This window comes from Oryzias latipes, chromosome 20, assembly GCF_053564925.1.
Source record: "Oryzias latipes strain Hd-rR chromosome 20, Olatipes_Hd-rR_3.1".
In the NCBI taxonomy this organism is placed as follows: Eukaryota; Metazoa; Chordata; class Actinopteri; order Beloniformes; family Adrianichthyidae; genus Oryzias; species Oryzias latipes.
The window spans coordinates 9790236-9862324 of record NC_136256.1 but is presented as its reverse complement, the minus strand read 5'-3'; the positions used below and the strand labels follow the sequence as shown (position 1 = coordinate 9862324).

The 72089-nt window shown below is 41.3% G+C and overlaps 1 protein-coding gene and 1 long non-coding RNA gene across 2 annotated transcripts; both read right to left on the bottom strand.

Moving 5' to 3' along the window:
- Nucleotides 1–32550: 32550 nt before the first annotated feature.
- On the bottom strand, nt 32551–35312 carry LOC144988261 (E3 SUMO-protein ligase ZBED1-like). Its single transcript, XM_078938503.1, has 2 exons — nt 34098–35312; nt 32551–33589 (listed from the first exon to the last, which is right to left on the bottom strand). Exons 1-2 carry the CDS (start codon nt 35168–35170, stop codon nt 32938–32940), a joined length of 1725 nt encoding a protein of 574 aa, XP_078794629.1. The 5' UTR covers nt 35171–35312; the 3' UTR covers nt 32551–32937.
- A 19495-nt stretch (nt 35313–54807) lies between these two features.
- On the bottom strand, nt 54808–63168 carry LOC144988119 (uncharacterized). The gene is made up of 2 exons (XR_013651923.1): nt 55956–63168; nt 54808–55880 (listed from the first exon to the last, which is right to left on the bottom strand). It is a non-coding gene; the product is annotated as an uncharacterized LOC144988119 (long non-coding RNA).
- Nucleotides 63169–72089: the final 8921 nt, after the last annotated feature.

Genomic DNA, 72089 nt, shown 5'->3' with positions numbered 1-72089 from the left:
GTGTGGTGGTGCCTGCAGCGTTATATGGAGCTGAAACGTGGAGTCTGAAAGTGGCGGAAAAGAGGAAGCTGAATGTAGTTGAGAGGAGATGTTTGAGGAGTATGTGTGGTGTGACGCGTATGGATCGTGTGAGAAATGAAGTTATCCGTGAGAGAACTGGTGTGACGCGAGAGTTGGCGGATAGAGCAGAGCAAAAGGCACTGGGATGGTTTGGACATGTTGAAAGAATGGGAAGGGAGCGATTGGTGAAAAGGGTATACAAATCTGATGTGAGTGGAGTGAGAATGAGAGGAAGACCGCGAATGGGATGGACAGAGGGTGTAAGAAGAGCGTTGAATGCAAGAGGGATGACTGTGGTGCAGGGGAGAGAGGCTGCTCAGGACAGGGATGGGTGGAGAGAGCTTGTGTATGGATGAATGGATGGGTGTGGCAGAGGTCTGGTCTTGGGATGAAGCGGCAAGGGGAAACCAGCCTTGGCTGAGGCCCTGCTGTGGAGGTGCCCACACTGGAGTGTGCAGCTGACCCTGGTGCAGTGTGGTGTGGCTTAGACCAGGCCTCAGACCAGTCACACGCACATACACACACACTGAAGGAGGAGGGTTTGGGGAAGAGACAGAGGGAGCTAAAATTGTGTGCCTTGTCTTAGGCTACCCCACCTTGGTGGGACACAGCCTTGGTAAAAAACAAAAAAAAAACAAAATCAAGCTCAAGGCCCAACTGACAATTAAAGATATTTATCTTTAATTAAAAAAAACAAAAAACTTTTTATGTGTGACATGTTTTGTCCCAACTCTTAAGAATCAACGAACTACAAAAACAAAGAACTACAGACTTACTAACCTCATCTGCTCAAGAAAACTACAAGATAAGCTGCAATTAAAATCTAAAAAGCCACAAAGTGTCCGTGTCACAGACACAATCCTCAGTGCTGGACATGATATCACTAGTCCGTTTCTTCCTACTTACTTTATCCACAAACATTACAGAGCAAAAACTTTGGATGTAGTTCTATTGACCAGTATGAACTGTTTATTTTTGTCTGTGGTGATGCAGAAAACGATTACAGCTGGAGTTCGCCTAGACGTGAAGCTGCATGTTAAACTGCAGAGGCAGACAGGGACCGTCAATAAAGCTCATGGAAACACCCTAGACAATTTGTAGTTTCTCAATAACTCACCATAAATAATCTCAAGAACATTAAAAGTATTGCAGTACTGTTAAATATGGAAGAGGATTATGGCCATGTAGAAAGAAAAAAAGAAGGGCATAGAAAAATCTGACTTTAAACTCTTAATTGTGACTGTAATTAACCTTATTAGACCTCTTTTACTAATAAATGTCTTACTAACACTCTAAAAATTCTATTATAATGCTTGTTAATGCGTGAACAAAGCTTGTTAAGGAATCTCAACATAAAAGTGTTACCGCAACTTGTTGTTAAACCTACATTTACCGGGCATTTCACAGCCTTTAACGATAGCGAGCTGAAAGTGCTATGTGCTGAACTGACAACAACCCAAACTGCTTTGCGGCAAAATAAATTCCCGTCATTGATAGCGTGTGGTTGCCACAATTTAAATTTGAATCTCAAGGTAATAATTTTTTTTCTTTATGTTTTTTGCAATTAAAAATGTTAAAATTTCATCAATTTTCTAAACTTTATAGGAGATTTCGTTTTTCACACACTTAGGTAGGTAGATGGTTGGATGGGTGGATGGATGGATGGATGGATGGATGGATGGATGGATGGATGGATGGAGAGACAAATAATGTATAGTATTATCCTATAACCCCTTAGCTCTATTCATTACTTTCTTTTGAACACAGAAAAATAAATAAATTGTCCTAAAAATGTGCTCACCAGTATCTGCAAAAAACAAAATCCTTACAGCATCCTTGGGCTGTGTGGATGATGTACAATCCTGCATTTTGAAAGGTTTGAAAGTCTAAATAAATCACAAAGGCTTCTATCTAGGGCCTGGGTGATTGTGAGAACTTAGGCTGAGCATGTGTGAATGTGAAAGATACAGACATAAGTAAAACTCAGAAGCTTTGCTGGCGGTCATTTAACATAAGCTAAATGTGTTAGGCATCCGCATTTTCAACACACAAAATCTATTTTTTGAGATGGTTTAATATTAAAACATCAAGTAAAATTCAATGGGAAGTACTTTAGAAAATTGTTTCTAGACTTGCCCAAACTTTAACACAAATGTGGGCCCAGGGCCCAGGGTGTGAACTGCACATCCTCTGATCTTGAGTGGATCAGTAGTGACATGGATCCAGCTGCTGCAGCCATACTTCAGACCAGTAAAAAGAAAAAGAAAAAAGTTCACAAAGTTTTTAAAAAAGATGTATAAAGGGATTTTGGACACAGCCAATACTGTTGACTCCACTGGAATCCACACTTTTGAGATTTACAGCTCATTTCTTGGTGATCAGCAGGCATACATCTAATAGATTCTGGTGTAATAGATTCTGGCCACAATAGAAGTATCATTGGATTGGTGGTGCTGTGTTATTAAAGAATAATTTAAAAATAAATAAATAAATATATTTATATATATAATATATATTGCTATATATATAAAATATATATAGCAATCTATAGCATATATGGCATATAGCAATCTTTTTTTCACTGCCATTTTGGGCACATTTCAGTGCTTTTATAAACCAAACCGAAGTCTATATAAATGCAAAGGGGTTGCGTCAGGAAGAATATCAAACGTAAAACCAAAAACCAAATCTAATATGTAAATCACAAATGTTTGTGTATGTAAGGAGGAAGCAGAGGATAAGATGAGATGGAGGCGGATGATTCGCTGTGGTGACCCAAAAGGCTGAAAGGCAAAGAAGAAGATGAAACACTTCACTGTTTATTGAAATCTTTGCTTGATTACTGCCAAACTTTCTGAAATATGCACATACAGATGCAATGGAGAGACCACCAGGTTGTTCTCGTGATGTTTTATTTGCTTGAGATTAAAAGTAAAAAAAAAAAAAAAAAAGAAAATATTGGAGACACACATTCCTAATCTGGTGCAAGGTAGACCAAAGATTGGTGCTTGATGTCCTGAAAGAACCAGACTTAAACCGGGGTCCTTCTTGCTGTGAGGCAAGAGTGCTAACCACTGCGCCACCGTGCAGCCCGTGTCAATTACATGATTTTTAAAAGAAATGTGCGCCATATATGTGATATAAAAGTTATACATTGCTGGTTCATGGGTAAAAAGTCCTTTAGACACTGTGGAGCAATCGTGGAAAGCCACAAATTTGCATAAGAATCTAGCAAAAAGCATGCACATTTGCATCAGATTTACATAATAATTACATATACACTACGTAAAATACGCATAAAGTGCATAATTCTTAACCCTTGACGGACATCTGCGCACATCAACAAATGACGAACACACGAAACACTTACTTTACTTTCATTACTTAAATGACGTATGTATCACAAAAGGCCGAAATTTCATACATGAAAAATGCGCATTATGTACCTAGGGGCTATTGTGACATGGCCTTTAAAAAGTGACTTTGCCATATGTTATTGGAAATGTTGCAACAGGAAGACAGAACTGCTCCACAGTACAAAGAGAAATTATAAAACACCAATAAAACATTTTGGAATTCCACTGAAGTACAAGCTGAATACTTTCAGTCCTTTCAGAATAAACACTTTTTAAAAGTGTACTTCAATGGGTGGGTGGGCCTGGCCCCCTTGCTGGGGGGGGGGGGACAGCTGTTTGACCACCGGGGGACAGTCTACCAGCTGTCCCCAACATACCCCCTTCCTCATATAACCTCATAATAGGGTGAGGGGGTGGGGGGCTTAGCCTGCGATGAGCCTTGGGGGGGGGGGGGGGGGGTTACTAGGCAGTGGACCCCCGTCCTATGGTTGCCGTATGGAGTGGGCCCCCCCTCTTTCTGTTTTATTTGCACCTTAGACATGTAGGGCCCTTGGTAGGGGGGGTGCTTGGACATCACTGCCAGCAAGCAGCAGATGTCCTCCTAGCACCCTACCCGCCAATTTTAACCGCACCTTAGACATTTAGGGCCCCTTGGTGGGGGGAGTGAGGGGACATCACTGTGAGTAATCAGGAGATGTCCCCTTAGTGCCCTACCCGCCAATTTTAACTGCACCCCCCTTAGTACACACACCCCTCCCCCCTCAATATATACATCCCAACATAAACACACACACATGCACACACACACCCTCTTAAACACACATACACGCACACACATTTTGCAAGGAAGGTGGGACCTAGGACCATCTGTCCCCTGCCTCTTCCCTGGTGGGGGGTACGGGCCCCTTTGCAACGGCGGCCGTGTCCCCTGGGTGCCGGCTTCCTGGGCCCGGCGGTGCTCTCTCCGCGCGGTGGGGGGGTTCACATTACATCTGAGCCGGGGGTGTTGGTGTCCCTGGGGGGTGGGTTCTGGTCCTTGCTCCTGAGCGCTGGGCCCCGCCAAATTTCCAACTGTGGCCGAGCCTGGTCGGGCCATATTTACAACACCCCTTGTGGGCCCTCTTTTTTCCCCGGGGTTCCCCCCTCCTGGGCGGGGGTGGCGGGCCCCTGCCTTGCTCCTCCCTGGACCAACCGTGGGCCGGGCGGATGGCTGCCTGGAGTGCGGAGCGGGTCTCCCTTGGGGGGGTCCTGGCTCGTACCTGGGGTTGGGGCGGGGGATGCCCAGAACTCCTGGGTGGTGGTGGGGTGCTCGTCTGGGGCTGTGGGCGTCCCTCTCCGGTGGGGCCCTGCGTTGGGTTCTCCCGGCGCGGCGGGGGGGCTGTTCTCCTGGTTGGGCTGGGGCGGCCCTCTCTTTCCCTCCGTGCCTCCCTGCTCTCTGGCTCTGGGGGCCTTGCGGCGGTCCTGCTGGCCCTGGCCTGGGTGGCCGGCTTGGTCGCCCGGGCGGCGGTTGTTCCCTGCCGGTTTCCGTGTGGCGTGGGGGGGATTCCGGCTGCCGCTGCTGCTGCGGTGGGGGTCTTGGGGTGGGGATGGCTGGGCGCTCTCCCTCCTTCTTTACACATTCCACCATCCATTTTAGAAGAACATGAGCACTCACCTGAGCACGGGTGTTGGCTCACCTTTGCACTGGCGGTTTGCGTGACTGAATGACTGAAATGTTTCACACTAGTTGGTTTTAAGGCATAAGTATGCGTGTGAGCACTATCTGTTTTGTGTACATGTCGACAGATGGACATTTTTGCAGCTAGCAGGTGTGTTTGACACTTGGGTGTGTGTGTGGACAGGCTCCGCCCTTTTTGTACTGCATTTGAGCCTTACCATGGTGATTAACAACCAGTAAACTTGTTGCTTTATGCTGCTTCATGGTCTTATCCCCCTTCCCCTCCTACTATCACCCTCCTCCCCCCCCTCTCTCTAACGTCCCTCTCTCTTCTTCCCCTCTTTCCTTTTCCGTCCGGTCCAACACCAAAGATTTTCAAACATGTTTGAAATTAATAAAGTTTGGCCTCAATTACAAAAGGGGTTTATTCAGACATACCTTTGGTTTGTCTGAAGATTAATAACCCCTCTTGTTAAAGTAAAATATGTCCAACACAAGAGGCCCTCAGCTCTCATCTGTTTGCCCAGCTGTTGGACAGGACAAGGTAAAAAAAAAAAAAAAAAAAAAGTGTACTTCAATATTTTATTACTGCAATAATGTCATCTGAAAACATTTTTTTAAGAAATGAAAGATAATGAATTAATTACCTATCTTTTCTTCACAAAAAATAGGAATTCTATGTAATTGTTTCGTACCAGCTCCAACACAAAACACGGATCGATTCATTTGAATGGGAGACATTTATAAGCTTCACAGCACAGAGGCAAGCTGATTGAAATGCAACTTTATCAAGATGTTGTCAAGTGATATTATCTAAGTGATGCTGTCAAGATGCTATCAGAAAGAGCAACAATGGAAGATATCTACCATCTTGGCTGCCCTCCATATTCTTTCAGCTAAATGACAGTTGCACCTGAAAGTGCTTTTATGTTTATTCTTCAAAGATCAAAGCCTGGCTTTGCTTATTAAAAAACACTTTATCTCATGCAGACAAATGCAGGTTTTTGAAGAACTGAACAAATAAATCTGCATCACAGTCTAGACATTAAATGCGGCAGAGACACTTTTCAGCCTCGTCTGGATGAAATAATGGTGTTAAGACACAACTTTGAAAAACGTTTCCTTAAATAAATACTTTGTTTTCTTACGCTTACGCCTCCATAACACTAAACAGGTAAAAATGTATGAATTTATTTGCATGAGGCAGTCCATTATTTCAGCCTTAGTCACAGTTACCTGAACGCATGCTGCAGGTTTTTGGGTTGTCTGGGCCCTGTCGGGTTGTAGACAGGAGCATTTTAAGGGGGGAAAAGGTGTGTCTCGCAGTTCCTGTGAGGGTCAGACAGCCACCTTAAGGAAGAACATGAAAATGGAACATACCATCGTAGACTGTGTGTGCTAAGTGTATTGAGAAGTATCTGTAAGGCTAATGTAAGTTTCATGCACTTACAACTTTCAGGTGACACTGCTCTACAGTGCACTAAAGTGATGGGGAAACTCCAGGCCTACAGAGGTGGTGTGTCTGCATGATTTCCAGAAATCCAAGCCCTTCTCGTGACTGATCACCTGGTTCAGGTGTGTCCAGCCAATTAGAACATGCCAGAGAAGGGTATGTTGGAAAACATGCAGGAATGCGGCCATTGAGGCCTGGAATTGTCAATCCCTAATGGTGATCGATCTTCCACCTTGATATTTTGTGCAGGCCAACTGTATGCCTCAAACAGGTTTGCCCAGTTGTGCCTGTAGGAAAGAAATCTTCCGCTTTTCAGTTCTTTCCATCCATGCGTGTTCGATAGTCGAGAGTGGTAAAGCAAACAAGGATTCAATCCGGAGTAAAAGTACACAAAGTTTATTTCCCTGACAATAGTTCTAACACAGATTAAAACATTAATGCAGATATATCTGAATTCCCAAGTCAAGATTTACTGACGCATAAGTTACATGCGAATTACTCGTAGATTTTCCTGAGAATAATGGAAAACTTTCAAAACAGTCCTTTTAACTTGTGTTTGAATCTCCGCCTTCCGGAAACATTATGGCTGCCGGTCCTCCGCCCATGGTCGCTGTGATTCGTCAGCTGATAGCCCGCCTGCTTCCTCTGGCCAATAGCTGAAGGTTGCCAACTTCAGATCCGCTCCGCCTCTCGGGGGCCCGTTTTACCGGCGCACACAGTCCGATGATCAAAAGAGTCCCCATCTGGTCAGAGTAAATCATTCCTGGACAACCCAACGTTCCTTTACCAGCATCCAGAGCAAAGGTCAGCTCCAACCTCCACATGAGAACACGAATCTTCACACTTTCCCAGGGGAAGAACCTTCAACCCAGATGGTACGGATGTAGTCCATGGCATATTTATTGCACCTATGGAAAACTCCTAACTTTGCACAAAGAACATCCTATTTCTTCACAGGATGCTGCAACCATAAAGCAAAAAGGAATGTCACACGACCATAAATCTGGATAGTTCAAAATAAGTTCACTTCACACTAAAGATAAAGCTGTAACATAATAAAGAAAAACATGGCACAACTCTGAAATCTGCACACAACTCTCAAGCTGCGATCATTTAAGCTCATCTAGATATTCCTTGATGAAGCCTGTATTAAGGTTAATTTATTTATGTGGGGTTTGCAATGTTTTACTGCAGCCATCCATTTTTGGATCCCCTTTGAATCCCTCACTGAGATATGGGGTTGCTGGAGCCAATCTCAGCTAAGGTGGGGTCAACCCAGCCAGGTTACCAGTTCGTTCCAGGACATTTTATTAGCACAAACTACAAATTTTATATCTGAATTACTGAATTACTTTGTCTGTGAATCTGGCTTTAATGTAAGCATACTGCCCTTACTTTGCTTTGGATGTTACTGGGGGTGTAACAACTAAATCAATTTTATCAATGAATCGATTAATTTTCCTAAGATCCAACCAGCTTGAATTGTCTGAAGAAAGTAGTTAGACAAATCGACCTTTACCATTGAAAAATTATTTCAAAAGGAGATGAATCAATAATATTGATATTGGAAAAATACCATTTGGATTGAGTCATGGTAGTTTTTTTTACTATGTCTTAAAATCGACAAAGTGCATCCCAGCGGACCAGGCACATTTTATGTCAGCAAAAAATGATCAACCATCATTCCAGTCCAAAGTATGGAAACACTTTAAATATAGCAAAGACATGTGACCATACACTGTGGTAGAATAGTTTTAATAATGTTCCCTTTGTATTATTTCATGTGGAAAAACAACAGTGGGCTGAAATTTATGAAACTAAAATATGAAAGGATTTGCTAATAAGTATTGTTTACCTGTTTGTACACATACTTCATTTACACTTGATTATCTTGTGAGAAACACGAGAAATCTGGAAAACTTCACCTGTCACTGTTCAGTACCCAAGAATTTATCTCTAAGTCACATTATTGAAGTTTTGGATAAAGATGTCTGGGATCAATTTTAGGTCAGTGAATCAGATTGTGAAAAATGACCAATACTGACCATGAATCATATCGGAATCCACAAATTATAATATGAATTACATTGTTCTTTAAAGGAATTGTTATAACCCTAGGTTTTGCTATTCCTGTGTTACCTATTCAAGTGAATCAGTATCCAAAGTGTGTCTGTTTATAAAATCTCAATTTATTACAGATATTAGAGAAAGTGGAGTAAGCTATTTTGAATGAAGATTACATCTAAAAAATGTTTTTTTAAATTACCCAACAGAAGAGCTTGAGTATTCTAGGATAACGGACTCTTGGAGAATACATCAAACTTTCTTCAAAATACAAATTTTATCTCATTCCTTTCACTGAACTGAACGAGTATTAAGCAGGGCCATCATAAAGATCAATGTACAAAGCAGTCTCCTTAATATAGCTGAGAAATGACAGAAGCAGTTTCACACACCCTGGGATACAGAAGGCACAGTCAATTTCTATATTGGTAATTAGGGGCGACAGCGAGGCACTTCAAGGTTTGGACGGATGTGAAATGCTAGTCAAATGAATCCCTAGATGAACACTGCGTGGAGAGTATATGGGTAAAAATTACTTGTGGAAGAGGTGGAACATGCACAAACCCAATTACCAAAGCAGAGAGACAGTAATGAATCACCAGGGCCACTCTGTAAGAAGCTTTTGATAATGGACATGATGAATGACAGGATGGCTGTCTACCAGGTTGTGAATCAAATCATACAGTATAACAAATCTGGAATTATAAATTGTAGGAACATTAAAAAGTGTAAGACGTCATTTCAACTCCTTTTTTAGAGGAACATTTACTTTTTCTGTGCTTTAGACTATACAGTTTGAAATGTGACGCTCAAATAAAATGGGTTCCGTCACTATGTATGTAGTTTTTTGCTCCTCCCCCTGCTTTTTTGCCTCTCCCCCTGCAAAAGAGTGCAGACGTTTTTTTTTTCCCTGCTCCTGCTGCTTCCTGCTTTATTTGCTTTTTAATCATTTAATTAATCATTTTTAACCCTCAATGAAATACTCTAAAATTCTCAAATTCAACCTTAGAGTGTTATTGGAGAACATAAGACTTCATATCATTGGAGACATATTTCAATTTTTTTATTTTCATGTAGAAAATCAATGCCAATGTAGTTACCATATTTGGTCACTTGCCCGTGAGTGGTAAAACAAATTCCAATAAGTATACATATATATATATAAATATAAGAAAAACACATATTTATGTATTTGAACATTTGAACATCACTTTTAGAACATAAAAGTGCTAATAACAAAAAGTGCTAATAACAAAAGTGTTGAATAGACCCTCACACAACTGTGTGTGAGGGTCTGGGAATGTCCTGGTTGTTGGTGGGTCGGGCGAAGTCGGGGGCTGACACGTCATCATCTTGATCCTCATCATCATCACTAATGTCAGGGTGGACTGGCACAACAGCAGTCTCCCTCCTCTTGCCATAAAAGATTGATGGAAACTAAAAATTAAACACATGCAATAAAACAACTTTCATAACATCATAAACTGACAAAAATCACTCTTTATCACTATTCATAAACTAAAAACAGTGTTTAAATTCTCTCTGAATCACTGTATAGTGATATAAAACATTTGGCAACATTAAAACATAATATTCTAAGTTGTATTTCTTTATTTGTAAAGAAAATGCACTAATACGGTTTGTTAGATGCATAGGGCATATGTCCAAAAACAGACATACCAAGTAAAATTTTGTTTTTAGTGAAAAGGGCATATGATCAAATATGGTGCCTGCATTTTTCATGCCGTTTTTTCACTAATTTCAATAAATTCTCCGCAACAACTTATATGTCAACACTTAACACAACTATTCAACAATAAAATGTATGAGTTTCATCAACTTACCATGGTTAGTTTTGACGATTCCTTTGAAAATGTCCAGTGAACAGAGCTGCAAAAGCAAATTTTTCTGACTTTGGAGAAAAAGGGAAATTTGATGTGACCCTGCTCTCTGCTGATTGGTCAAGTTGCACAATTGAGTAACCTATAATGGAGGATGATCTTTGCTGAGTCATGGGGAAAGATCCCATGACTCTTGAACTCACTGAGACGGGGAAGGGCGTGATAAGTGACAGGTGCGGAAATGACCAAAAACAGTAACTTGCCCTATTAATTATTTTACTTCATCCACACATCCTGGAATATCAGACTGGTCATCCTTTTTTGTGACTTCCACCTATACAAATCAATATTTTTACAGTTCTATACGTCTGACAAGCCAGCGACATGTCCGGAAGAGGAAGAAAAACAAACTCCCACTGTGAACGCTGTCGGATCTACCAACAAGAAATAAAAGAGCTACAAACACGGATATTTACTTTGGAAACTGAAAATGGACTTCACAAGACCCTTCCAGTAACATCGGGTGGTAAGAAGCCTACTCTTACTACAAATGAGAAGAATAACAGTGACATAGACCTGAGTGATGTTGTATCCTTTCCGAAACTTTGTGCGTAGGAACTCTGTGTTAAGCCAAAGCGTAAAGATGACATAAACATCCGAAATAAAGCTCACAAACAGATTTTTACCCCTAACACAATGTGAAGTTAAAGAACAAAGTGAAATTGGAGCACAGAATGGGAGTCATAATGTTGGCAACAAAGCACAGGCAGAAAGAAAATCTGTGCCAGACGTCAAGATCAGAGATATGCTGCTGCTTGGAGATGGCGCTATCAGTGGAGTCAGCCACTGAAGAATGCAAACTTTATGTTGCCCGAGTTCTACTGTTCCAGTGATTACAGGACTCTTATCTAAAGTCTTGTACCAAGGAGTTAAACGAATAATCATCCATGTAGGTGTCGATATCAAAAAGAACAATCCGAACGTTTGAAAAAAGACTTCATGAAATTATTTGAAGAGATTGACAAAGTAGAGGTTGAAGCATTCATCAGTGGACCTCTTTCTAACATTGATGGGGTGTCACTCAAGTTCAGCCGTCTGTTTCAGCTGAACAATTGGCTCTCCAGAGAGTGTGCTTCCAGAGGATTCCATTACATTGACAACTTCAATATATTCTGGAAGCGAAAGGACCTTTTCATGGGAAGAGGCCCACACCTGAACAGAGGTGGAGCAAGAGAGTTAGTGAAGAACCTACTCCACGCTCTGGGGCATAGAGGCCAAGGCCCTGAAAAGGCAGTAAGGAAGGACCGAGCCAGTGTCCCAGGAACCACAGCACAACCGCAACAACAACTACCTCCACCACCACCGGTCAAAGACTTGGATCCGGCAGCACCAGCACCTCAACCACCTCCATCTAAGGACTCAGCTGCATTAGCATCACAACAACCACCTCCATCTAAGGACTCAGCTGCACCAGCACCACAACAACTACCGCCAGCTAAGGACCCAGCCGCAGAACCACAACAACAACCACCAGATTTGGCCGCCCCCTGCTACATCTACTCCCAGTGAAGACTTACTTTCCTTTTCGTCCCCCCCACTTTCACCCATGGCCCTACCTAGCCATTTTGATAGCCTCATTAAGTCACGAATTAAGATGGCTCCCCTAACACCTGTGAGCCTCACACCACACAGGAGCTCTCCTACCCCTCCAGCGCCCCCTCCTTTTCCTTCACCCAAAGTCCCTCGAACACGTCCTTCATCCAAACCCCCTCCAACACGCCCCCTCTGTCGTTCACCCAAATCCCGTCCAGCTCCCGCTCCTCCTGGTCCATCACCCAAACTACCCTCAACTCGACCTCCCCTGCGCGCTTCTAGAGGTGCTATCCCCCGGAGCTAGGATGAAACAGGCCCCCAGTGTCCTGGGAAAGGTTATGTCAAACTGGGGCCCTGTGATGAACAGCTTCCTTCTGGTGCTATACCTGTAGTTGCACCATGTAGAATGCAAAAAAGGGCAGTTAGACTGTCCAATCAAAGAAATCTAGTTCATATCCCTTGCAAGAAGGTTTTGACCAGTCCCAAGGAAACTAATCTCAAACTTGCTGCACTCAATGTCAGATCTTTATGCAACAAATCATTTTTAATCAATAATCTTATTTCCTCTTTTAATCTTGATTTTATGTTATTGACTGAAACATGGCTTGACAAAAACACAGGAAACAGTTCTAGTCGAATCAACTCCCCCCCACTACAAACATGAATCGGAAATACGAGAAAATAAAAAGGGTGGATGCGTTTCTGCACTGTTTAGATATAATATTGCATTTGATGTGTTTTCATCATTTGAGTGTGTTCTTTAAGATTGAGTTAAAACAAACTCCTCCCTTACTCTGCATAGTTATGTACAAACCTCCTCAGCACAGCCAAAGTTTCATTGATGATTTCACTGAAGTGTGCACAGACTTTAATGGTGTAGTCCAGGGGTCGGCAACCCAAAATGTTGAAAGAGCCAAATTGGACGAAAAAAACAAATATGTCTGGAGCCGCAAAATATTAAAAGCCCTAATTAAGCCTTATAATGAAGGCAACACATGCAATATGTATCTATATTAGCTATATTAGCCTACTATCAAAATGACTAAGTCGTTACAAATACATAATGAGCATTATTAACGATTAAATGTTTATTTGCCCTGCAGTGCATTCTGCGGAGAATGACGCGTCACGTGACTGCTCTGTTGTGCAAGTTTAACTTCATTACAATATCAATGAATTATGTTTCATCTCTTTGATAAATTAAAGAAATGTAATTAAGAAATCCGATTTTTGATGTCATTTTTATTTTGAGGATTCGAACACAAAACAATAAAATGGAACGTTCATGCCCATGACAGTCAACTTGCGCTCGAATGACAGAACAACTTCAAGCATTTGCGGCGCCTGGAGACTTTCATTCAGCTTGTTTAGGTGGCTTGTCACAGTCATATCCACAAAAAAGTGCAGCTTTTCGAGCCACTCAGGATCTTCCAGTTGCGGGTAGTTTGCTTTTCAGGAATGTTTTCACGTGTGCTAAACAGACGACAAAGTGACGCAAAACATCACCCCTGGACAGCCATCGGACTTTGTTGTGTAGCAGGAGATCAAAATATATTTTCAACTTCATCAAGCAATGCACGGAACTGACGGTGGTTTGATTTACATCAGCCACCTGCTTAGCGGTCCGCTAAGAGTTTAAAAACAAAAAACAAAAAAAAAGCCCTGCTGGTAGAAACGTGTGTCGCAGGCTATGAGGCAAATTTTCGTTGACAGAAATGTTGAAATGTAATATTGTAGTGGAGGTCATGTGCATTTTAGGTCTGTTAGCAGCAGGGGATTGTGGGACGCGGTCTCCTGATCTAATTAGGGCTCAGCATGAGCGTTTCTGTTTGCCCACGTTTCTTTTCATATGGCAGTTGTGTTGTTCCACCTTAGTTTATTCTTCCTGTTATGTTGGTTCTTTATGTTGCACCATGAGTGTGGAAGGGAGAGAGGTTGATGACCCATGTGCATTGTTCAATGTGGTGTGTGTTCAAAATAAATGGGCTTGATATGCCGGAAAGGAGGCTGCGCTCTCAGCTTGTCTGTTTGCCTTCTTCTCTCTGAGACTGTTCGGAGCCGTGCGGTGTATGGGACACGAACAGTTCTCCAGCGCAGTCAGTTGTTTGACAGCTCAACTTTTTTGACAACTTGGCTCCCGTTCTGCCTGCTGCAAGTGGCATACTTGCTGGGCGTTACAATCTTTTTCCTACACAATCTTACAGCATTGGAAAACATTAAGAATGTTTGTGTCTTGTTTTTCCTCCTACAGAAACCATATTAAAACAAAAAATATATTTCTATCCCCCATCTTTTTACATTTTCAAACATTTTTGAAAACGCTCTCTAGCCCCACTAGGGCAGCGCTAAAGAGCCGCATGTGGCTCTTTAGCCAACCCCCGCCGACCCCGATCTAGTCATTACAGGTGGTTTTAATATTCATGTTGATAATGTCAATGACAAAAATACAAAAGAGCTCAATGTTGTCCTTGAAACCTTTGATCTAATTCAGCATGTGAGTTGCCCCACCCACAGCAGAGGGCACACTCTGGACCTGCTCATCACAAAGGGGGTTATTTTTTACAATGTCAGTGTGGTTGATGTCGCCCTCCCTGATCATTTCTGTGTATTCTTTGACCTGTCTGTTGCTCCCAAACCACCGCCTGGCCCTGCAGTTGTCCAAAGGAGACAAATAAATGAGAGCAGTAGGGCACAGTTTGTAGAAATGATAAACCCTGAAAACGCCTCTGGTGCCAATGTTGATGAAATGCTGAATTTTGTTAGTTCTAGCATCTTGAATGTTCTGAATACCATTGCCCCTATGAAGGTTAAATTTGGAAAACATAGACAGAAAACTCCCTGGAGGAACAATGATCTAGTCAGCGCACAGAAACAACAGTGCCGCAGAGCTGAGCGAAAGTGGCGGAAGTCAAAACTCCAGGTTCATTATGGAATGTATAAGGGGGAATTGTACGCTTACAACCAGATCTTATGCAGAACAAGGTAAAGGTACTTCTCTGAAATCATTGGAAGTTTCAGCAGCAACTCTCGTATCCTGTTCACAACAGTAAACAGATTCACTAACCCTCCAACTCAGCTACCAATAGAACTGGTTTGCACACCTAAATGTAATGAGTTTGCTGTATTTTTTAATGACAAGGTTCAGGGCATTAAAAAAGCCATCAACTCCACAACACATATAACTATCCAACGGCCACCTACTCACTCTAAGCTGACTCACTTTGCACTTGTCACTGACAAAACTGTCCAAGAGACCATCACCCGTCTGAGCTCGTCTACATGTTGCCTTGATGTGTTACCCACTAGATTTCTAAAGTCTGTCCTGAACAGTGTGTTGCCATCAATTACTCAAATAGTTAACATGTCTCTTCAATCTGGAATATTTCCTGAGGCCTTAAAAACTGCTGTCATTAAACCCTTCCTGAAGAAGAGCGGTCTTGATCCCACTGTACTGAATAATTACAGACCTATCTCTAATCTGCCATTTTTAGGAAAAGTCCTTGAAAAAGTTGTCTACCAACAGCTCACTGACTTTCTCTTATTAAACAATTCATATGATGTTTTCCAATCAGGTTTTAGACCCCATTATCCTTTCCTTCCTTTTTTTTAAATCAATTTTCATTTTTTTTTCTTTTCTTTTATATTGAATTTTACGTTGATTATTTCTATGATGTATTGTGATTTTAATGCATTTTTCCTTTTTGTGAAGCACCTTGAATTACTTTGTGTACGAATTGTGCTATACAAATAAACTTGCTTTGCCTTGCCTATGTATCGAAAAAAAAAAGATCAAGGAGATGGCAGTGGACTAAAAGCCTTACTTACAACTGCCCTTACAGATGAAAATGGGCTGTTTGCGGTAGTATTTTCATTCCTCTTAATGTTTTATGTTGAAACAGGACGTTTCATCTGGAGGAGGGGCCTTATGTAACACTGTTTACTTCCGCATTGGTGTTCGGATGACAGGTTCATGACGTAAGGTGACAAATCAACTTCAGGGTGTGTGAATGAAAAGGAGAATAAAGGCTGCAGCTGTCCTCTACGCCCAAACTTCAAAGCTCCTTATTTTACCTATAAAACTCAGCTTAACTGACACGAACCACAGAAAGCCGGCTCCACTGTAAATTATCTGATTTAGAGTCACCGAAAGGTTCCGGATCTCTTTGTTTTTTAAACCTATCGCAAATAAAGCTTCACAAAAGGCTCCACATATTTCATCTTCAAGCTAGGCTCCGATAAACGGAAAACCTTGGTGTTTTTTCCTTTTTGATCTATTACTTTCTTCTCGTAAATTTAAAAGATTTTAAGTTGTAAATTTACGAGATTTAAATCCGTAAATTTACGAGACTTGAAATCTCTTAATTTATAAAAACAATGTTTTTTTGGACACTGGCCCTTAAGCTCTGTCGTAATTTTCTGTTTGTTAATCAACGGTTTATTGATTAACCCTCTATCTAAAAGGACTAAGGTTTTGTGCCCACAAGAGGGTCTTTGCTGGTCTTTACCATCAATATCTTGGTTTAATCTGTGCTCTACTTTTATGTTTTGATTGTGCTGGTTGACTTAAGTTTTCATTTACCAATGCATATATTCTGCACAAACCCTTTTATCTGACAAAAGCCAACATATTGACCTTTTCAGTTAAAGATAAACATCTACAAATCTCACACAAATCACATTGGTAAAACTCTGCAGGCAATTAGAATTCACAATAGGGCTACAGTCTATTAAAGCACATAACCTATTTAAAAAAAAAAAAATGGCTGTAAAAATTGAGACAAACATTAACAAAAGTCTTGCAAAAAAATAAATCTACCCTGTTCATAAGGCCAATCCTTAACATTAAATACGCTAAGATTTTGTGAAATTCAGTGAACAAAGTCTTTTGTGTGATTGGAACAGGCATTTCTTTAATGGCCATTGACCAGCAAAGACATATACATTCACAAATGTATATAAGAAATTCATTTGAAGTTACTATTTTATTGCAGAGCCCTGAATGTTTTTTTTTTGTTTTGTTTTGCATGTTGCACACTTGAAAAAAAGGTTATGGAAGGAACTCAAAGTTCATGAGTCAGAACCAGTTTTAATCAGAACAATGAACAGTTCACCATCATTCTTAAAACACATCTTTTCTCCTGTACAGCTGTTTTCTTCAGGACCCCTCTTTTTGGCTGTCCCGTCTGCCATAATAAAATCATGCCTAAGGCTTACATTCAACTGCTAAAGTGCCATCAGATCAAAATAAATCAAATGAAACTTAGAATGGGATGGTAATAATGTCTACAGTTTTTTATGTCTGCAATGTCTTTGCCCTCCACATCTAAACACACCCTTCTCTTTAGCCTTGTTTAGTTAAGGCCTTACTCACAACTGCCCCTACGGGTGAAAAATGGGCAGACCTATACGGGGCACGCAGGAAAAAGCAGTCGTGGACCACTCTGTGAGCCCATAGAGCAGGGGTCGGGAACCTTTTTGGCCAGGAGAGCCATAAACGCCACATATTTTTAAATGTAATTTCGAAAGAGCCATACAATAATGTAGTGTCCCTTTCCCACACTAAGGCACGGAGACTTAACCTCTTTTAGGGTTCTTTATTCTGGTTACTGTAGACCGCAACAAACGCCGTACAATCAATTCAGCAACTCCTGAATCTCTCCCGCCGAGACGAGAGCGCTTCTCCCAACTTTATATTCCCCCGTCCCGCTCCAGCCCTCCCATTTCCTTATTCGGCCCATGGCTGAACCCCATTGGTCCAAACTCCCTAACAACAGGCTGAGCGACAGAACTGAGGGCCAATCAGATCTCTGCTTGATCGATGCGTTCCATGAACTCCAGAACTTTTAACGCGGCCCAACAGCCAAGTTAAACTCAGTCCGCGACAATATGTTTAAAACTAAATATACAAATGAATGTGTGCATTTGATGTAATTTCAACATTTTTAAAGTCCAATAAGTCTGTGGATTCTTTTTAATAACATTGTTATACTGTTGCTAATAAATGATGAGTATTTCTCGTGGTGGTTTTGCTGATGGTCTAGTCTGGTTGATCCGTGGTGAGTTTCTGCTTCATGCAGGCGTTGAGACTTTAAACGTGATCGTAGGTCTGAATGTTCTTTAGATGTGAGACAGACATGGAACCAAACACACACCCACGCTGCAGGAGTGACGGGCAGCAGGTTTACGTTTTTACCATCTCTGCGCGATTCACCTGCTGCCGGTCCCCCCCCACCCCCTCTGCTTTCTTCCTCACACATCCCGTCCCCAAAACTGCGCGCTCTTCCTCAGGGAGGCAATTCAAAGGTTTCCGGGTGGTACAAACTCTGTGAAATAATAGATAACAGTAAACTGATAGTTTTTTCTCCAAGCACCGCTACTACTGCGCGCCTCTGGCATTGCATCGCGCCCGAGAAGGACTGGTCTAATGAAAAAAAAAAAGTATAATTAAGGATTTGTCTGCGAGCCACATGTGACCATCAAAAGAGCCATATATGGCTCGCGAGCCATAGGTTCCCGACCCCTGCCATAGAGCAAACATCCATTTCCGTCTGGTTGGCCTCAAAGGATCATATTCCTTCCTTTCTATTAACATTAACATGAGGTGCATGAGAAAAGCCCAATCTATACGTACAAAGACAGATTTAAATCTTTTGCTATAGTGTGGTAGAAGGAAATCATTTTGCTTTCCCACTATCCAAAACAGGTTGTTCCTTATTTCACAAATTGCATCTAAACAGGTAGCTTGACTAGTGATAAATGTCAACCTGTTATACAGCGTTATAAGTCTGCATTTATAACATTAGTGTCTCCAGTTGGATTTTTTTTAGCTGTGAGGGCAGATCGTTCGTGATATCGTTCCATCCTAATAAATTAACAGTGGACCCCGGATTTTATTCCCAGATCGGTTTATTGAATAGTCAGTTAAAGATGGCTAAATATTAATGTAGATACCTAAAACATCAAAATTAATTTGGTCGTCGCTGCTCCTTGCCCTTCTGCCGTGGGCCGGGGTGGGGGTCGGGGCCTCCGGTGCCTGGTGGGGGTTGTTGGGGGCTCCGTTGGTCGGGGGATCGGGTCCGGCGCCTGGGTGGGGCGGGCTGGGGCGCTGCGTGGTCCTTTGGGCTTGGGTGTGGGGGTGCGTGGTGGGGGGGTGGGGTGGTGGTCTGGCTTGGCTTGGGGGGGTGGTCCCTTTGCCTTTGCTGGGGGGGGTTGGCGGGGGGCGCTGCTCGGGGGGGGGCCCAGCGGCGCTGGATGGGCTTCCCATCTACGCCTGGGGCTGGGATCGGCCCTTCCCTGGCTCTGGGGCGGGACGGGACAACCCTCTTGGGGCCCCCGGTCGCTCTGGGTGTCCTCCGCTTCGGCTGCGGGGTCTGGGGGTGGGTGGGGTGGGGGGTCTTGTCGGCCCTGACCTGTGGGGGGGCATTCTGGGGGGGGGGTCCACTATTGGTACGGGGCAGGGGGGGTTGACGGGTCGGGGTCTCCGCTGAGGCCATCGGCGGTTTCCCCGGTCGGTTGGCTGCCTCGGTCCCGTCGAGGCCTGACCAGAGCTCTTCTAGGGCCGGCGTTTGGGGGTGGGGGCCTGGGCTTGCTCCGGGGGGGCGCGGGCGCTTTCTGGCTCCTCTCTCTCTGTGTGGGGGGGTGGTGCTGGGCCTGGGGTGTCGGCGCCTCTGGGGGTGGGGCCCCTGGGCTGGGTGGGCCTGGCCCCCTTGCTGGGGGGGGGGCGGGGGACAGCTGTTTGACCACCGGGGGACAGTCTATCAGCTGTCCCCAACTTACCCCCTTCCTCATATAACCTCATAATAGGGTGAGGGGGTGGGGGGCTTAGCCTGCGATGAGCCTCGGGGGGGGGTTACTAGGCAGTGGCCCCCCTCCTATGGTTGCCATATGGAGTGGGCCCCCCCTCTTTCGGTTTTATTTGCACCTTAGACATGTAGGGCCCTTGGTAGGGGGGGTGCTTGGACATCACTGCCAGCAAGCAGCGGATGTCCTCCTAGCACCCTACCCGCCAATTTTAACCGCACCTTAGACATTTAGGGCCCCTTGGTGGGGAGGGTGAGGGGACGTCACTGTGAGTAATCAGGAGATGTCCCCTTAGTGCCCTACCCGCCAATTTTAACTGCACCCCCCTTAGTACACACACCCCTCCCCCCTCAATATATACATCCCAACATAAACACACACACACCATCTCAAACACACATACACGCACACACATTTTGCAAGGAAGGTGGGACCTGGGTCCATCTGTCCCCTGCCTCTTCCCTGGTGGGGGGTGCGGGCCCCTTTGCAACGGCGGCCGTGTCCCCGGGGTGCCGGCTTCCTGGGCCCGGCGGTGCTCTCTCCGCGCGGTGGGGGAGTTCACATTACATCTGAGCCGGGGGTGTCTGGTCCCTGGGGGGTGGGTTCTGGTCCTTGCTCCTGAGTGCTGGGCCCCGCCAAATTTCCAACATGGCCGAGCCTGGTCGGGCCATATTTATAACACCCCTTGTGGGCCCTCTTTTTTTTCCCCGTGGTTCCCCCCTCCTGGGCGGGGGCGGCGGGCCCCCTGCCTCGCTCCTCCCTGGACCAACCGTGGGCCGGGCGGATGGCTGCCTGGAGGGCGGAGCGGGTCTCCCTTGGGGGGTCCTGGCTCGTACCTGGGGTTGGGGCGGGGGGATGCCCGGAACTCCTGGGTGGTGGTGGGGTGCTCGTTTGGGGCTGTGGGCGTCCTTCTCCGGTGGGGCTCTGCGTTGGGTTCTCCCGGTGTGGCGGGGGAGCTGCTCTCCTGGTTGGGCTGGGGCAGCGCTCTCTTTCCCTCCGTGGTTCCCTGGCCTCTGGCTCTGGGGGCCTTGCGGCGGCCCTGCTGGCCCTGGCCTGGGTGGCGGGCTTGGTCGCCCGGGCGGCGGTTGTTCCCTGCCGGTTCCCGTGTGGCGTTGGGGGGATTCCGGCTGCCGCTGCTGCTGCGGTGGGGGTCTTGGGGTGGGGATGGCTGGGCACTCTCCCTCCTTCTTTTCACGTTCCACCATCCATTTTAGAAGAACATAAAACCTCACCTGAGCACTGGTGTTAGCTCACCTTTGCACTAATAGCTTGGATGACTGAATGACCGAAATATTTCACACTAGTTGGTTTTAAGGCATAAGTATGCGTGTGTGAACACTATCTGTTTTGTGTACATGTCGACAGGTGGACATTTTTGCAGCTAGCAGGTGTGTTTATAACATTTGAGTGTGTGTGTGGACGGGCCCCGCCCTTTTTGTACTGCATTTGAACCTTACCATAATGATTAACAACCAGTAAACTTGTTGCTTTATGCTGCTTCATGGTCTTATCCCCCTTCCCCTCCTATTATCACCCCCTACCCCCCCCTCTCTCTAGCGTCCCTCTCTCTTCTTCCCCTCTTTCCTTTTCCGTCCGGTCCAACACCAAAGATTTTCAGACACGATTGAAATCAATAAAGTTTGGCCTCAATTACAAAAGGGGTTTATTCAGACATACCTTTGGTTTGTCAGAAGATTAATAACCCCTCTTGTTAAAGCAAAATATGTCCAACACAAGAGGCCCTCAGCTCTCGTCTGTCTGCCCAGCTGTTGGACAGGACAAGTTAAAAAAAAATAAAAAATAATTTGAATTGATTATTGTGGATTATCCGCAAAAGAATATGTAAAAATAATATAATTTAACTTTTTTTGTTTTGTTTTTTAATATAATATTTTAATATAATTTCCTTTAGAAACTTGTTTGGTTTTATTGACACAGTGCAGGAACAAGTCAATATGATAACATCCAATGACGGAAAGAGAACATCCTGCTCTGAAGCTTCTGCTCAAATATTCCGTCTGCAGGCAACTGCTGCCTTTATTTTCCCAATTAAAGCATTAATCATTAAACAGCAGTGACCCAGAGTCAGATCTCCTTATTTCATAATAAACTCCAGAGTAACACATAGTCCCATGATGAATGCTTCACTTTAAAAACAAAGGCTCAAAAATTCACTTCTCGGAAAGAAATACAGGAGAGGAGCAGAGAAGCAGCTCTGTAACGGTGCATGGCAGCTGCTGAAAACACAGCTGTGTGCACAAAGGCCAGATATCAAAATTAAGCATACATTATGGATGTTCTCTTTAGGCTTTATGTCATAAAGGAAAGTTGTCTGTAAAGTCTGTTGTGCTCTGCTGACAGGCACTTACCTGAATGCCTAAATGCTGCAGCAACAAATATGTGAATGTAAGCATTTGTCTTTGGTCTAACTGCATGATAAAACATGGTAACATAAAGGACTTTTATTAATTATCCCTGTAAAGCCCACTATATCAAAGAATTGACAGAACATTTCATTCTTTGGAAACCCTTTGATGAAATCCACACACAAAAAAAGTTTTTTTTCAATATTATCTTTTAATGAGCTGTAGTTGGGATCAATTACGATACGTTGGGTAATTTGCTAAATTTTTCCTCACAGTTTGAAATATTTATGTGAGTGTTCAGGATTAAAAGTAGCGTATTTACCCACTGTCTAGAATATAATCCAAACATTTTCAACATGGTGTAACTGTAGTAATAATAATGAATTATCAACACATTAAAGCAAGAATTCCTTCCAAACAATGAATAACAACACTTGCGTTATTGTTATTATAAAGTTTTGAAAACTAGTAATACGTTTGTCGCCAAAATGGATTTTTCAGGTGTCATGGAAGCAGCCATTGTAAAATGAGCAGGAAAAGCCCTTCTACCACCATGGTGCAGCGGTAGGGTGGTCGATTGGAAGATTGCAGGTTTGAGTCCCGCCTTGCCCACCCATGTGCCGGAGTGTCCTTGCGCAAGACACTGAACCCCACCTAGCCTCTGGTGGAAGGTGTTCGGCTGCGTAGCCACCACCAGTGTGTGAATATGTGTGTGAATGGGTCTGTCACTCTAAAGCACTTTGGGCCTTCGAGGAAGGTAGAAATCGCTCTACAAGTAAATGCCATTTACTGCCCCTAGTGAAATAAACTAAAGTCCCACTCCTATGAAGAATGTGTTTTGGAAGTTTTTAACATATTCTTGTGGGGTTTTTTTCTCATGAAGAAGGAAATATATAAAGAAAATTAAACTTAAAATTGTGTTTGAGTATTTTTTGGAATAAATGGTTGTGATTTGCCATTTGAAAAAGCTTGTAGCTGTGATATAGGTAATACAATAGGTGGGCCACAAGCTCCCTGCGGCCTCCTCCATTCTGATCCAACCACTTGCAAACAATTAGATCCATGCACTGTATGTCTTTGTTTTTCTCATCTGAGCTGGAATCTGGCACAAAACTGTACAGCTGGACAGCTCCAATGTTTGCTTTGCATTTTGGTTGTACCTGCAATGCAAGGTTAAGGTTGTAAGGGGCTGTAAGTTAGTGGGAGAATGTGTAAACAAATGGATGGCAGGAAATAGGGGTTTGCTTAACAACAGTCCTGCCTACAAATCAGAGATACATTTCTAATTTTCCCTCTGCAGAAACTATGTCCTAGAAAAAGACAGGTTTTTTGATTTTGTCAAAAAAAATGTAAAATAACATTTTGAAAACCACTGGGAATGCTTTGAAAAATAGGTCAAAAGATTACTGGAGTGGAACTTTAAGAACATTTTGGATCATCTAATGAGAAGGTTAGTGTGAAAGAAAGACTTTTGAGTTTTGGGTAAAAATAACTTTCTTTCTGACTGATCAGGGGGGAAAAAATTGCTCAAGATTTTTTTAAACCTTCTCCTTTTTTATTCAAATCCATATTCTTTCCTTAACAAGGACATTTTATCTGATAAAGAAAAAAACAGTAATTTTCTTTGTGGCCAGTGTGGTTTTGTGTAAATAGTAAAACTGTGCATTAAAACTCTCAGTGATGGCATGAAATTCTACCAAAGGGCTTAAAAAGCTGAAGATGAGTTTTCCGATTATCTGAAAGTCATTTGCATACAGACATTTCTGACACAATCAGTGAAGCAGGAAGCCCTCGGTGTGACTCGCTTCATCAATTGCTGGTGGAAATTTGTGCCACGGAGACACATAGGATGGGAGCTGCAGCCGCTGCAACCGCTGCATCGTGACCTCATGTAAGTGCAAAAATGGCAGGTGCTGCTTTTGCTCCGGAAACGGGCGCATGATCAAACAAGCTCAGCACCCCATCTGATGAAAAAAACAGAATGGACGAGACATTTCTTAACTGATGAATCCTTTCTAGTCTTACTTTTCCCCTTGATCTTGTCTTATTGTAGGTCTTAACTCAAACCAGTTTTTCTAACAAGCCACAGACATATGTAAAACTACTTTTCATGACAAAATCATGAATCCCATATTTTCATTTGTAACATTTAACCCTTTAACACCTGAGATTTTGCCAACTGATTATTTTTTTAATTCAAATCGTTTAAGCAAGATCAGGGGGGTATTCCAGAAAGCAGGTTATGCTAGTTACCACGGTAAGTTTGAGGCTAAGGAAGCGGATAACCTCAGCTTTCGGTTCCAAAAATGGAGGTATGTTTCGGGGTAGGTCAAGTGTCCATTTGAAGATGAATTAGTGGATGAAGAAGCTCAGATAATATCAATCTAGCTCATTTATATCAATCTAACTTAATAATTTGCTTCAGTTAAGATAAATCATTTTTTTGAGTTCAGTCAACTTAAAAATAACACGTAGTTATCAGACATTTATTTTCCTTTTTGTTTCAAATTAATTCAATTAACTAGGTGTAACTTTGGTGCTGCTGTTAGATCGGCACTGCAAGGAATTGTGGGATACCATGTTGGTTTTAGGACCATATATGTAAAACATGTAGCTTTTACCAATATGATACTCTCAAACAATGTGTTTTTTTGAGTCAGTTGATGATGCTGATTCCAATGCTAGCACTTTTAGCCATTTTAGCAACATATTAAAATTTCAACAGTTCATTCATTTTTTTCAACAATTTCAGCTTTCATGCTTAACTCCTTCTACACATTTTGACCTATTTTGGTCATTCTACTTTTACAATGTTCAACTCTAAGTTTTGGTCCTTTAACTTTTCAAGATATTCCAGGATTTTCCAGCACAGTTCAGCCATTTTTCCAACAATTTCAGCTTTCATGCTTAACTCCTTCTACAATGTTTGACCTATTTTAGACATTCTACTTTTACAATGTTCAGCTATTTCATCTTATTTCTGATTTCATTCAGCAATACAGCATTCAACCCTGCATTTTATTCTGGAAATGCAGCTCCTTCTAGTTAAAATTACCTTCAGGAGTTCCAAATGTGGTTGGATGCATTGATGGCACACATATACCTATCATTACACCAACTGAAAATGAGGCAGACTATGTAAACAGAAAGTCAATCCACAGTATTACTGTGCAGGTACATAGAGTTACATGCAGTTTATGATGGTGAAACAACCTAGCAATGCTATATTTGAAATGTCTTATTCTTTCCACTGTAAAGATTATATGTGATGCTGCACATATCATCACCAATGTTGAAGCCAGGTGGCCCGGCTCTGTTCATGACTCATGAATATTTCGTGAGTCTACTCTAAGCAACAGACTGGAATGTGGTAAGTAAATGTATGCACTACATTTACACATGCACTTAAATGTAGCACATAAGCAAGATGATTTTTGTTTTTATTGTCTTTTTTTTATCCAGGAGAGGTTGGTGGCTTTCTGCTGGGGGATAGAGGTTACCCATGCCAACCTAAACTTCTAACCCCTTACCCAGAACCTGAACAAGGCCCACAGCAGCCCTTTAATTTGGCACACAGCAGGACTAGAGCCAGGGTGGAGATGACCATAGGCCTGTTGAAAGCACGTTTCCAGTGCCTACGTCACCTCAGGGTCACCCCTGAGAGGGCCTGCGACATCATTGTGGCATGGGTAGTTCTCCATAATATTGCCATATTTAGAGGGGAACAACACCCTGCCCTACACATACAAGACCCAAAGGAAGACCCCAACCACCCTCCAGATTTCCAGGATGGAAGGGTGGTCAGAGACCTTATATGCCACCATTTATTCTCAGATTGAATCAACCACCACAACAAGAAAAAAAAAGATAAATAAAAAAAGAATCCCACAATGAATAAATTTAAGTCACAATGTATTTGGTCTTCCTTATTTCCTACAAATTGAAAAGCGACAGTAAGAATTCAATATTCTTCCAAAACCTTTATAGAATTCACCAATCACTATACACACCATACCTGTTGCTTGTGTTTTAGGATCTCAATTTCCAGATCTGACTTAAGGATCTGTCGATCTAAGTAGGTCATCTCTTTATCAGTTTTCTCAATTTGTTTAATAAGATGAAGTCTATATAACTCCTTAACTGGTGACTGAAAATACAGTAGTGTGGGGTTAAATCCTGTTCATTCAACATGAATTCCATAGAATAACACTCTGGCATTTACTGTACGTCACTGAACTGTGTTCATCCGTGCAGAGGAGTTTGATGGACCTTCCACCTCCTACTCCTCCTCCTCATCCTTCGGCGGTTGTTCCTCACACTCTTGAGGGTGGGGACGGGGGAGGACAAGAATAGGTTAGTCGACACAATAATATGAATGTGATTGTGAAGATTATTTGACATGTACAAACATAAGATTACCTCTATAGGTCTGTCGGTATAAGCAGACAGTGTGTGTCATCCTCTACATCATGAGAAGATGAGCACTTGGTTGAGCACACTTTATAATACTACTTGTGCTAATTTCTGGTGTGTTATGTAGGCTACTTACAACTGCCTGGGGCTCAGCTGTGACGGGAGGGTCTAAAAGGACGACGTTGCCATCAAGGCTGTTGAGACCAATGCAAAACCCAATGCAATGTTAAAATATTATATATATATATATATATATATATATATATATATATATATATATATATATATATATTTATCCAAGTACTGGTGCTTCTGAGTGGTTTGAGGCTGGCATTTTGCACATTTGAAGTGAAAATATATATAAAGTGTGTGTGGGTGGGGGGAGGCCTCTTACATTTTATGAAGGCACTTGTGTCCTGGGGAGTGACTGGCTCTGATGAACTCCCTGCAGGAATTCCCTCAGCCACTGGCCTTCCACTGTTCAGACTCAGGGCCATCTCCTCAGCATTTGTCAGAGGTGGTGGTGCAGGGCCTCCCCCTGTTTTGCGAGCCTCTGCCTTCTATCTGTTGGCTGAAGACAAATCAAATGACAGTGAACAATGAAAACAACATTAGATATGTATTGCTATGTAGATGTTTCATATGTCAAATATTGCCAACAAAGCCTACATCCATCACATGCTCAAATTTTACCTGATTGAATTATGTTTTTATACTTCATTTTTAGCTGCTGCCATGTTCTTTTAATTCCTGCAGGATTGCATCTACATGAAAATGAAATCAGGGACATTGAATTAGATTAATGTAACAATTACTTTTTGAAAACACAATTTTCTAGCACTGCTTACTTTCTTAATCCCATATAAAGCTATACCACTTGACCAATACAAGGGTAGACAAAAGTTCACTTTTAAAAACACAATTGCATGTTTTAATATTAAACTGACCAACGTTTGCAAGAGGGGAAGGTTAACAAAGAAAGTCCTCTAAACATTACTGACGTTAAATGCATTTTCCCCCCAGATTGGTTCTGTACACTATGCAGTACGGTGGCCCAGAAGGGTCACAACACAACACATTAACTTTACACACAACACATTAACTTAACACACAACACATTAACTTTACACACAACACATTAACTTAACACACAACACATTAACTTAGCACACAACACATTAACTCACAACACAATAACTCACAACACAACACATTAACTCACAACACAATAACTCACAACACAACACATTAACTCACAACACAACACATTAACTCACAACGGAAGTAAAGCAGCAATGGAGGTGCTTTTATTCTGAAATTTCCACTGGGCTGAGCGGCTAACTACCTAACAGAAAGTAACGTCACAGTGAGCTGTGGAGGGAGCACGATTTTTCTACAAGAGAAGCTAGCAGCAGTGTTGCCAGAAACTTTCTCTTTATTACGGTTCTCCTTCCTCTAAACACACACAACATGAACGCACACTCCTCCCTACGCTCTCACACCCCTCTCTGTTGCTGCACGCGCGCTCATCTCCTTTCTTCCGCTCCCTCCTCTCACACAGGCACGTCCGTCCCCAACACACACAAACACACACACACACACGGAAGAAAGAGCCGCATATAGCAGGGATAGAGCGGCACACACACGGAAGAAAGAGCCGCATATAGCAGGGATAGAGCGGGTTAAGAAAATGAATGAAAGAAGGCCGGTCCGCTGAAGAAATATGTCCTCCTTTTATTAGATCAGGAGAAAGAAGAATACACAGCTTTCGTTGAGTTTTTCCCCCTACTGGACTGATTTAGCACCCGATCCGATGATTTTTCAAAATAAAAGATAGTTCAGACTAATAATAAAAGGATTGATAAAGAGACACCGCTCCATGTAGCGATCGGACCATAACTTTAGCTGGTAGCTCCTCCCACACGCAGCCGCAGTGTCAGGCTTTAAAGAACACAATTTCTAAGAGGCGGGGCGTTGCACATCCCTAACAGGTTAGATGACAGAGCCCGTTAAGCGTCTCTGCCTGGTGCTTTTACTGAGCTTCAGTACATAGAAGTTCAACAGCCACACGGCCTCACGTAGTAGTATTATATATTCATAAGGGGAAAATAAACCCGCCGAACCGACCCTAAAACCGCCCAAATTATGCAAACCCGGCCAAAGCCATTTTTGCCCGCAAATTTAGAACCAAAACCGCCCAATCTGGCAACACTGCTGCTAGCTTCTCTTGTAGAAAAATCATGCTCCCTCCACAGCTCACTGTGACTTTACTTTCTGTTATGTAGTTAGCCGCTCAGCCCAGTGGAAATTTCAGAATAAAAGCACTTCCATTGCTGCTTTACTTCCGTTGTGAGTTAATGTGTTGTGTTGTGACCCTTCTGGGCCATGAGTTAATGTGTTGTGTTGTGAGTTAATGTGTTGTGTTGTGTTTTATTGTGTTGTGAGTTATTGTGTTGTGTTGTGAGTTAATGTGTTGTGTTGTGAGTTAATATTTTGTGTGTTAAGTTAATGTGTTGTGTGTTAAGTTAATGTGTTGTTTGTTAAGTTAATGTGTTGTGTTGTGACCCTTCTGGGCCACCGTAATGCAGCATTTCATGCAATTACACCAGGAATAACACTTCAAAAGTACACCTAAATATCGCCTTTTTTTATTTCACACCTTACGCTATTTAAAAAGTTATTACAGCCAATATTTTATGACAACGATTTAAATGCAAACTTACGCATTAACTTGAACAGCTATGTTTTCCCACGTTAACTGTCTCTGTTTTGCAGATGCAGCGGTGTTGCTTTTCTTCTGGAATATGTGCTCATATTCACTGTAACTTTGCAGCAGCACGTCAAGTTCAGCTGGCGAAAAATATGCAGACCTCTTTTTTTCCACGGTTGCCATGGTGACTCGTAATATCTGTGCTCCATTGATAATGGGTTCTTATAGCCGCGGTGCGCACGCTTAACTCCGAATCAGTCCACTCAGAGTTGATTAACCTAACTCCGATCAGCTGCTCTGAAACAGACAACTCAGAGTTTCTTTTTTTTTTTTTTTTTTTTTTCCAACTTGTCCTGTCCAACAGCTAGGCAAACAGATGAGAGCTGAGGGCCTCTTGTGTTGGACATATTTTATTCTAACAAGAGGGGTTATTCAACTTCAGACAAACCAAAGGTATGTCTGAATAAACCCCTTTTGTAATTGAGGCCAAACTTTATTAATTTCAATCATGTTTGAAAATCTTTGGTGTTGGACCGGACGGAAAAGGAAAGAGGGGAACAAGAGAGAGGGACGTTAGAGAGAGGGGGGGGTAGGAGGGTGATAATAGGAGGGGAAGGGGGGTAAGACCATGAAGCAGCATAGAGCAGGCAGGTTTACTGGTTGTTTATCGTTACGGTACGGTTCAAATGTAGTACAAAAAGGGCGGGGCCTGTTCACACACACTCAAATATTATCAACACACCTGCTAGCCGCAGAAATGTCCACATGTCAACATGCACACAAAACAGATAGTGTTCACGAACGCATACTTATGCCTTTAAACCAACTAGTGTGAAATCTTTCATTCATTCAATCATGCAAACTATTAGTGCAAAGGTGAGCTAACACCTGTGCTCAGGTGAGTGTTTATGTTCTTCTAAAATGGATGGTGGAATGTGAAAAGAAGGAGGAGGAGCGCCCAGCCACCCCCACACCCATACCCCCGCCGCAGCAGCAGCGGCAGCCGGAATTCCCCCAGCGCCACACGGGAACAGGCAGGGAACAACCGCCCCCCGGGCGACCAAGACCGCCACCCAGGCCAGGGCCAGCAGGACCGCCGCGAGGCCCCCAGAGCCAGAGAGCAGGGAGGCGCAGAGGGAAAGAGAGCGCCGCCCCAGCCCAGCCAGGAAAGCAGCCCCCCGCCGCGCCGGAAGAGCCCAACGCAGGGCCCCACCGGAGAGGGACGCCCACAGCCCCAGACGAGCACCCCACCACCACCCAGGAGTTCCGGGCATCCCCCCGCCCCGACCCCAGGTACGAGCCAGGACCCCCCAAGGGAGACCCGCTCCGCACTCCAGGCAGCCACCCACCCGGCCCACGGTTGGTCCAGGTAGGAGCAAGGCAGGGGCCCGCCGCCCCCGCCCAGGAGGGGGGAACCCCGGGGAAAAAAGGGCGGCCCATAAGGGATGTTATAAATATGGCCCGACCAGGCTCGGCCATGTTGGAAGTTTGGCGGGGCCCAGCGCCCAGGGGCAAGGACCAGGACCCACCCCCCAGGGACACGAACACCCCCGGCTCAGGTGTAATATGAACCCCCCCACCGTGCGGAGAGAGCACCGCCGGGCCCAGGGAGCCGGCACCCAAGGGACACGGCCGCCATCGCCAAGGGGCCCACACCCCCCACCAGGGACGGGGTAGGGGACAGATGGACCCAGGTCCCACCTTCCTTGTAAAATGTGTGTGCGTGTATGGGTGTTTGAGAGGGTGTTTGTGTGCATGTGTGTGTGTTTATGTTTGAATGTATATATTGAAGGGGGAGGGGTGTGTGAACTCAGAGTTTCTAATCTCTCGGTAGATCAACTCAGTTGATCAGTTCAAGTTTAACCTCAGAGTTGGTTGAACCTCCTTTCTGAAACAGGCCCCAGGTGTTAAACAAGTGGGGGTCAGATTATAAGAACTTGTTATCCAGTTCCTTCTGAATACTTGCAAATCCAAAAAACTGCTTGAAGACAGTAGTATAAAAATCTCTCTGAACTCCCTTGACGACGTAAATCAGGATATTACAATTGAGGAGGTTCTAAAAGTCATTGAGAAAACTAAACCTTATAAAGGTGCTGGTGTGGATGAACTATCAAACAAGGTTCTTAAGTGTCCTAAATTGTTAAATACTTTACATTTTCTCTTTAAATTCTGTTTTGAGAATGGCTTTATACCATTAAGTTGGTATAAATCGATAATAAAACCGATTCCAAAATCCCCTCAAGCAGACCCAAGAGTCCCTCTGAATTATAGAGGCATTAGTCTTCTGAGTACCGTGTATAAGGTTTTCTTTAGCATTCTAAATAATCGGTTATCTGAATATCTAGAAACAAACCAAGTCCTTGTAGAGGAGCAGAATGGATTCAGGAGAAATAGAGCGTTTATTGAGCATATTTATGTTTTGTCTTCAGTGGTGAGAGCTAGACTGCAAGACAGTAGAAGTGCCTTTGTTTGTTTTGTGGATTTAAAAAAAAAGCATTTGACTGGATGAATAAAGATATTCTAGAATATAAATTACTCATGTATGGAATAAATGGTAAGTTTTATAAAGCAATTAATGCTCTGTACAAGGCTCCATTAGCTTGTGTACAGGTGAATGACCTAAAAACAGGTTGGTTTCCTACACCATTTGGAGTTAAACAAGCAGATGTTCTTTCACCAACCCTTTTTGCTTTCTATGTCAATGATTTAGCTTAAGAAAATAAGAAAAGTTATTTTTAGAAAGCTTTTTGTACCTCAAAGTAATTTTCAGTTTTATTTTGGTAAAACTACTCTTATGTATACTAATCCTTATAAATATCTTGGTTTTGTTTTTCATAAAAATATGATGTTCTCAGAAGGAAAGCAGCTGTTATCAGATTCTGCTGGGAGGGCACTTGGTGCAGTTATAAAAAAGATGAAGGTCTGTCCAGGGGGGGTATTCCAGGAAGCATGTTTAAACTACCCTGAGTTTAACCCTGAGTTTACCATATACCTTGTGATGCATATATATATATATATATATATATATATATATATATATATATATATATATATATATATATATATATATATATATATATATATTAGGGCTGTCAAATGATTAAAATTTTTAATCAAATTAATCAGAATTTTCAGTGGATTAATCAGGATTAATCACTTTTTGCAATTACACCTGAATCCTAACCATTTTTTTTCCTGAAATGCATACCAAAAGATAAATAAAAGGACACAGATACATAATTTTCATATTATGTCTGTTTATTAACACAGCCAAATAATTGTGGTTTAAATCAAGCTGAAACAGACTACACACCATAACGTTGTTTTGGAATGTCCCATTGCTTCCTCTTTGTCATTCCTCTTAACCAGGATGTACAATTAACAGTATTGAACAGAAAGAAATAAAGGAAGTCAAATTATAACAGTGGCCTACCACATTTTTGCACAATTTGTGTCATCTGTTGTTTTTATGTGGAAAAAAAACATGTTCAATAAAACTTTTCAAACCAAAACAAACCGAACAATATTTGACCTTTTCCTCCATTCTTTAACCCACTTGCTCAAAGTTGCTAATAACATGTTGCACTGAAACTGGTCTTTTGGTTTGAACATCACCTTTCAAATCTACTTATCTTTCAGCCAGTTGCTGAGGCAAACTAACTTTTTTACGTTTTCTGAAAGTAAAGCAGACCTTTTTTTGTTCACAATGTGACCTGCAACTGAGAAAAGCCGTTCACAGGGAACAGTGGTTGCAGGAGTGGCCAGATATTTGTGAGCTAGTGTGGCCAGCTTCTCATGGGCTCCTGAATGAGATGCCCACCACCTCAAGGGGCAGTCCTCCAATTTAATGGTGGGCTCTGCTCTGTACCTCTGTATGGCAGGTTGGACATCGTCCTCGTCTGACTCTGAATCTGAGCCCATTTGCAGAAGGCTTATTTTCTTCCTGGGTGGCCCATCATCATGTGTCTGTGAAGACTTTCTGGGTGATTCTTGTTGCAGCATCCCTTCAAGTGTGGTCCACACTGCTTCCCTGTCTTTCTTGGGCAGGCATTTCAAGTCTTTAAAACGAGGATCCAAAACTGTAGCAATCTGGAGCCATGCATTGTTGAGCTGTTCCTGACGGGATGCTAGGTCCTCCTTGAACTTGGTCTTGAATCTCACCACATATGCAGGGTCCTCATCACAGGCTTCCATCTTGAGACGCAAGTGGCAGAGAGAAGGGAGTACCACAGAACAGGAGACATAGGCCTCTCCACCCAGAAGCTCAGTTACATACCTATGCACATGCACACAGAGACAGTGTATTATTATTATTAGTAGTAGTAAAACAGTGGTTATCAACAAGTTATTATTATTGTTATTATTTTTACATACATGTAGTGTTAATTTCGGCACCTATTTTTAATTTAGTCTTAGTGTTTTCCCAAATGTCCTCGCTTTAAGTGGGATCCGAACTCGTTCTGAATATTTTAAAGGTGTAACAGCTGATAAAAAAGCAGACAAAAATTAGATAAATTTTTTTTGATGCAAAACATTTTCGTCTCGTCTTTTTTCGTCAAATTCATGTTAATTTACTCTTAGTGAGCGTTTTTGGACAGTGGAGCAGTCTTGCCATTGTCTCGTTTTGTCATAAAAATAGGTCGTTGACGCACATATTTCGTCTCGCCTGACGAAATTAACACTACATACAGACATGCATACATGTTATTGATATTTGACTTGGTTTAATTAATTCCAGAAAATAATCAAAGCAATGTTATTTGATAAGTTACAGACTGATTTACCTGCATGGCTCCAGAAGAGTCTCCAGCCTCTGCAGTTTATCCCACTCTGCTGCGGTCGGCAAAATGAGTTTGTGCTCCTGATTGTCCAGGGCTGCGATGACAGCCTCTTTATTTCTGCTCACGCGCTTGACCATTTCCAGCGTCGAATTCCAACGTGTTGGAACATCCTGGATCAATGGCTCTTGCTTCTTTCCCAGGCTGACTTGTTGTGCTTGAAGCTCCGTAGCATTTGCTGGGCTGTGCTTAAAATGACCGACAACTTTGCGAGCCTTGGCCAAAGCATTTGCAAAGCCGCTGTCAGCAAGACTCACTGTGACACATCTCTGCACCATGTGAGCGACACAGTTCATGTGTTCATAGCGTGTAAGTCGAATTGCAGCAACCATGTTCCGTGCACTGTCAGTCCCAATCGTTGTCGTCTTGCCCTCGATGTCCCACTTACGTGCAACAGACAGGAACTGTTCTTTACAAGCCTCCGCAAAATGACGCTCCTCAGTTTTTAATATAGTCAGCGCAAAAGACTTCAGTTCCCACGTGTCACTGATGAAATGTGCAGTTACTCCGAGATAATTGTCGTTACTCACTGATGTCCAATGGTCTCCTGTTAGGGCGATATAATTTACTTGAGCCAAGACCTCTTTCCTTTTTTCTTTTTCGCTTTCATAAAGCGCGTGGATTTTCGTCATAACTGTGGCTCTTGACGGTGGCTTATAGGATGAGTCTTGAGATGCCACTTGCAAAACATCAAGGAAACCAGAGTCTTCTACAATGCTAATGGGTCTGCAATCCTTTGCAATCCATTTTGCTATTGTGTTGGTCAAATGATCGGAGGTTGATTTTGTTAATGGCCTGCGAACATTCAGCGTGGTCTGGCGCAAACCACTTGCTGAACCTGATGGCCCAGCAAACGCATGTTTGGCGTTGACATGGTACCTCAAGCTTGAACAGCTCCGGTGAAATTGAAACTCCTTGTTACAAATCTTGCAGATAACCTTGGACTTGTTAACTGTACCATCATCATTCTTTTTGTATTTGAATCCGTCAATAGGCCCACTTTGCTCACCTTGCTCCATCTCGCCTCAAGCTCCCGACCACTTCCCTGACTTTCCTGACCTGAATAATTTGTCACACTGCGCATGCGTGAAATGCGTTAAAAAAATTGACGTAATTAACAGCAAACAACTAATTAACGTCGTTAACGCGCTATTTTTGACAGCCCTAATATATATATATATATAATATATATATATATATATATATATATATATATATATATATATAACTTATCCAATTTTGCCAACTTAAATGAATTAGTTCTATTGGTAACAAATAATTGAGTTAAATTTAATCAACCTAATTTCTTACGTCTTTAAACCTAAATAATTGTTTATACAACTCAAATTTATGTATTTATCTAACTAAATGTCATATTACTTTATTCTTTTCATCTTAATTAAATATATTTCTTGAACTCTCATATGTCTAAGTTTGAGCCGGCAGATATGCTCATTTTTATAACAATAAAACGGACGGGAATAAAATGCTCGGAGATCATAAATTCATTGAAGAATTTTCCGTCATTGTCATTACTCAAGGAATGGTAGGGGTGCTATATAAACTCTTCATCCTCTCCCTCACTCTCCCTCATGGTGCAGAGACGTAAGCATAGTAGGACAAAATAACTCGGCAAAACACAGTAGAACAGCTAAACAACTAAACTCATTTGATCAAAAACCCACACTTAAACCCAAATCCGTCCAGACAGATCGGTACCGCAAGGGATTGTGGGATACCATTCACTTTGCCTAACAGCAGCACCGAAGTTACACCTACTTAATTGAATTAATTTGAATGAAAGTAAAATAACTGTCTGAAAACTACGTGTTATTTTTAAGTTGACTTAACTAAAAAAAATTAATATTTATCTTAACTGAAGCAAACAATTAAGTTAGATCAACAAAGTTTATCTTTCCAACATCCATACGTGGTCTTTTCACCTTCTTACGGTGGAAAAAGTATTATCTGAGCTTCTTCATCCACAAAATCACAAAATTATCTTCAAATGGACATGCCATGCTGCTTCACCTCTCTGAAAACAACCTAAGCTTCAACTAAACCTGCTCAAGACCAGGTTATGTTCAGAGCAGGAGTTGCTATGGCAACTTGACATACCCTGAAACATACCTCCATTTCTGGAACCGATATCTGAGGCTATCAACTTCCTTAGCCTCAAACTTACTGTGGGAGCTAGCATAACCTGCTTCCTGGAATACCCCCCAGAAGGATGCTCTGTCCAGATGTTTGTGTATTTGTTGGTGTAAGTGTCATTAAAAGAGGAATGTTGAGATACAAATAATTACCAGTTAAATACAGTTGGATGAATGGTGACATATTCAGTTTCTATCGTCGTAAATTGTACTTCAGAGGAGTCAGTGCCTCACCAGCCATCAACCTCACTGCATGTCACTGAGTAATTGTGTGTGTCAGAGAGAGGCAGAGAAAAGAGTGAGTGAGACTTGACCTCACCAAGATGGCAGTGCTCTCCTCCCATGAGGAACCACATGATGTCTCCTCTAGCGATATAACTCATTGGTCTTGGCCCTCAAGAAGGATGGCAGCTTGAGGATGTGTGTGAACTACCGCCAACTTAACAATAAGACCTGAAGGGATGCATTTCCCCTCCCTCGCATTGATGAATCACTGGACGCCTTATCTGGGGCTTGGTGGTTTACTACGTTAAATCTAGCCAGTGGGTACAATCAGGTTCCAGTAGCAGAAGGTCACCGGGCTAAGATGGCTTTCTTTAAACCATTTGGGTTGTTTGAGTGGAACCGGATGCCATTCGGTCTTTGTAATGCCCCAGGCACCTTCCAGCGGTTGATGCAAAGAATTTTCGGAGACCAGCAGTGCCAGTCTGTTTTGCTGTATCTAGTTTACATTGTGGTCTTTTCATCAACCATCTATGAACATCTGGAACGGTTGGAGTTGGTGTTGGGCCGGTTGCAGCAGGCTGAGTAATTTTTTCTATAGCAACCACTCTCACCAATCAGGAGTCTGATTAGTCAGTTTATAACTTGAATAACTTTTACTACCAAAAGAAAATAATAATTACAAAGGCTATAAAAAAACAGTATCAGAGATGGAATTATATTCTGACATATAGAATGACTGAGTAATAACAGCTTACTTCTCAATAGCAGTGTATGGGATTTTGGCGTCTTGGAGCCAGCGCTTACTTCCTATTTAAAATGTGTGTGTGTGTGTGTGTGTGTGTGGGGGGGGGGGGGTCACTCAGTCCAGTTCACATATAAGTCAATGGATGAGCCACTGGCTTTTGAATAATCAACTATATTGCATGGTCCTATAGGCTATTAATTGAGAATGGCGACACTTTCCAAAACACACAAGTATAAATTATATACTGTGATAAATTACAATCAACAAATCATTTTTTTCTATTTTTTAACTAATTTTTGATCTAATTTTTTTTAAATAGGCACATTAGATATTAGGTAAACCTACAGCATTGTCTGTCTGTAAAATCTCCCAGACAGCAAAACTTTAAATGTCAACAATAAAACAGGTTTAGTATTTTGAACAAAAACAGAGTGACTAATTTTGACGAATTAAATAAAGCCTCTTACATAAGCAATACACAGTGAACAAATGGTCATGCTTTTGCAAAGAAAAACAAGATAAAAAAAATAAACTGAATCTTTCTACATGTGCTTTTTGATTTTTTGATTTAATCTCTTTTCTGAGCTTCATATTTTTACTACGACAATTAAAAAATAAGCAAAACTGTTTATGTTTGTGTAAACTATTTTAAAGTCACTCTAGTTGGTCATTAAACATTCGTCATCCGTCATGCCTCAACATACTTGACCTGAAAGTCGACACGGGGATGGCAGATGGTTTTGAGGGGGATTTCCTGACAATTTGCGATAATACCTGTGACGGAGGGCAGATCTGGAGTCTGAGCGGGCTGACAGGTGGACAGGCGGGTGACTGGAGAAGAGTGGTTGTGAATGTGAAATGTCACGCAAAAAACAGATTTTTTTTTTCTTCTGCCAGAAATCCAACAACCTTTATTGTTTATACTTTTATTAACTGTCAAACTATTTAAATCCCTGTAGCAGTGTTTCCATCGACTATAAAATTGGATTTGGGATAGTAAATTGGCCTAATGGAAATATGGCAATTTTAAAGAAACAAAATGTATCGAAAACCAGTTTTTGCGCTTGGAGGAGGTGGTTTTTGAGCTGTATTAAATTTGATATATTTAAAAAAACTGCAATGGAAACACTTTTCAAATTACACATGACCAACAAACATGGTATGGCATGCGCATGATGGCAATGCGCTTCTTGGTATTGGAACTGGCTGCCTTGGGCACTTTAGAGTGTGCGCCACATGACGTCGCACAGAATCACACAGCTAATCAAAGGTTGAGTGTGTCATGTGGAAATGTCTCCTCTATAAAATCACCAACGGGGATTTACCAAAATCGCTTCATCAATAGCCAGTCCCACGTGTAAGGAATCTATTGTATACTGTTCGCAAAAGAATCTATTGTATACTACAAAGGGGCGTTAGCTGTTTAAAGTAGATCTATGGAATCGAGGCTGTATTGATATTACATATTGGAAAGAACGTGTCTCTTCTCTTCTTCAAAGAGTTCAAATGAGCCCGCTCAACATCAGAGCAGATTGTCTGACATCCCACAACACAACAGGAAGATAGACAAGCGCTCTTTGAGAGGAAAAGAAGCAGAAGAAATGAAAACAGGTTTCTTATGAGATGAGAGTCAGTTGATCAAAAGAGCACATACTGGAAATTAAACCCTCTAAATGATCAAAACATGATGAAATGATGGCGTCTCTTTTTTTGTAGTGACTATGAAGAAGGCTTCAGTTTCTGCTCCACAGATCTCATGTTTCCATCTATGTCCTCTTCATTCTGTCTGCTTGACAAGACAAAAGACAGTAAACTCTTTAACCACATGCCAAGTAGATTTCCTTGTTTACTTATCTGAACCAATGTTCATTTAGTCTGGAGCTGTCAGCTAATGTCAACTAAATGATACATTTTGGTGAAAGTGGAAAAAAATTACAGCCAGGCAACTTTAACCATCGAATGTTTAAACTTTGACATGAATGGAAACCAAAATGAGTTTCACCATGAAACTGACCACTCTGAAGAATGACAAAACAGCTAAGGGGGTAGAAGCAGAAACATACAAAATCTTAACATGGTTCAGATTAATGTACTCTATTATATTATACTCCCGGGGGGAGAGTTTTGAGTCTCACAGAACCTGAAAGTAAGTTGCAACCACAGTAGAACCTTAAAAATCAAAGACATGGTCACACAGGTGTGGGTATGAGTGTGGTTGCACCAAGTTGTCATTACGCTGAGGTTTCCCCAAGCTGCTCCAGGTGTTTCTTCACTTAAAATAGATCTTGGTTGTGTGTAGATGCTCTACTTCTGAACCAGGTCTTTAACCCAAATACCATCCAGCACACGAAAGAAACAAAGAAAAAGAAAAAAAAACATCAACTGGACTCACATCGTCTTTGAATAAACATATCCAGTCATAAGCCCTGTAACTTGGACAGGACTCAAACGTGTTGCAAAAAAACAGGCATCTCCTTTTTTTTTATTTAAATAACTATATTTATAATAAAGACCATTTCTGATTGTGCAATTTGCATCACTTAAAACATTTGGTCTGTAATGTTCCTCACAGATACACTTCAGCTGTGAGAGAAAGGATGTAAAAGAAGAATCCAGGATGAATGAATGAATGATACTTTACTACCCCCGAGGGAAATTAGGTTCCAGTACAACACGAACAGGATCAGACATACAACAGGAATACACACACACATTTCGAAGTTGACTGAGGTTGTTTTGCTGCCTTCACGCCGGTTGACATTGACGCAACCTTGATGAGCGTGCAGATGGTCCACGATGGGGTGGGAGTGGGGGTTTGTTGGTGATAAAAAAAGTTGTATCTCAACACTGCGTACAATGAGTAGATACAAGAAAAAAAACTACACTATTCAACACAAATAGCATATATGCCATAAACAGGATTATTTTTAAAATAATTTATTTGTAAAATAATTCAGGAATTAGTGACTAAAGTTTACCTTAATAAACTTAATTAATAAGACAACACTGGTTGTCATTGTTACCTATAGGTTTTCACCAGGTTAGCATACACAGTAGTTGCCATTTTGGTCCATTCGTCCATGCATCTAGATCTTCTCAAAAGCTGTGACGATTTAGGGTAGTTGTTGGAAGACAGTCTTTCAATTCCCTCCACAGATTCTCTATTTAATTCAAGTCAGGAGACTAGCCACATTTCATGTTCAATGCGGTCACTAATGGAAGAAGGTCTTTGTCCAAAATCTGAACATACATGGCCCTATTAACCCTTTCCTCAGTAAGGATCAGTCATCCTGGCCCTTTTTCAGAACAGCAGCTCCAAACCATGATGTCTTCACCCCAATGCCTCACAGTGGCTATGATGTTTTTGGGATGCCACTCAGCATTCTCTCTCCCCAAAACAAAATTTTATTTTGGTCTCATCTGACCTCATGGCAATCTCTCCGAATCTTCTTCTGGATCATCCAGATAGTTTCTGGAAAACTTTGGATGGATTTGGACATGTGCTTTTTAGTACACCTCTCCGGTCATTGACCAACTCCCTGTTTAGTTCTGGGCTGTTTGCTCACCAAGATTATCTGGCCCCAAACAGGTGAAGTCTCTCATGGAGCCCTACGTTCAAATTTGCTTCAGCAGTTGATCTCCTCTCATCAAGCTGCTTACTAATTATAAATTGAATCATTCCAATCTTGTTATGGTGTACAATCTTGTTCCTGGTGTCCTTTGAAAGCTATTTGGTCTTTGTCATGGTGGAGAGGTAACAATCTGACTATGTGTGGACTGGGTGATAGCCAGTTAAAACAGATGATATTAATAACAGGTAACCAGTAAAGGATAAAAGAGCTTCTTCACAGGTATTTTGGTCTTGCGGGCGGCCGTGGTGCAGCGGTGGGGCGGTCGACCCATGATCGTAAGATTGCAGGTTCGATTCCTGCCTTGCACGCCCATGTGGCGAAGTGTGCTTGAGCGAGACACTGAAACCCACCTTGCCTCTAGTGGTAGGTTGGCGCCAGTGTTCGGCAGCGCAGCCGCCACCAGTGAGTGAATGTGTGTGTGAATGGGACTGTGACTGCAAAGCGCTTTGGGCCTTCGAGTAAGGTAGAAAAGTGCTATATAAGTATTCACCATTTATTTAAGGGGGGAGAATTCTTGCTTGTTTGTATTTTTGAACTAATTTCCTATTTTCTGCGCCATTATAAAGATATATTCTGGAATTCCTGGAATGACATTGTGTCTCTCAAAGTTCAAGTGTATCTAAACATTACAACACTCGTTTTTTTGCATTGAACACTTTGCAGAATCTAAGGCCTGTACCCCCCCCCCCCTTATATGTAAACATTTGAGTAAACTGGGATTTAAAGTTGTCATTACAGAATGACATATATTTTTATTTTAGAATTTAATATTTTATATAATTTAACATGTGCATCAGGGGTCAGTGTCGGAGGTGTGAAGGATCAAACAGTGATCTTTTGGTTTTCAACTCCTGAGCCATGAAGCACGAATATGACATTTGCTGCCAACAGCCTGTCAAAATGTTGCAGTTTTGAATGCTGAAACTCAGTTCCTGTTTTATTTAGAAGATGGGATTTATTTATTCAAAGAATGATGAAAAGCCCACTTCACAGCTTACCAGCTCACAAAGAAGACGGCTTATCTTTTCAGGGAGAGGCAGAACCTCACTTGGCTGATGCGCTTTTGCTTCCCAATGCGCTTTGCACCTCATATTTGCTTGACCTTATCTTCCAAAAGATATCCATGATGTGACAGAAATGCATTTTACAACTGTAAGGGCAAGCAGACCAAATCCTGCAATTGAGTAACATTCAGCTGTCCTTCGGAGATGGTGCGCAGAATGTAAAGCTGCACATTAGTCAGGGCCAGATAACACTGAGCCCCACTTTATGCTAAACCAAGAAAACAAACACGGCGCTCTGCTCAGTGCGGACTGGAAACATCAGAGGCTCAGAAAGCATGCTCTCCTCCAGTTGATAATCTATCAATCTTTCACTTGATCTCTTTATAGTTTCTTTTTGATGAGTATTCTAGACAAGGATGTCCTTTTGCATCGCAGACCAAATTACACAAAACTGTAACTAATGTTTGTGTGCTTGCTGTTCTGGAAACTAATTCTGCTTGCCAGGCCATAGAAAATCAATGTCTGTGCAATCAGTAAACCATGGAAATAGAGCAGTGAACAGCATTCTAAAGGCTGTTTGACAAAAACATGTTAAAGCGGGTGAGTAACACTAAGTCCTTTATGTTGGAAACAATGCTCAATCAATCCTGTCCAATTGCAACAAAAAATCCAAAAAAGATTTAGCATTGTGCAACATTTATTGTATCAAAATAATAGTTGCATGTAGATTAATAGAGTGAAATGTCACTTGGTTTTGGGGTTTTATATTTGTTGAGAGTTCCAGCTACAACATCTTTTGGAATTTAGAGTAACAGGTGAATTCTGAAGTTCCCTGGAAACGTTTACTTGATTTTCTTTCTATATCATGCTATTCCTAAGCCTTTCAGAGTAAGCTATATCAATTTATGTGATAATATATTTCATTTGGCACATTAAAGAATCATTTTTATATTAAGTATGAGGTATTTTCGCAGCTCATTTTCCTACCTGGAAGTAAGACCCTCGATCTCTGAGGCTCCACCTTTCGCTCCTTGTGGGTGCCGCCCATTTCATGACGTCAACCTAGAGCCGGCCTCAGCTACACAAAGAGGTTCTAGACACAAAAACAAACAACATCAGAACTTGTGCAAAGATGGATGTGCATATTGTCCATATAAAAGGAAAGCGTTTAGCCGATCACCGCCAGCTCAGCTGAGAAAGTGGGTGTGTGTGTTAGCCTGGAGATGGGACTGGCAGTGCAGACTTTTCCCGGAAGGGGCTGTTCCTCACTTATCTAGATCGCAATGTGAGAACCCACTCGTTTTTGTGGATAGGGAGGGGCTGGTGCTCAGAAAGCAGGCCCTTTAAAGAGCTTAAGGTGGCTGGTGAGTATCTTTCCCTCTCACATGATCAAATATGCATCTTAATACATGGTCCACATATCAAAAATTTCGACTACCATATCTAGGACACACTGGATTATGAGTCAATGATTGGTCTATTTTTTAACTTAGGAGAACCGAAATAAAAGGTGCATTAACCCAGTGGTTCACAAACTTTTTCTGCAGGGCCCCCCTTTCTGAAGATTAGAATATTTTCGAGTCCCCCCACACTGACACAAACATACAAATCCTTTGTTTCTAAACTCCACTGCCCCCCCCCCCCTGCAAGGGGCGCGCCCCCCAGTTTGGGAACCACTGCATTAACCTTGTGCTATTCTAGGCACTTTAACGTTGGGAGTTGGGTCTTCAAGACCCACCAGACAGTGCGCTGAACCTTTTTTCTTCAGTGATTTGTGATCTTCACTGGTGTCCATGGATTACATGACATCTTTCCACCTTTATCCACCTTTGTCATGGTAGGAATAACACGTCAATGTAAGGGTGGGGTCATCTAAGATAGCACAGAGGTTACGCGAGACAAGAGTCAGACATGAGTCCATCCGTCAGTCAGACTTTATTAACTGTGTTTACAGTCTAGAACCTCTTTGTAACAGGCTACATGATATCCACGTTAACTAAGAGATTGATACCGCTAAAACAAACGTTACTGTGACTACGCTTACTCCCAACATTGTTAGTTACACATAAAAAAAACACATCACTACATGTTAGCCATATTAAAATATTCACATTAACACTCAACTAAACATTTTAACAGAGCGTTGTGTACTTCTCAAAATCGCTTCGACATCTTTAAGCACATCCGGGATTATTCCATATATATGGCTTTTAAGTGCGGAAAATTAAGTTAACTTGTGGCAATAAAATACAGTCCAATTGTTTTACCTAAATTAAAACAATCTAGATATTCATTATTCATTTGACTTTATAACTATGAATGAAAACGCCTTTTAACAGAAAAGTTTTTTCTGTTTCTTAGTAACACTAAATAAAAACTGGCATTAAGAGTTTTTTGCTAGTTTTAAAATGGAATCAACATGATTTAATCTTATTCAGTTTGGCAAATTCCACCATTTGATTGATGCTCATAAAAATGTCAGTGTTGCTGCAGGCGTACTTCTTCCCACCTATTGTGGCTGCAAAACATGTCTTTACATGCTAGAATATTAACTAGCTTGTTTGAAGGGCACTACCTTTGCAGTGTAAGTAAGATAAGAACAGAATGAGTGGATGTGTGTAAGTGCTGTCAGTGTTAGAAACTGACATGACTATTTCAATTTGGTCCTTAAATTATACTTCAACGTGGAAAATGTCATAGTAGAATCTAAAAGCAATTGTCATTCTTTAGTTTTTTTATTTTAATTTAACTTTATGTTCTTTTCTCCCTTGCAGTCTTACATGCAGATTTTCATTAAAGCAGTTAATTTCCATGTATCACTGTAACAGACCAGATGCAAAGGATTGAGTGAACATTTAATGGATACATTTAAAAAAGATAACCCCAACTAAGTTGCTAAAAAACTAAAAAAGTTTAAAAAAAAAATTTTTTTGAACTGAAACACAAGAGGGAAAGAGAGATCTGATCCGTCTTTGACCACTTGACTAAAATCTGTTTTATTGCAGCTTAATAGTAATCCATATAACTATTAAGTTATTAAGAACAATATATTGGCTGCAATTTTAAAAAAGTAATGTTTTTTTAATTTCTTTTTTTTAATATACAAATGGTCTTTATCTAACTTATCTCATAGATATAGCATTTTATCTACCACCATGAAGGGAAATAATGGAAACATATTGTAGACTGGAGGTTTAACTCTATACATAGACACTAATTCCAATCAACCATATCACAGGCATGACAACTTATTTATAATAAATTCCTAAGCAGGGTCAAATAGGGAATTTCACTTGTCTAAAAAGAGAGCACACAAAAATTATATAATTACTTTTGACCTAACATGGCTCTACTGGAAATGAAATAAAAAGTTTCTTATTAGTCACACAAAAACATTTACATATTTGTTTTCATATGTAAAAATAGCTGTTTCCATGGTGAGGCAGGACTCTCACTTACAAATTTCAGACAAAAATGTACCGTAATCGTCGAAATAAATACTGTACCCTTGTGCTATCCTAGGCACTTTAACATTGGGAGTTGGGTCATCTAGACCCCACTAGACAGTGCTTTGAACATTTTTTCTTCAATGCTTTGTGATATTCACTGGTGTCCATGGATTACATGAAATCCTCTTTGCCTTTATCTTCCTCTGTCATGGTAGGGATAACACATCAATATAAGGGTGGGGTCATAATATAGCAGAAGGGTTAAAGACGAATTAACAATAACCACTAGAGGGCATCGCAGATGTGTGCATCAGTGTTTCCTACTGAAAGAAACGCAGAAGTGGCTCTCAGTCTTAAGGCCCGTACACACCGGGACGTATTTCGCGCGCGATATTTGCCGACGTTTAACGCCTCGTGACTAAACAAAGGGCACCAATGTGAGTGTGCACACTGACGCGAAAATACGCTACGCGTCAAAGCGTCACTTTTTAAAAAACGCCTCGGGTATGTTTTTTTGGTTTGACGCGCCGTGTCAAAAACTATACGACCAATGAGCATGGCGCTTTTGCACACGTGTCTGGAGCTTCTGTAGTTACAGTAAAACACAACTTGGGGGCGCTCAAACACAAAACTGCCTTTCTGAGCACACATAGCAGCGAAGACGATAGAAGCCAAGTAGCGTCAACACCGCCGCAAAGAAATAATGACGGACATTCTAAAATATTCCCGAAAACGCTCATGATACATTTTCAGCTCTTGTACCAGTCGATAAAACTCCCCATGTTCTTCTCTTCTCGTAACTATGGAATGTACCCAAAATCGGCGTCTTTTCCGGTGTCTTTCATCATTCAACAGAACAATAATTTCTTCATCGCTGGAACTGGAGCTGGTGCTGGAAATATTCATGTTTTCTTTGTTTGATTCTGAGAATCGCGTAAATACTTGCTCTTTTCTTCTGAGTGAAAAACGAGTTTAAGAAGCGTAAAGTTGCGCAGCGCCACCTTGTGTACAGGAGTATTTCTGTTTTACATTAAGCGCCATCTAATGCCAGGGAATTGAAATTCCTTTACGCTGGGCTTGGCGTAGTTCTTCCAAAGCGATACAGGCGATGAAGAATTCAATGGATTTAGTGCTTTAGAGTGTTAAACTTTAAATAGTCCACTTGTTGGCATGTTCTTTATGGTTATTTGAATAAATGCTCCTATTACTAGATTCCTCCCTATGTATATGAATATGTACTCTTGGGAAACTAATAACTAAATTTAGCCACATTTCCTATCATTTGTATGCAGATGACATTCAGTTTTATTGGTCCTTTCCTGAAATGGACTATAATATCTTGACCAACTTATTGGATTGTTAAACAGTCATTAAGTGATGGTTATTTAATAACCATCTACACTTAAATGCTTAGAAGACAGAAACTGATTTTTGCCCCAGATAATAAAATCCCAGCACCTTGGCTTTCTTACTCCTCTGCCCAGTAGAGTGTCAGAAACCTTGGGGTGTTGTTTGACAAATCAATATCTTTAAAGGGGCAAGAAAAAAAGAACATGGCAACAGTGAAAACATCTTATCTAGACCTGACCTGGAGATGATTATGCATGCTTTTACTCTCGTTTAGATTATTGTAATTCACTTTTCAACTGTTTTAACAAAAACTCTTTAAATCGGCTCCAACTTGTTCAAAACTCTGTTGCAAGGCTTTTAACAGGAGCCAATAAATGAGCACATAAAACTCCATTACTGTCCTCTTTATTTAGGATCCCAATAGATTTTTTAAATCTTACTTCTAGCTTTCAGACCCTTGCATGGACAAACTCCTGTGTACATTGCTGACCTTTTAACCCCCTTACTCTTCAGCCCCCTTACTCTTCAAACCAAAAAATTTTACAAATTCCAGAAACCAAAAGCCCTTAAAGCTGACGCCACTCATCTTTGGATATTTCGGTCATTACGACAAATTGACCCCGTTGAGTGTTTTAAAACTCAGGTCTAAACACCTTGATTCAGATGAGCGTTTAGTTGATCTAATTAATCATTTATTGTGTTTGACTTTGTTTTTACTGTAACTTTGTCTATGATATAGGCATGATGACTGATTTGTATGTGTTTTTACTATTGTGAATCACTGTATGATTTTTATCTGAGAAAGGTAATGTTTACTGAAATAAACATTTCCATACTATGTTTTATGAAGCTAAATAAGCATCAATGTGTTACAGTAGTGAAGCATATATTCAGTCTATTATTGTTATTTATTTTGTTTTTTGTGATTTGTCTTTCTCTTATTCTCAAATTTTGTTTAAAAAAACTCTCCAAAAAGTTTGACATATATATGTTTTTTTTCTTCCTTATTGTGCTTTTTTGGTGTCTGCTACTTATGCTCCAAAGCGACTTATAGCACGTAAAATGCAGTACTTACCAAGACATTCTGATGGCACAGCACCTTGCACTGATCAACTTGTCACTTTGCCTCTCGTTCAACAAATAAGCCAAAATGACGTGCTCCATCTGTGCTTTCATCAGGAGCTGCTGCTCCTTCTGCCACTGTTGCTGTTCCTTTTTAAGATGATAGCTTTGTGTGTTTTATTTTTTTGCAATTTTTAACAACTACAAAACTCTTTGTTCTGAGTGAGGGGAAATTGAGGAAGACAAATCTGTGGAAAGTAGTGCACATTTGTACCATTTTACTCATGAATCTACAATGTTGAGGTCCTTGATATTGTTAAAAAAGTCATGATTTTTTTACTTAAACTCCACTCTTCCCTCCTTCACGCATGACTGATAATAGTACACATGCAAGTGCAAATTTCATATTTTAACAAGACCCAGTATAATGGTGGTTTTAGGCACTCTCGATGTTAAGAGACTATCAAAGCATCAGAACGTGTGCTTTGCCTCATTTTCTCCCCCGTGTTCTCTCCAGACCCATGTCTCATGATGATTCACAAGTTCTCTCATGCCTGTCTGCTCTTCGCATGACCTTTTCAAAGTTATGCATACAAAATGAGATTTCTTTGCCTTCACGAATATAACATTCAAGAATGATTCTATATTTTAGAAGACACTTACCAGCGCTCCAAGGATTTTCAACTGTCCATCGAGACATTACGCATGATCTCGCTCTTTCACTTTTTCCTTTCCCGCCATTCTTCTGGCTGTTCTTTTTTTATTTTTTTTCAAATTCATTCCACACTTCAGCTCTCACTTTACATCTAATATTGGGCCAAGATTTCAATTTGTTGTTTGACCTTTTCTTAGCCACAATCTTGCGAAAAGCGCAAACAGCATTGTGCTCCCAGGTGTTTAATTCTAAGGGCTGAGCTTTTGCTGACAGGTAAAGTCCATCTCCATTCCTGAGATGAATATATCCTTTTAATATGTCAGATTTTTTGGGGGGATACCTTGAAAAAACAAATATTATTTACAGGTATTTGAAACCAGTTTAAATAGCAAGAGGTCCGGTGAGTGGTGTAATCCATCTCTTCCTCTGCCTCGCCAGCACCCATAATAGGATTCTGACTGTTTAGCATGACCACTGGTGTTTTCATTGTGCAAATGTAGCTGGGATCATAAATAAGCTTGTTAATTTTTGCCCTGCTGCTCACGATGACAAATCACCCGCCGTGTAAACATTGTCAACAGATGGCAAAATTACTCAAGTGAGGGTGTGCCTGATACTTCTGGGAGGTGTAACGATGGAGTTGTGCTTGGCAGTGGGATGCTAAGTGATGCAGTGCTTTCTTTGTAGCTCAGCGTTTGCAAACAGCTCTATACATCATTTTGATACTCATCCTAGACAGTTGTGTGTGGGGAGAAAGATAGAACATGTAAAGATTACCTTCAACAGATCTTAGACAGACAAAACGTAAAAAAAAGGGCATTGGTTAGATTAGAAAGGCTCTTATCAAGAGCACACCGTGTTCTTTATGTCAGGTTAGATTTATTACTTTTTTTTAATGCAATCGTAATTGCTCCAATACATTGAATTTTGAATTATTGCTATGATTATAATAAATACCAGAAAATATGTATCTATATTTGATTAGGACCATGAGTTGTCCTTTTTACTAACCACCTGTCCTCATCTATTTAAAAAAGATTAAAAAAGACAAATGGCAAACTAGATAGAATGCACGCATTTGCTACAGGCCTCTCACGATATTGCTAAGCTGTTTCTTCTATTGCCCGGTTCGATTGCTAAAATTCCTAATACAGTAAACCCTTGTTTTTCGCGGGGGTTACGTTCCAGAAAGAACCCGTGATAGGCAAAATCCGTGAAGTAGAAACCTCTATATCTTTTAACAATTATTATACAATTAAATACTCTATTATACATTGAAAAGACAGAACAAACCATTTTACAGGCTCAAGCATTTGAGTCACCAATAAAAGTACCTTAGAAACGTTTTTTCTACAAATAACTTCTGTTCTGTACTGTCAAATAATAATTTTAATCATCAATGTGAACAGAAGGCTTCAAATCGCGGAGATTAGCCCCGCCCACCGCGACCCAAGAATTGTCATTATAAAATAATGATTAAAAAAAGTACAGTGGGACAAATAGTGACTCGGGTGTATTTGACTGCTCTAAGTCCAGACTGAGCCGCTGCATCCTGACTTTACTCTGCAGTGTTTTCTTCTTTTGCAGCCCGCGGTGCAGCTGCAGGTGTGTTTGTTCAGGGGAAGAAGACCATAGTGATCGGCAGTTGGTGTCGCTCTTTTTTCTTCTTCCCAAAAACATCAAAAACATCCTTATACACCGACATGCCAACATCAAGAGAATTTGCACGTACATGATGTAAATTTGGCAAGCTGTTGTAGGAACGTGTACATATTAAACTGCAACGTTATTGACGCACAGGTAGAGAAGAAGCTGAGTGACTTTTTAGCCAATCAGAATGCAGAACACAATGCACGATGCAAATCCGTGAAGTAGCGAAACCGTGAAAAGTAAACCGTGTTATAGCGAGGGATCACTGTATTGCTAAAATTCTAAACTTTGAAATAAATCAGTTGCAGCAAACCCAATGATTTAAAACACATGTATGTACACTGCTAAAAAATAAAGGGAGCACTAAAATAACATCCTAGGTTTGAATGCAAGACATACAACACAAAAATGAGGCTCTGTAGTGTTTGTGGCTTCCAAGTGAAGCTGGGCTCTTACGTCAATCACTCTGCACAGCACTCATCAATAAGCCTCTACTCAAAAACAATGGCTAAATTCCTCACCTTTTCTTCTCAGCCAAATACAATCAGTTTGCTTTTAAATTCATCGATGTCTATCTCTCTACAGTCTCGACAAGTTTGATGCCCTCCTCCACTCAGTCCTCCTTCTGGACCAATGCTTTGCTGTGGAACCTTCCTCAACTACCATCACCGTCTAGGCCATGGGGTTTATTTATCTATGGTTCAAGCTTGTCCCACCAAAATAGACGTCATCAGCACCGAGTCTAACCGCCAAAGACTGTGGTCTTATTTAATGCACATCTTTTGAATAAAAAATGTATTTTTATTTATTCCAAATCAAATACAGAAAAACTCAGAAATGCAATTAGTATCATAAGTTCTCCTTTTTTAGGCAATTTCACTCTTACTCTCCTAATCAGCATTACGCTAGATGGTTTAGCCATTTTTTTGGAATTAGCATAAATGTTATCTCATTAGGCTAATTTTTTGGCATTTGCATTGTTGTGTCCAAATTACCATCCTAACCCCTGAATACTAAAAAAAAAAACGATATAGTGCTGCACTATGTAGTGCCGTGAATTTTAAAAGCAATTCAGACACCATGCTCCCTACTTTTTTTTTTTCTTTTAACGGCGGATATGACGTCATTGATTTCACCAAGTTAAAATCTAATTAAAATGAGCATTTTTGCGACGATTATTTATGAGTCCACTGTCTTCTGAAGACAAAACTTTGATGGTTTATCAAAAAAATACATTTAAAAACATTTTTTGGGTAAAAAATGATCCAACGCAATGCATTGTGGTTTATATTTGCCGATCGAGTGAGCATCGATGCACAGTGGTTTTTCGCAGAGACTTCTGGCAAATTTCCAGGGCACTCAATTTTAAAATTGTAGATTTTGACGGCACTAAAAAAGGGTGAACGCACTATATAGTGCACTATATAGGACAGGGGTCGGGAACCTATGGCTCGCGAGCCATATATGGCTCTTTTGATGGTCACATGTGGCTCGCAGACAAATCTTTAATTATACTTTTTTTTTATCATTAGTCCAGTCCTTCTCGGGCGCGATGCGATGCCAGAGGCGCGCAGTAGTAGCGGTGCTTGGAGAGAAAAATCTGCGCCAGCGCTATAAGTTTACAATTATCTATAATTTCACAGAGTTTGTACCAACTGGAAACCTGTGAATTGCCGTGCCTAAAAGTTCGCGCTCCCGTCTCTGAGAAAGAGCGCGCAGATGCGGAGACGGGATGTGTGAGGAAGAAAGCAGAGGGTGGGGGTGAGGGGTTGTGGGGACAGGCTGCAGGTGAATCGCGCAGGGATTGTAAAAACGTAAAACCCGCTGCCCGTCACTCACTGCAGCGTGTGAGTGTGTGTTTGGCTCCCCGTCTGCATGTGAGCAGTCTTTGTCACATCTACAGAACATTCAGACCAACCTAAGATCACGTTTAAAGTCTCAACGCCTGCATGAAGCAGAAACTCACCACGTATCAACCAGACTAGACAATCAGCAAAACTACCACGAGAAATACTCATCATTTATTAGCAATAGCATAACAATGTTATTAAAAATAATCCACAGACTTATTGTACTTTAAAAATGTTGAAATTACATCAAATGCACACATTCACTTGTATATTTAGTTTTAAACATATTGTCGCGGACTGAGTTGGATGGCTGTCGGGCCGCGTTAAAAGTTCTGGGGTTCATTGAAGGCATCAAGCAGAGATCTGATTGGCTCTCAGTTCTGTCGCTCAGCCTGTTGTTAGGTAGTTTGGACCAATTGGGTTTAGCTATGGGCCGAATAAGGGAAATGGGAGGCCTGGAGCGGGAGCAGGTGAATATAATGTTGGTAGAAGCGCTCTCTCTCGTCTCGTGTCGACAGGAGAGATTCAGGAGTTGCTGAATTAATTTTACGGCGTTTGTTGCGGTCTGCAGTAACCAGAATAAAGAACCTTAAATGAGGTTAAGTCTCCATGCCTCAGTGTGGGAAAGAGACACTACATTATTGTATGGCTCTTTCGAAATTACATTTAAAAATATGTGGCGTTTATGGCTCTCTTGGCCAAAAAGGTTCCCGACCCCTGATATAGGAGTTAGGGTGAGAATTTGGACATAACCCATGGCTTTTAAAGCTAATTTGGCAAATAGACTTACTGCTAGGTTAAATATGGCTGGTTTAGCTAGTTTAGGTGAAAATAGCACTTTTATATACTGTATACATTTTTAATTAGCAGATATTGCAATTTTTTTTACTTTACTGAATTTGTCTGAAAAGGTTCCTGAAGAAAGCAATTACGTCTTTAATGATCAGAAGATTCTATTGGCTAAGTTGTTATTTTTAGCTGAAGTATGTGGAAGAAATAAACTGAAAAAAAGGGATGGAAAATAAGAAAAACGATAAGAAGAAAAATAAAAAAAACAGAGTAGAAAAACACTGACCAAAAATATAAACGCAACACTTTTGTTATTGCTCCCATTTTTTATGGTATGAACTTAAAGATGTGAAACATTTTCCACATACACAAAATAACCAGTTCTCTGAAAAATTGTTCACAAATCTGTCTAAATCTGTGATAGTGAGCACTTCTCCTTTGCCAAGACAATCCATCCCACCTTGCAGGTGTGCCATATCAAGATGCTGATTAGACAGCATGATTATTGCACAGGTGTGCCTTAGACTGGCCACAAGAAAAGATGTTATGGGCGAAAACCAATTAATAGAAGGAAAAGCCAACACTATGAAAGTTGAAGAAGCTCAAGCTCATGATAATTGTAAAATAAGGACATAGCAGTTATACAACATTTATTTTACAAGTGTAATATACAGGTGAGATGTGTTGTCCAAGTATTTTCACGCTGTTGGAATAAATCACATTTGTAAAGTCTACCAATCAGCTGCCTTAGAGGGCAGTTAAAGTTGTTGAAGTGCCTAGGATAACACAAAGGTTACCGGGCATGCTCATATGTTAAAGCTAAAGAACAGCACTTGGGTTTTTACATCCTTTTAAAAACTTACCCCTAAATATATTGTAATAGTTGCAATTAGTCATGCCCTACTTAGTGGATTACAGGTTTTTTGAAGTGTGACAAATGTGATGCATTTATTTTTACAAAGAACCTTTCCCATAAGGTTTTTGTCTTGTAATAAAACCTTGTTTCTGTTTTGCTCAAATGTAATGTATATTCTTGTCAGTATTTTTGTATTGACATCTCACTGTAAGTGTTCTTTTGATCAAATGTTGCTTTTACATTGCAAATATCAGGCTGACAGCAGCTCTCCAGCTACTACAAGGCCAACAGTAGCTTTCCAGCTGCGACCAGACCAGCAGCTCACCAGCAGCTTCATTCCACCTAGTCCGACGCAGTGTCCCCAGCTCGAGGTTTTAAATTTGTGATAAATATGTTTCTTCAGCTACTTTTGCTATTAGTGCTTGTGAAATACATTCCATTTTCCCAAACAAATAACATGGCAGAGTCCATGATTTTTTAACTTTGAGCTCACCTGCCACTCTATCAAACCTTAACCATATATCTAATAGAGACCGTTTAGTCTCCAAATAATGCTTTTTTTTTTTTCCAGAACCATACCCTCAAATCATGTTCCGGTTGTTTCCGGTGGTCTTTTGAGGACTTTTGCTCTCGTAAAAGCTTGGGATTTCTGCATGTAAATGCAAGAAGCCTCTTAATAAAAATGTGAAAGTTTGGGTTACTGGATCACATCCTAAAATAGTGATTGTTACAGAGACCTGGCTAAGAAAGTCCATCTCCTATCCTGAGTTGCAAATGCCAGGCTATAATATGTTTAGACAGGACAGGCCTAGTAAATGTGGGGGTGTGGCAATTTACACTAAACAACATATTGAATGCGCTGTAACTCTGGCTAAATCAGTTCCAAAGCAGTTTAATCTGCTCATTCTCAACATCAGGCTCTCTAAAAATGTCTCCCTGTGAGTCACTGACTGTTTTCCTCCACCATCTGCTCCGGCACATCACAAACTCTCTGTAAGGTATTTGCCCTGTTTACCAATGCTAAGTTTGTGCTTTTTGGAGATTTAAATTTGGACATGTTAAAGCGACCTGTCGAGGTTAAACAGCAATCTGATGCACTAAATATACATTCATTCATTCATTCATTTTCTGTACCGCTTTGTCCCTTTCGGGGTCACGGGGCTGCCGGAGCCTATCCTGGCTACTTGGGCGTAGGCAGGGGATGCCCTGGACAGGTCGCCAGTCTGTCGCAGGGTAGAACATCCACAATCACACACCCATGCACTCTCACACTCACACCTATGGACAATTTAGAGTTGCCAATTAACCTATGAAGCATGTTTTTGGACAGTGGGAGGAAGCCGGAGATCCCGGAGAAAACCCACGCATACACGGGGAGAACATGCAAACTCCACACAGAAAGGTCCCCCATTGATGTATTTTTCATGTCCCCCAGCCGGGACTTGAACCAGGGGCCTTCTTGCGCCACCGTGCAGCCCACTAAATAAGCAGCCAGATCAAATTATTTACAAACCAATTCCAAAAATGTTTTACCTCCCAAATATTTTTGATCTGGCAGATGTGGACTGGTCTAAAATCAATTTGATTCCTACTGTTGACAATGCATTACAACTATTTAGTGCGTAACGGAGGCGTTACAGCAACTCGCTGACCAGATCACAGAGGTTGAAAGAAACCAACCTGACTCTCTGGTGATTACACTCGGGGATTTTAACAGAGCAAACCTCAAGGCTGAAATACCCAAATACAAACAGCACGTGACTTGTCCCACCAGAGGCCCGAACATTTTGGACCACTGCTACACAACAATAAAGGACGCATATCACTCTGTCCCCCGCGCTGCCCTGGGACTTTCCGACCACTGCCTAGTCTATCTCATCCCAACCTATAGGCAAAAGCTGAAATCAGCTAAGCCCATAGTAAAGACTGTGAAGAGATGGTCGAAGGAGTCAAAGATGCAACTGCAAGCCTGCTTTGACTGCACTGACTGGAGTGTCTTCGAGGCTGCTACCTCAGACGTGGATGAATTCACTCACTGAAATCACATCCTACATCAGTTTTTGTGAGGACATGTGTGTGCAGACTAAAACCTTCTGCACATACAACAACAACAACGCATGGTTCACTGCTAAACTGAGGCAACTACGTCAGGACAAAGAAGAGGCCTACTGTGACTCTTCTCATGACAACACAGGTCGGTTTACAACGGGCGTTTATTTGTACTTCTGCAGGTCATCACACTTCTTGTGGGACATTGCGTGCCTTCGCTTTCATTGCGCCTTCATTACGCCTTCATTACGCCGTGAAAACTATAACAAAACATTATACATGTTTGAGGAGAAAATAAACAATACAAAATAACACCAAACAAGCATAACAAATACCTCGTTTCCGCTTGTCAAGTAAAAGAGTCTCTTTGAGTCCAAGGTATTTCTTTTTGCAGCTCTTTCTCCCAGCTTGAACTCCTAATTGTTGCAACCTCGTGAGCAAAAGACCGTGCTCACCTGCGGCCAACATAAAAGGCTCAAATTCTCGCGAGAATAATACAATTCTTCTGAACAAAATCAAACAAAATTCACTGTACACTCCAAAGGAATAAAAATTAAATCACCAATTATTAAACGTTTCACAACCCATGAACTTCAATAAAATATATAAATTTCAGCTGCATTTACACTCCCACCAAAATCACTCCTATGAAGAATAAATGGGATTTTCATGTCAAACCACTACTGCTTTGGTTACTCACTCTGCTTCTACAAGCGTTACAACCTTATGAACAGGTCTATCTAAATGCAGTAGTCTAGTGTGTGAATTTCCTTTATTCTGTGTAGTCTCACTGACAAGTAGAGTTAACTTTCGTACGATGCCATCTTGACTAGGATAGGTTTGTAAGACTCTAGCAAGCTTCCACTCATTTCTTGGTGTGCTTTCATCTTGTAGAATCACAATATCATTCACTTTCAGGTTTCGTGTTGAGTTTTGCCATTTCTGACGTTGTTGAAGGTTTAGCAAATACTCTCGCTTCCATCTTTGCCAAAATTCATTGGCCAGGAATTGCACTCTTCTCCATCTTTTATGCAGATATAAATCTTCTCTGCAAAACTGTCCAGGAGGAGGCAGTATGACTGAAGATTTCATAGTCAGTATATGGTTTGGTGTAAGAGGCTCTGGTCCGGTGGGATCATTCAGGTGCTCCACAGTTAATGGTCTGCTGTTGATTATAGCCATTGTTTCATAGAGAAAAGTTCTCAGAGATGTAGTGTCAAGTCTGGTTCCTGTCTTGTCAAGCATGACTGCAAGAATACTTCGGATCGTTCTTATTTGGCGCTCCCAAACTCCACCCATGTGACTTGAAGATGGGAAATTTTCCACAAACTCACAACCAAGAGCCCTTTGACGTTCTGGGTCCACTTTCTTGAGCAACTCAGAAAACTCCTTTCTGGCTCCCATGAAATTGGTGCCTTGATCACACCTTAGTTGGCGAACTGGTCCTCTGATTGCCACAAAGGTTCGAAATGCATTTATGAAAGCATCAGTCGTCATATCATCCAGTGTCTCAATATGAACAGCTCTTGAGCACAAGCACGTAAACAAGAGGCCATATCTTTTTAATTCTTTCCTTCCATCCTTTACTATAAAGGGACCAAAACAGTCAAGGCCACAATATGTAAAAGGAGGGGTTGTTTCCGTCCGCTCTCTTGGCAGATCAGCCATCTTCTGAACTTCTGTATTTCTCCTGTATCTCCTACATTTCACACATTTGTAAATGTGTGAGGAGACCATGTTTCCACATCCAATTATCCATATCCCATTCGCACGCAGTTCATTCATGGTCATTCCTCTGCCCTGGTGACAAACACGCTCATGATAGTGCTTCACAAGCAAGGATGATACATGAGACTTTTTGGGAAGTATAGCTGGATGTTTTACACTATAGTCCAGAGTTGATCTGGAAAGCCTTCCTCCAACTCTGAGGACTCCGTCGTCATCAAGAAAAACATTTAAACGGTGTAATTGATTGTGTTTGTTAAGAGAGTTGACTTTTCCTTGTTTTAATTTCCTTATGTCTTCTGCGAAGGCTTCTCTTTGTTCCAACTTAATTATAAGCAGTTCGGCTTGTCGCCTTTCCTCAAGACTGCTTGTCTCATTTGATCTTGGTTGTACTCCCTTACGTTCTTGGACAAATCTTCTCAGCCTGGCAACAGCTTTCACAACTCTAGACCAGTCTGAAAACTTGGTGAAGCGGCTCAGAACTGAACCCGTTTCTGTTTTCACAGTGTTGACACAAGACTTGCGAAGCTCTGGGTCGGATATTTCCAAAACTCCCACCATCTCCTCTTCACCAACTTGCATTTCAAGTGTCTGTTGCCAGAGATAATCTGGACCCGTTAGCCAGTTAGATTCTCTTAACTGTGATGCAGTTAACCCCCTTGAGGCATGGTCAGCTGGATTGTTTTCTGAACTGACATAATGCCATTGCTTTGGTTCTGAGCTCGACCTTATGCGCTGAATGCGGTTGGCTACAAAGGTGTGGAACCTCTTTGCATCATTGTTCACATATGCAAGAACAACCTTTGAGTCTGTCCAGAAGTACACATCCAAATTTTCAATCTCAAGTTCCTCTTTGACAGTATCACTGTTCCGAACTGAGGTTACTGCCGCTGACAGCTCCAGTCTTGGTATGGTGATCTGCTTGGTGGGGGCCACCCTTGCCTTTCCCATTACAAGTGAACAACACACCTTTCCTGATTCACTTACTGCTCGGAGATATGAACAGGATCCGTATCCATTACAACTTGCATCTGAAAAGTTGTGGAGTTCATACTGTATGAACTTGCCAAAGCTTGAAGATATGTAGCACCTTGGTATCCTGATTGTTGGCAGTTGGGATAAGTCTCTCAGCCATGACTCCCATCGAGACTTGATTTGCTCTGGGAGGTCTTCGTCCCAGCTCACTTTCTCTTTACAGAGCTCTTGAAGAATTTGCTTCCCAAGCAATATGTAAGGAGCTACAAATCCCAAGGGATCAAAGACTGAAGCAACTGTTGAAAGAACTCCTCTTCTTGTCATGGGCTTGTCCTTGACAATAACTCTGAACTGGAATTCATCAACTTCAACACACCACTGGACACCTAAAGCACGCTCGATGTAAAGTTCACCAAGAGCCATGTTTATGTCTTCACTCTGTGCACGTTCTGCAGGTGGTATTGCAGCACAGACTTCTGGATGGTTAGAGACAAACTTGTGGAGACGAAGATTCCCAGTTCTACATAGAGCTCTTGCCTCATTCACCAGATGTATGGCTTCAGATGGAGTTTCACAGCTTATTAGGCCATCATCAACATAGAAGCTTCGTTGAATGAAATTGATAGCCTCTTTGCTAAAGGTTCCGTGGCCCTGTGATGCCAAATATTTGAGTCCAAAATTAGAACAGCCTGGCGATGAGGCAGCTCCAAACAGGTGTACTCTCATTCTATACACTGCAGGTTCGGAGCTTAGATTTCCATTTTCCCACCACAAGAACCTGAGGTAGTCTTGATGGTCTCTTACAACATGAAATTGATGGAACATCCGTTCAACATCACACATGATAGCTATTGGACCTTTTCTGAACCGGCAAAGCACACCAACTAAGGTGTTTGTGAGATCTGGCCCAGTAAGAAGATGGTCATTTAGAGAGGCATCTTTGTATCTAGCTGAGCAGTCAAACACCACACGGATCTTACTTGGCTTGTGTGGATGGTAAACCCCATGGTGTGGAATGTACCATACAGGCTGGTTATCCAACTCAGAATGTGGAACCTTTTCAGCATCTCCTCTTGATATTATGTCATTCATAAAATGAACATAATCTTTGAAGTACTGTTCATTCTTTCGCAGCCGTCGCTCTAATGAGGCTAACCTGTGCAGTGCATAACCTTTGTTATCTGGAAGCTCAGGCTTGTCCTCCCTGAATGGCAGTGGGAGTTCATAGTGGCCATCTTCTTTCTGCCTGATGCCTGCCTTTACCTTTGACAAGAAGAGAAGGTCATCTTGAGAGACTTGATTAACATCTGATGCTTGATCTGAGAAATCTGACTCTAATGCTCTGATAATTTCTGTTGAAGTGATTTCTCTTATTTGAGTTTGACATACAAAGCTTACTTCTCTCCTGAGTTCAACTGATGGATGTGCAGATGGTGTTACTTGGCAGACTATTATTCTGTGGCTGACTCCTATAGAGTCAACACAATCACTTGAGGATTGTGAGCAGCCAACAATGCTCCAGCCCAGATCAGTTAGTTGACCATATGGCTGAGTTTCTTTACCAGGCAGAATCTCTTTTGGTTGAAGGGCTTGGTGGCAGTTGTACCCAATAAGAAGGCCGACTTCACAAGACAGCAAAGGTGGGATCTTGTCAGCCAACTTTTCCAGATGAGTCCACTTTAGAGCAGTAGCTGATGTTGGGATGTGTGATCTATTTGCTGGAATATATTCTCGTGTGAAGACTGGTGGCAGTGAGATCCTTCTTTCCAAGTTGTATCCTCTCACTTGTAGGTTTGTTAGCCTTTGACATGAAATACTTGCTAACTTGGATGACATTGTGGACAAACGCAGACTTACATTTTCCTTGTGGGTGTTGAGATCTTGTGCTACTTCATCTAAAATGAAAGTAGTATCACTTTGGGTGTCTAATAATGCGTAAACAAGAATCTCTCGTTCTGGTTCTTTTGAGGATGATACCCAAACTGGTACTATGGAGGAGGTTTGTGAAATTTGACTTTCTTGTATCACTCTGTTTGATGTTGCTGCTTCAATGGTTTTCTTTGTGTTTTCATTTTCTGTTATTTTATCCTTTGGATTTTGAAGTGTTGACCTTTGCTGCTCTTTAAAGTCATCATTGTGCAAACAGGTGGGATGCTTCTTCTGACATTTTCCACATGTACTTCTTTTGTAGCACCTTTTTGACTGGTGGCCAGCCTTCAAACAGCCAAAACAGAGCTTTTCTGCTTGCACAAACTTAACACGGTCTTGCAAATTCTTTTCACAGAACTTTTTACATTCTGCGATGAAATGTCCTGAATGTTTACAAAATGCACATGGTGGGTTACTTCTTTCTGTTGTGTTTGTGAACAGAGTCTTAGCTTGAACTGGTATATATTTTGGTTGTTTGGGTTTTTCTCCTTCCACACTCTTTAATGCTTGTACTGAAAATACAGGATCACAAGCAAGATCTGCTTCTCTTGAGAGGAAGTCCACTAGTTCTTTAAACCTTGGATACGTGTGAAAGTTTTCTCTGGTTTCCATAACCTTGCGGTTCCAACTGGAAACTAACCAATCTGGAAGTTTGAGCAAGATCTTTTGGCACTCATTGCAGTCATTGAGAACTTCCAAGGTCTTTACATGTGACATAGCCTTTTCACAGCTCTGGAGGAAGTCTGCAAATTCTCTAAGTTCATGTGCATCCTTTGAACTTATTTTTGGCCAACTGTAGAGTTTATCCCTGAAAGACTTCCCTATGATGAATGGATCACCAAATCGTTTTTCCAGGATCTGCCACGCTGAGTCATATGCAGCCTCTGTCCCGAGCATGAAAAATCCTTCTACAGCCCTTTTTGCAGAGCCGCCTAGATACCTTTGAAGGTAGAACAGCTTTTCATTCTTTGGAATATTTTTTTTGTCTATTAGTGTCTGAAATGACACTTGCCAATCTTTGAATTTCAAAGGATTTCCAGTAAAAACTGCGGGCTCAGGTGTTGGAAGACGATTAGCACTTATGGCTTCTGCTAAAATACTAACAAAGTTTGCACTGTCTTGCATATGAGTCGTGGTTGTTAGGGGTGTCGTCATTTGGTATGTGATTGCTTGTGGAATAAATGGAGGACTTGAGGCATCAAGTGTTTGAACAGGGGCTGGAAAAGACTTAGGAATCACAGGAGGTCTTGGTCTTTGAAGCATAGATGGTGACTTTGTCAAAGGAAATTTTTGAGAAGTACTTACTCTTTCAGTGTTACCTTGTATGAGGGAAACCTCTGCTTGGTCGTAGACTTCTACTCTAGCTTTAGCAGCATTTAGCTTTTTGACTTCTTCGAGTCGTTCAAGTTTTCTACGTTTGTCTTGTATAGCCTGAAGTCTAGCTTGTTTCTCTGATTCAAACTGAACAAGACGCTCTTTATCTTCAGCCTCCAGCCTTTGAAGTTCAACTGCTTCCTTTTCTTGTTCCTCCAACACTGCCAAAACCTCTTGACATGCAGCAGCTTCTGCAGCAGCTTCTCTTCTTTTAGCTGATTGGACACTTGAGTGAAAAGAATCACACTTTGACCGATCAGACATTGACTGAGATGACGAAACTGTTGAATTTAAGATTGATCCAACATCTGGCCAAGGTTCCTCATCTTCATCTGCTGGTGACCCTTGAAGCTGTCTTTTAGCCCTTTGGATAATAAATCTTGACAGTGACATACAGGTATCAACCTTGCGCCGCAGGTCTGACTCAGGCGTACATACTTGGCGCAGCTCATCGTACATTCCCTGTACAGCAGAAGAGGTAACTTGAAGGTCCTCAATTATTTCATTTAGCTCCTCCTTGGAAACTTTATCTGATAACATTTCTTTACTGATTCTTGCATGATATCTCCACTTTTCATATGTCATTTTGTACTTGCGTTCCATTGTTTTCAGTTTTTCTTTTTGGAGTTCTTTTCCTTTTTCAGTCAAGCTTCGAATTCTTTCACTTCTTCGTAGTGTTTTTGTTTCTTCAGGAGTAAGGTGAGGAATTTCAACTTGGTTCGATGGCTCAGCTTGCTCCTCTTGATTGTGTGTTTGTGCATGTGACATCTTATCAAGTGATTAAGGGTGCAAATGTTTAGGAATATATGTTTTAGGCAATATTTTTGAACTTGTTTAAATTTTCAAATGTAATAAGTTTATCTAAACATGAAAGGCATATTATCTGTCACTAAATTAAATAAATGAAATTTACAAACACTTCAAGCCTAAATTGCAATGGAAAAAACACTTAAAGTAACAATAATAATACTGATGAACTGTAGTGTTAACTTTGCTTTCAAATATTTTTACCCCTTAAATGAACAAATTTTTTTTTTCTTTCTAAATAAGTCACAAAACATTTACTTGCTATGTAACAATATAGTAGAAACGCTTTAGAATTCCACAGATTACAAATAACTTATTCCCTTAGCTGCAAACTTTATATCCCCTTTTCAGACTACAATATTTCTTTACTTTTTGGAAAATAACTTTCTGAGCTTCATTGGACGAGCTGAGCTTCCGACAGTCCTTTCATATGCTTGCCTGCACGCGGTAAGGAAATGGGCGTCGGCTTCCCCGTGGCTCTCGGCTCGGCTTAGCGGGCTTCACGCTGCAGTCTCCTGTCTCCTCCCCGTGTGGAGCAGTCGAGTTTTCACTGTGACTCTTCTCATGACAACACAGGTCGGTTTACAACGGGCGTTTATTTGTACTTCTGCAGGTCATCACACTTCTTGTGGGACATTGCGTGCCTTCGCTTTCATTGCGCCTTCATTACGCCTTCATTACGCCGTGAAAACTATAACAAAACATTATACATGTTTGAGGAGAAAATAAACAATACAAAATAACACCAAACAAGCATAACAAATACCTCGTTTCCGCTTGTCAAGTAAAAGAGTCTCTTTGAGTCCAAGGTATTTCTTTTTGCAGCTCTTTCTTCCAGCTTGAACTCCTAATTGTTGCAACCTCGTGAGCAAAAGACCGTGCTCACCTGCGGCCAACATAAAAGGCTCAAATTCTCGCGAGAATAATACAATTCTTCTGAACAAAATCAAACAAAATTCACTGTACACTCCAAAGGAATAAAAATTAAATCACCAATTATTAAACGTTTCACAACCCATGAACTTCAATAAAATATATAAATTTCAGCTGCATTTACACCTACAGAAGTGGAGATCGGGACCGGTATAAGCAGGCTAGAAACAAGCTAACAAAGGAGATCAAGGCTGCAAAGAGGTTCTACACTGCAAAGCTGACGGACCAGTTTACTGCCAACGACTCTTCTGCAGTTTGGAAAGGCCTGCAGACCATTACCAACTACCGGAGACCATCTCCCCGCCCCTCAGACAGTTACCACCTGGATGAGGAGCTTAACGACTTCTACTCAAGGTTCAAAAGAACATCACCTTCCCCCTCAGCCACCATTTCCATCACACAGGATCTACCTGCAATCCCAACCTCCCCCACACCTGCCCCCTCATCCGCACTGATGATCTGCGAACGAGATGTGCGTCAACAGTCCCAGAAGCAAAAGATCAGGAAGAATCCAGGACCCGATGGAGTCTCGCCCTCCTGCCTGAAAGTCTGTGCTGACCAGTTAGCTCCCATCTTCACCAGGACCTTCAACAGCTCCCTGGAGAAGTGTGTGGTACCTGCTTGTCTCAAACTCTCCACCATCATTCCAGTCCCCAAGAAGTCCCCAGTCACAGGACTAAATGACTACAGACCAGTTGCCCTGACCTCGGTAGTCATGAAATCCTTCGAACGACTGGTGCTGAACCACCTGAAGGTCATCACAGAGCCTCTGCTAGACCCCCTGCAGTTTGCCTACAGAGCAAACAGGTCAGGGGATGACGCAGTCAACATGGCTCTCCACTACATCCTGCACCACCTCGACTCTGCAGACACGTACGCATGGGTTCTATTTGTGGACTTTAGCTCTGCATTTAATACCATCGTCCCAGAGCTCCTCCACCACAAGCTGTCCCAGCTCGCTGTGCCTCTCCCCACCTGTCAGTGGATCACCATTTTCCTCACCGACAGGAGGCAGCAGGTGAAACTGGGACGCTTCACATCCAGCACCCGGATCCTGAACACTGGCGCCGCCCAGGGGTGTGTTCTCTCCCCTCTGCTCTTCTCCCTCTACACAAACCACTGCACATCAGGAGCCCCCTCTGTGAAACTCTTGAAGTTTGCAGATGACACCACAGTCATTGGGCTCATCCGGGATGGTGATGAGACTGCATACAGAGAAGAAGTGGAGCAGCTAGTCCTCTGGAGCAGCCAGAACCACCAGGAGCTGAACCCGCTTAAAACAGTGGAGATGACAGTGGACTTCAGGAGGAACCACCCTACCACTCCCCCCCACTCACAATTCTCAACAGCACTGTCCCCTCAACAGACTCACACAGGTTTCCGGGTTCCACCATCTCACGGGACCTTAAGTGGACCGCTCACATTGACTTGGTCCGGAAAAAGGCTCAGCAGAGGTTGTACTTCCTGCGACAACTCAAGAAGTTCAACCTGCCTCAGGAGCTGCTGACCATCTTCTACACGGCAATAATCCAGTCTGTCCTGACCACATCCATCACGGTCTGGTTTGGTTCAGCTACCAGACACAACAAGAACAGACTACAGAGAATTATTAGATCCGCTGAGAGGATTATTGGTTCCAGCCTTTGCCCCATTCAGGACCTGTACCGATCCAGAGCCAGGAAGTGGGCTGGCAGGATCGTAAAAGACCCCCTCTCATCCTGGACACTGCCTTTTCAGCCTCCTCCCGTCAGGGCGGCGCTTTAGGACAATGCAAACCAAAACGACTCGCCACAAAGACAGCTACTTCCCTCGAGCTGTCACTCTTATGAACTCCTGACTCCGGACCACTCAAGGACACTGTACAACCACAGAACCTGTCAAACTGGAACTACTGCTGCTGCATTTTTGACTTTTTTACTTTATTCTATTTCTTTATTTAGTAATGACTATTTATTCACACAGCTACCTTATATCTATCTTCTTTTTACTATTTATCCTTTTACCTTGCTAGTTTGGACGAGAGCACAAGTAACCGAAGACAAATTCCCTGTACAAATAAAGTGATCCTGATTCTGATAAGTACTTAAACAACCATGCTCCGATCAAACGCCTCAGAATAAAAGGTCGTCACAGCACCTGGTTTCACCATACTGTTCTTCGAGAAAAGAATATAGCATGGAGAAAAAAAACTTGATTTAAGAGGTCCTCAGCACCTATTCTGGCATTTAAACAAACCAGAAACAAGTCTTTACAAGCCACCTGCAAAGCAAATTCAATTTAGTTTACAGAACAGCTTTCAGTCCATAAATTTGATCCCAAAAAATGTTGGACAACAATGCGCGACTTAGATAATAAACCGTCTCCTGCTCTACCACTTTCATATATTGATGGTATTTTAGTATCTGATAAAATGCATATAGTTAACAGTTTTAACAAAATTTTGCAAACACTTCACATTCTCCTTTGTCAGCATCCACTTTGCCCATAGTCCACACCTCTTCTACCAATGGCTTAAACTTAGAGCTAGTTCTGGATTGTGAGGTCTGGGAGGAGCTGCAAAAGTTGAATCCAAAAAAAACCCTCCAGGTTTAGATGAGCTGAGCCTTTTCTTTTTCTAAATTGGAGGCCCTATCTTTGTGGGCCCTATTAACAATATTTTCAATCTTTCTCCCTGCACTGCTGAAATCCCTCATACGTAGAAATGTGCTAAGGGTGAGAATCGGTTTGATGCCAACTGTAGGACATCTATCTCAATTCTTCCTTGTCTTGCTAAAACCGTCACGTTTTTTCAACCTTTCAAGATATTTCAATTTTTGCAATTGAATTTTTTGCAATTAAATTGAAAAATCTTAGAAGGGGGCCAGTTTAGCTCGTGCTGGTTTGCGGCGCCTTCCATCCGTGAAACCAGGGTTTGATTCCGGGCTGCTCCCTATTCCCTTCTCTGCTGCTGTGCTGGTCCCAAGCCCGGTTGGATTTGAGAGGATTGCATCAGGAAGGGCATCCGGCATAAAACATTGCCAAGTTAACCATGCGACTCATCCTCGTGGGAGGTTTGTTTCGCTGTGGCGACCCCTGATGGGAGAAGCCGAAAGTGAAAGAAGAAGAAATTGAAATATCTTAGAATATGGGTAGACAACACTTTATCATTTTCCATTAATAGTCAAAGATTAAGTCAAAATTAGGATTTCTTTATAGAATGCATTCTTCTCTAACTTACTTTGCAAGAAAAACATTGATCCAAATGAGCATCCTCACTCTGTTTGATTATGGTGATGCCATTTGCAGATCAGCTAATAAACATTTGCTGAAAAAATTGGACCCTCTTTACTATTCTGCCATTTGATTTATAACAAATGCTCCCTTCAAAACCCACCACTGTTTCCTAAACTCGTCACCAAATTGGTCACCAAATTCCTTGTTCACTCTACGTTAAATCCGATGGTTGCTGCTAATTTACAAAACACTCCATGGCCTTTTTCCTCCTTTTTTGAGCCAGCTTTTGCACACTTCATTTACTCCATCTGTAAAACCGGCTCTGCAAAACTGATTCTGTTAACAGTCCCGAAATCAAAATCCTCTTTGGGTTCTTTAGCGTTTTAGTCTGCAGCAGCCAGAGACTGGAATTCTTTAAAAACAATTCTTATAATGGACACTTTTATTTCAAAGACAGTTTTTAAAAGGAATCTAAGTGACCATTTTAAAGAAGAATATTTCCTGTAACTTAATTTTATGATTCTAATGATTGTAATAATTGTATTATTTTTATGAATGTCTGTGTTACTTCGGTTTTATCCTGATTTTTGTTCTGTCTCTCCTGTAACTTTTTGTTTGTTTTTCTCAAAAGGTCTTGCCTTTTGCCAAGCCACAGTTGAAAATAAGAATTTCTTTTCATAAACTGTCTAGCCTGGATAAATAAAGGTTGAACAATTAAATAAATAAGTTGAACGATCTTATGTCCAACATTTGTGAATGCTAAAGAGTTATAAAAATGTAACAGAGAAATGACAATTATACATTTTGAACTGCTCAGGGAATATTCCTTTACTAAAAAGTATTTATTAGGTTGTTGTTCACCTGCCGGCTTATCCCGTCAGGGGTTGCCTCAGTGAATCAGCTTTCACTGTATCGTACAGGTGGTTTAGCAGAGTTTTAAGCCAAATGTTCATCCTGACACAAACCTGTATTTTATCCGGGCTGGGACGAGCACAGGGGGACCCAGACTCGGGCCCCTTGTGGCTACATAGTTAGGCAATAGTGTGAAGGGTCTTATTTACAAGGGAAAACCACATTTTTTTTTTATGGATGTCATGAATAGTGGAGAATGAAATTTATGAAATAATGAGGCAAATTGACAAAATGAAGTGTGTAATTCTGATCTGGTTCCAAACTTAACATCAATTTTAGAAAGACATTTGGAAAACTATTCACCCAAACTACATTACAACAAGACAGATCGATCAGTCAAGCTCCAAACTCCAGACTGTTTTTCTTCCTTGTGGTTGGGAGTTTTTAATAAACAAGGACATAAAAGCGAATACACTGCTATTCTTAATTTTTTCAATTTTTATTATACAAATTCACTTTTGTTTGCAGAGTTTTAGCTGAAAACAGGCGATTTACTATAATCCCTCTACGTAGTATAATGTTTAAAAAGTATCAAAAATAATACTATACTATACCTGCAGTACTGATCTTACCAGATTTTTTTGTTCTTTTTTTGCTGTATGTTTTTTAAATAAGCCAGCACACTTTCTTCATTCTTTCTCCTGTCTGACAGTTGCAGACTTTTCTAGCACCATTGTATTCCCACGGATTCTGTTTATCCTGCCACCAGAAGAGCAAAGAGAATTCTGGGCTCCCTGTAGTTGGCATCTAGTGGTAGCATTGCTGTATGAATAAGACTATTTCAAAATAATAAAATAGAAGAAGACTTCAAGTCCAAGAGGAGGCTGGATGACGAGATTCTCTGCTGCAGGCTTTGACACTGCAGCAGGTGAGTCAAGATGTGAAACATATAAACAACGCAGTGTCTTATTTTTAAAAGGGTGCAGAAATACTTTGTGGCTCCTTCTGAGTTGTGGTCACTAAGAAAATCAACTTGATTTGCTGAAAGTTGCAGACCCCTGAGTGAACCACTGGAATATATGGGTGCAGTAAAATTTCTTTTATCCTATACTAACTTATTTTTAACTTTTTAAGCTACAAAATAACTATTCAACTTTCTGTCAGATTATTACTGAAATTGGGTGATTGCTTAATAATTTTTATTTATTTATTTATTTAAATCAGTGTCATCACAGGTTTTAACATTCGCATGAAATATAATTTCCTTTTTGTTTTTTTCAGGTATTGATGAGTTCTTTAAAAAATGTTGGTTGGATCAAAGTTAAACACTAAAAAAACAAACAAAAAAAAAAAATTCTTTGAAATATATTTTTTCAAGAATATTAAATAATAAAGTTGACGTGTACAAAGGGAAAAAATATATGAGGTGAGCTTTTGAAGTGCCCTCAAATGCCAGATTATATAGGTGGGTGAGACAGGCAGGATTTTTTAGCAAATAGATCTGAGAGACTGTGAAGTGGAGAGCACAAAAGCAGAATATGTAAGACAGGGCAAGACTCTTCACAGCATTAGTTATATAAATGATAAACCAAGGAAATCATTTATAAATGTATTTTTAAATCACTATAGGAGATTGGTCAAAATTGGGGTGCAGCCAAACAAAACAATTAAGTACTTTACATAAACTTCAAACTTTACTTATTTGCATAGCGCCTTTCATTCAAGTTGAAAACACAAAGCACTTGTGGTTTTCTGAAAATCGTTTCATATCAACTATGGAAAGTCAAGCACAGTGTTTTTTTCTTCCCTGGAAACAGTTTCTACCAGCCACCTGCCATGCCGATCCAACCTCACCAGCAATTCCATGGAACTGAACAGCATTTTCTGCAGGTACCATGAAGAATATTACATCATTCAACTCAGTCAAGAATTGGGGGAAACCAAAAGCAATTGGCAAAACAAAAACAGCGGAAGGAGAAATTTATCAACCAGGGCAAAAATACACCAATCCCAGCATTTTGAGCGCAGCCAAGGTTGCAAACCAAATTTAAAGCAACCTGAAGCACAGAAAGAAGAAGGACCTTCAGACAGATTATGAAAAGTTTAAAGGTGGCCTATGTCACAAAAGAGAACAAATTTACAAAAGAGCTAGAGACAGAACGCAAAAAAAATGCCAACCTTCAAAGAGAATTGGAATGTCTGCGCCAGATGTGTTCCAAACACACAAAGACTCACCTGAAGGAAGATCTGGAAGGCATGAAGGTTTCCAATCAAGACCTGACAACCACATTTGAAGCCCACATGTCATCTGCCAGAATGGAGGTGGAAACCTTGACTCAAGAACTGGAAGGAGAATGATCTGTTTACTTGCATGAACAGAACAAACAAGCAACAGACCATCAACAACATCAAAGCACTGCTGGATGACTCCCTCTAAAATGTGGCTCAGGAGATCGCCTCCATGACTGTGAAGTCTTCCAAAAGAGAGTTGAGTTTTCAGACAGAGCTGCAAAGTCTGAAAGTTCAGCTCAAAGAAAAAGACAAACATATCGATCGGCTGCTGAAAGAAAGTTCAGCCCAAAAGCAGCTTCTCATCCCCATGGTCACTGTCATCCAGACCACCAAGGTGACTCTGGACGTCCACACCCTTCCAAATCTGTTGCAGAGCTTAGAACCTGAATCTATACAGATCGTTGAGGAGAACACTGACAAGCCCCCAGAATCCAAAAAGAATTCTTCATCTATTGAGAGTTCGAAAAGAGCCAGACATTTCCTGGGACCTCACTTAAAAAAAAGGAGAAAAATTAAAGCAGCCAGTGGCGTCGTTTAAGCCATTCAACGCCTGTATGGCGTCCCAGGTTAAAGAGTTTAATTATCTTGGGGTCTTGGTCAATCATTAAACAATCATTTAAAATACATAAAAACATGAACACAGTGAGAAACATAAAAAGATATAAAAGACACAAACGTTATTCAGAACTTTTAAAGTACTACATTAGTTGAAAGGGTAAGAGATTAAAACAGGGTAAATAGTACATTTGGACTGGAGCAGAACTGCCCTTTTCCTCATAAATGTACACTTCTATAGGTGCAGGACACAGTTGCATAAAAGCAGTTGCCATCAATATATATTACTCGGACATACAACGCAATACACACGCGTCATTACTATGCATTGAGTCTTGCCGAGTGAAGTAATGACAAGGTCCAAACAGGCAGCCAAAGAATCACAAAAGATGACGCAATGTTTTACAACTGCAAAAATTATGTCAGCAAAATTTTACAATTGCAAGGAATCACCTTGAGCTGGTCAGTAATCACATTTTAATTTAAACAAATCAGGCTGGGAAGTGTAAAGTGGGTGCTAGCGTGCTGGTGTGGGTCATCGATGTATACTTTTATCAAGAAAGCGACTATTCGGATATCATTTTCTAAATACGAGTGGCCAGTGCTAAACCTTTTTCTTTGCCACACGGACCTGGAGAAATGGTTAGGATTACATTTAGGGTTGGGGTTAAAGTGCTTTCAAATGTTCTACAGATTCATCATTGCCCAAAAGCACTACAAAACAAAACAAAAAAGGAAAATGCTCTATGGGCTACCCGCCCTCGCCGCCTGCCTGTACAGCGGAGAGGGCGCCACCCGCCCTCTCCGCTGTCTCCATGTTGATAAAAAAACATACTTTTTTCACAATGGTGGGTTTTCTTTTGTTTTTATATGTTTTGGTCACCTAGGGATAACGAACCGATCAACGTGAATTTCATGAGAATTAGCAAAAGTTTACTTTTGGATTTCCCTAGTGACAAGAGCTGTTATCCTAACCATGCCCACATTTCTTACATGTCCATATCCAATGTTATATCAATTTCTTCAGTTCTAGCCATGAATGCATGCATTAAATTTTACAGTATTTTGTTAAAAAATGTGCGAATAATAAGAGAGCGCCATTTTTGCAAGCTCGTCTTGCGTTCAAAATCCACAACTTTTAATTGCAATTTGTTTTTAATATAGTTGCTTCCCAATGATTGCAGAGAATGACTATTACGAACAGATTCTCACGGGAAATTCAATATGAACAGTAGATGGTTCAAGCTGTCAGTTATCTGAGCTGTCACTCTGTTACGGCTGTGGCCGTAATATTGTTTTGTAACACACTCATATAACTGAAAATTATCTGTGAACCATGCACCACTTGACTCTGAACAGTCTCGAGAGGAGGCAATGAGAGAAGCTGAATGCATACTCTCCTTTCTGGCATCAAGCCCATTTATTTTGACATACACACAAGCAGCCAAACAGCGTGGACGTCACTTCTGCTCTTAGACCCCTCAGTCATGGTGCTACAAAAAGAAACACCCATACTCAGCCCTATTTTGGCCACATCCCACAATCCCTTGCTGCTATTAAATCCAACGTGCACGTGACCGCCACAACTATATGACGCAGCTTTCAAGTTAAAAGTAATCGTTAAAAGCAGTGTGAAAAAATCCACCATCACCAACGGGTTTGGAAAAGCCGGTCTGGTAATCTTACCCTTGGCTTATTAAATACATTTAATGTAAAGTTTATGAGATATTTGAATCAGCTAATGTTCTTTATATTAGGTGTATGCTTTTATCCAAAGTGATTTACAAGTTTCTCACAATTGAGGGCAATAAGGT

Coding starts and splice junctions, on each gene's coding strand:
- LOC144988261 (XM_078938503.1), bottom strand. CDS start 35,170: ATGGAGCAAGGTGAGCAAAGTGGGCCTATTGACGGATTCAAATACAAA. Junction 33,590..34,097: donor ACTCTTCTGGAGCCATGCAG/GTAAATCAGTCT, acceptor GCATGTGCATAG/GTATGTAACTGAGCTTCTGG.